Raw genomic sequence first — 72,089 nt, forward strand, 5'->3', positions numbered from 1 at the left:
AAGTTTAGTTTAAAAAAAGTCAACAATTGTTCTTGAGACAAATTCGCGTTCGTGTATATGTTTCTGATCAAATTGACGATTCCAGTAGTTTTTATACATGTTTAGAAAACTATTTCGTGTTATAAACATTATCTATAATGTTATCTATTACGAAATCAATTTTTTTTGTTTTGTTCCAAGAACCGACGCTGCAGTAGGCCTTTAGTGTTTTTTTTTTTTTTTTTTTAGAACCCAAATTATTTTTTTTCTGTAATGTTTTGAAGCTTTAAAAGGAACCCTGATTTTTTTTTTTTTTTTTTTGGTTATTGATGTTTTGTTGAATCCGTGAGACTTGTGGAGAAGAAGAGGAATAGAAGAAAAACAGTTTATATATAAAATTTAAATTCGATATTAGTACAGAGAATCAGAATTGGTGGGATGGTCGAGAGTGTTTGCGTGTGAGCATGTGGTCACGAGATCGAGTCCAGAGGACGGTAGTTTCTTTTTTTTTTTGAAACTCTTTTCATGTGAGGTAGTTTTCTTTTCTAATTTTATTATTGTTATTATATATTAATTATTATTAGTATTATTATTATTATTGTGATTGTTTTGATTGTTATTGTTATTGTTATTATTAGTATCATACTTGTTATCATATTTGAAAATATTATAGACATTACTATTATTATTATGATAGGTATTAATAATATTATTATTAGTAATAAACTTATCATTTTAGTATTTTATCATCATTAGGATTATGATTATGATTATCATTATTATTATTATTATGAAGGAAATAAAAATATATTATTATCATCAATATTAGAATTTGTACCGGTTTATAAATAATAGTATCATCAGTACATTTACAATTAATAATATCATATTTATCAGTATCATCATTAATATTTACTAGTATTATTATGATTATCATTTATCATTTTATAAATATTAGAACCCTTATTATTAACATAAGTATGGTATTAGTATTAATATTATTTTAGAGTTATTATTATTAGTATCATTAACAGTTATCATTTTCATTTTTTTTGCTATTAGTATTATCATTATTAATAAAATTATTATTATTATTAGTAAATCATTATTATCTAAATTATTATTTTAACAAATAAATCTTTTGTACACTATATATATACTTATGGTATATACTAGGATTGTATTAATAATTCACATAACAAACTAATAAAATTTCATAAATACAATACTAACCACAAATATATGTATATAAATATATTAATGTCACTATTTATATAAACGTAAATCATTATAGATATATATACATAAAATCGATATATATATAAAATATAACTTAAAATATAATATAAGTATACGTTTTAAAATAAAGGTTAGAATAAATTCTACAAAACTATAATATATAAATAATACATATTAATAAATGAAATTTTATAACTTACATTATACGTATTAATATATACACAATTGATATAGGTTCGTGAATCCGAGGCCAACCCTGCATTGTTCAATGACGTCATATGTATTTTTACTACAAAATACAGTATCGTGAGTTTCATTTGCCTTTTTACCCTTTATATTTTTGGGCTGAGAATACATGCGCAACTTTTATAACTGTTTTACGAAATTGACACAAGTACGTGAAACTACATTCTATGGTTGGATTATCGAAGTCGAATATGCCCCTTTTTATTAAGTCTGGTAATCTAAGAATTAGGGAACAGACACCCTAATTGACGCGAATCCTAAAGATAGATCTATCGGGCCCAACAAGCCCCATCCAAAGTACCGGATGTTTTAGTACTTCGAAATTTATATCATGTCCGAAGGAGGATCCCGGAATGATGGGGATATTCTTATATATGAATATTGTTAATGTCGGTTACCAGGTGTTCAATCCATATGAATGATATTTTTGTCTCTATACATGGGACGTATGTTTATGAGAAATGGAAATCTGAAATCTTGTGGTCTATTAAAATGATGGAAACGATTGTTTAAGTTAAACTAATGAACTCACCAACCTTTTGGTTGACACTTTAAAGCATGTTTATTCTCAGGTACGAAAGAAATCTTCCGCTGTGTATTTGCTCATTTTATAGATATTACTTGGAGTCATTCATGGCATATTTCAAAAGACGTTGCATTCGAGTCGTCGAGTTCATCAAGATTATTATCAAGTCAATTATAGTTGGATATATTATGAAATGGTATGCATGCCTGTCAACTTTCGATGTAATGAAAGTTTGTCTTTTCAAAAACGAATGCAATGTTTGTAAAATGTATCATATAGAGGTCAAGTATCTCGCGATGTAATCAACTGTTGTGAATCGTTTATAATCGATATGGACTTCGTCCGGATGGATTAGGACGGGTCTTCACAGTTGGTATCAGAGCGGTGGTCTTAGCGAACCAGGTCTTGCATTAGTGAGTCTAACTGATAGTCGTTAGAATGCATTAATGAGTCTGGACTTCGACCGTGTTTGCATGTCAAAAGTTTTGCTTATCATTTAGTGTCGAAAAATTATTTGCTTACCATCCTTAAAGTCTAAGACACGTCTTACTGCCTTTATTGCATAGACAGTGTATAGTTAAATTCATATCTTAGCGTATCTGTTATTGTTACCTTTGGCTGACAGCTTCCGTAGATTCCTCCGTAGCTTATGGGATTTTAGTATTATATATGCATATGTAAATTATGTATTGCAGGGTACTAATCTACATCCTATAATCTATTTCTTATCGAAAATCCTTCATCTGATCGTACGAGATGAATCCCTCAACCAGTTCGAGTCCATCTGATTTCGATAGCTATTTCGATAGTTATTCCGACAGCTATTTCGATATGGATTTCCACTCGAGCTCCGAAAGCAGAGTAACCGGAATGAATCGATCAATTAGCCATCATCTATTCTGAATGAATTGGAGATGGGTTCGTAGTCGACTTAATCAATGGAAACGCGAAGAAGGCGATCATTTCCACTAACCAAATTCACCTCTTGACAATGGACCTAAAACGTTTACCGGCGAACCTGTTCGAGACACCATTTTCTCTCTCATTTCCAAAGTATCTCATCACGATCATATACTATCTCAGATTCTAAACCTCATTCATCCGCTCGTCCGAACCGACAATCATCCCGGTGTAATAGAAGAAGTTAACGAACTTCGCGCATAAGTTGTAGTCTTGGAAAATATGGTGCAAAACGTACCAGCTTCATCCAAATCACCGGCACCAACGGTACCACCAACAACCCAAATTTCAATATCACATGCCTCAACATCTCAATCTATACCTCGAGTATAATCATCATTCTACATGACATTCTACATCAGTTATCTTCGTTCGACATGGTGATTATGTAATCTCTAATGTTTTAGAGATTATTTATTCTAGTTCCAACTGAAAACTAAATGAGTTTAATATCATGTTAACTCATTAAATTCATGATTACATCTGAAGAAAATATATATGTATATATGTTTTCATAAAGATTGTAATTAAAAATTCTTTTGTACAAACTGTTAATAATAAAAATATTTTAACGGGTAGGTAATACCCGAGGAATATTTAAATTTCACATTAATAAGTTACACTGTATATTCTTCGAATCTGATTCAACAGTTATTCACTATCCTATTTACAACCACCGGGATACTTATCCGTTCACCAAAGAATAACTATTTTCATTCAAATTCAATTTCATATTTGAATTTTGACCTATCAGAATCCAACAAGTGGCATAATGAAGAAATAATGGACACAATAAAAATTGATTAGAAACAGACTAATTAACAATATTAAATTTTATTAAGAAACCACGCTAACAAAATCCTAGCTAACTGTTCCTAGCTAACTGTTAATTCCGTATTACATTTTATTTATCGCAATTTATTTATCGCAATTTATTTTATCGCAATTTATATTCTCGCAATTTTATTTATTGTCATTTAATTTCTGTTATTTACTTTACGCACTTTATTTATCGTCATTTAATTTCTGTTATTTATTTTACGCACTTTAAATATCGGGACACGTATACAAGGTTTTGACATATCATATCGACACATCTATATATATTATTTGGAATCACCATAGACACTCTATATGCAGTAATGATCGAGTTCTCTATACAGGGTTGAGGTTGATTCTATAATAATATATATACTTTGAGTTGTGATCGAGTCTGAGACATGTACACGGGTCACGATACGTATTAATTAATTCAAATATTATATATTAAACTATATATGAATGATTGCACTGTCAACTGTGGACTATCGACTGTGGACTAATAACATTGGACAATTAAAATGAATTAAAATATTGAATATAACATATGAAACTAAACAATTCTTCAAGTTTGCCACTTGATTTCGTCTTAAACCTCATTTGTATCTTCACGATTACATTCTGCGTTCAAACCTTTCATGATTCTTGAAAACACCTCAATCGATAGGATGAATCAACCGCACTTCATCTACGGAAGGAAAGATTTATGCATATAGTTATGCACCTGAGAAACTCTCGGCAATTGAGTAAAAGTTCAACACGTAGCCGCGTCAGATCCTTTGGCATTTATTAACAAAAACAACTTTGCGATCCCTTTTCAAAATTAGCCAATTTTGTCACAACTCCAACAAGTCAACTTCGACTTTTCGTACGAAACAACCTTATTATAACGTTTATATATACGCGTGCTCTTTTATTGTTACCAGGTAACCTTTCATATTCCATCATATTACCATCAGCGTTTAATCATCTAAAAACACAATTCTCCTGAAACCACCTCGGATTAATAACCGATGATTCAGATATCATAGCATTAAATGCAGAGGAAACAGAAAAATGGTAGATGGTCTAAACGGACAAAAGTTTGATGATAAAGAAAGGAGTGTTAGGAACGCTCGATAGAAAATTGGGTATTGAAAAACAGATTGAGTTACCCATGAAGGAGACCAAGGACAAATACAAGGACCAAATCCTATATTCAAAGGATTCAGGTAATTCTGGATCCGTTGAAATCTTTAGAGAATATCTTGCTCCGAAGTCATGTTAAAATCTTGCGGAAAATCTTTCTCCATCAACCGTCGAACTTAGAAATTCCAAAATATCATCATCAATATCTTTGATATTTCTGAGGATATTTTCATAAATATTCTCGTCCGAAATTATATACCTCTTCGTGCTTCCTGTGTATCAATATATTGGAAACATTCAATAGAAAATATAGTACCGAAAAGCAGATTATGCGAAACTATGAAGAAAGCCGTGGATAAATCACAAAGAATAAGTTTGACTTCAAAGAATCCAAATAATTCAATGTCTGCTAAAGTCTATAGTGAATAACTTGCTCCTTACTCTAAACCCTTGCAGACAATAGTTTCTATCATCCTCTGATCTTAGATATTCTGAGATATTATCGTACCTTTCATTATAAATATCCTCCATATTTCTGGAGATATTTTTATAACTATTCTTATCTGAAATCATTAATCTTTTCGTGCTATCAGTATTACATCATATAGAAACTGTTAGTTTCTATATTCTGTAAATTTTCAAGCTTAAAATATGAATGTTATTGTAGTAATGATGGGAACTGATGCATGAGTTAGTATAATATAATGACACTTGATCAACGTGATTATATTACAGTAAGTCATGCTGAGTTTCTAAATGAAACGTGATGATTCACAGATCATAACGTCATCATGTGCCATGTTACATAACTCTTTCATCCTACTTAACTCCGTAACAAATCAAGAAAATGTATTCTTGATGGTTCTATCTTCCGTGATGTTGATAAATTTGAAAATCAAATCGTGCTATCACGTTCCTTCATGCTTAGAACATTATAATCATTCGAAACTCTATATCTATAAATTCTGGACCATTATTCGCTTGACTTGAAGTCGGGAAGAGAAAACAAAAGCATAGAGCTTTGAAATATAAGGGAGAATATAAAGTCCGATAACAACACATAAATTACAAACCGTGTATATCAATGTTTATCGCAACATAAAGACACGGGAGAATTAAAAACATTATAATCCCGAGGGCGAAGTAGAAGAAAGCAGATTCCTCTGGTGGAAGTTGAAAAAGGAGAATGATTGTTGCGATAGTAAGGATGAGGACAAGGATCAGAACTGGATTAATCATTTTCAGAATCTTTTGGATGTATGAACTAAGAAAGAAAGTATAAGAATGGTGAGAATAATGGAAAGGAAGAGCTTAATTTATACTGGAAATATCAGACGTAGTAATCGGGGCAGATCACCGTATTTAATTAAAGAGATCTTAATTTCCATAAATCCCGAAGAATCAGATTTTATAGATCTTCAAGATTTTCTTTAAATCCCTTAAATTCCGGAATTCAACCAAGGCAATGTCAAAAGTTAAGACGCGCCTTATTTTCTAAATTCAAACCTGACTACGTCAAAAGTTAAAAACAAATCTTTGTTTCTCATTTCATCCTTTTGTGAATAGCTTCATTCGCACTCTTCGAATAATTGAATTATTTTTATCCATATTACTCAATGATGATAAAACTCAAGTTATCAACTCATATTCGTCAGGAAAACATATTTATTGTTAGCTATGACGACCTCACTCAAATTTCGGGACGAAATTTCTTTAACGGGTAGGTACTGTGATGACCCGGGAATTTCCGACCAAATTTAAACATAATCTTATATGATTCGACTCGATAAGCAAAGTCTATTAAACCGAGTCTCATTATGTTTGAACTATTTCATGATAACATTTGACCTTTAACTATTTCCGACGATTCACGAACCTTTAATTGTAACTAAGAATGTAAATATAAATAATTATATATAAAACTAATTATATTAGTATTAATGAACTATTAAGTAATTTTGTTATTATAAAAGATAACATTTAATAACTAAAGATTTTCATTTTGAATATATATAGTATATTGTATATAAATGATTCAAACATATTTTACCAACGTTATCAAAATATTAAATGTACAATGTTATACTTTGTAGTTAATTGTTTAATATACATAATTAATCATCTACTCAACATTTAAAACATGATTTTATATATATGGTAGTATACATATATACATAAATATAACTATATATATATGATTTTATACATAATTATTATATTATGTATATGTAGAAATTTATAATATATCTATGATGAAATAATGTACTATTTTAATAAATATATATATTACTTACATATATAAAACATTTATATTTTTCATAATTACATACATAAGTATAATATAATTAGTATGTAAATAAATATTATAATATATTTATATTAAAATGCATAAATATATAATATTCAGTATATGTTACAATACATATTACATAATTATTAAATATTACATAATAATAGATGATATTAATAAATTAAATTTAAATACAAATATAGTTGTTGTAGTAATGTTATTTGTATCGTCAAATATCAATATTTGTATTCATAATATCACTTTATATCATATAAAGATGAAATTGGATGTATAAATTAGATTATTATTACTAATATTATTATTATCGATAAAATATTAATATTATCATAATTAGTATGGTATTATTATTATTATTATTATTATTATTATTATTATTATTATTATTATTATTATTATTATTATTATTATTATCATTTTTACAATTATTATTATCATTAATATTATATTTATCATTATTATTAATTTTATTAATATTATTAGATATTAATAGTATTGTTATTATATATTATTATTATTAATTAAAAAAAACAGTAGGGATCTATATTATACGCTTGACCTCTGTATCCTTTATCTCTATTATTATTATTATTTTTTTTGTTTTTTCCTGCTCCAAACTCGTGAACCTGTGTTGACATTTTCTCCATTTTTTATCAACCGATCTCTATTATTACAAAATGATTATGTATAATTGCAAATCAAATAAAAAGGAAATCCAATGGGATTAAAGAGCACAGCGATATTTTTTTTTCTTCTTCTCTGCACGCTCCAATTTTTTTTTCTCTTAATTCAATTTCGAATAAAGTTTCAAAATCTAAAAATGCAGAAAGGTTAGAAATCTTTCTTTGAATCTATCTGCAAAATCTCAACTCTCAAATCTTTATATCGATCTTGAATTTTGAAGTCAAAGTTTAGTTTAAAAAAAGTCAACAATTGTTCTTGAGACAAATTCGCGTTCGTGTATATGTTTCTGATCAAATTGACGATTCCAGTAGTTTTTATACATGTTTAGAAAACTATTTCGTGTTATAAACATTATCTATAATGTTATATATTACGAAATCAATTTTTTTTGTTTTGTTCCAAGAACCGACGCTGCAGTAGGCCTTTAGTGTTTTTTTTTTTTTTATTTTAGAACCCAAATTATTTTTTTTCTGTAATGTTTTGAAGCTTTAAAAGGAACCCTGATTTTTTTTTTTTTTTTTTTTGGTTATTGATGTTTTGTTGAATCCGTGAGACTTGTGGAGAAGAAGAGGAATAGAAGAAAAACAGTTTATATATAAAATTTAAATTCGATATTAGTACAGAGAATCAGAATTGGTGGGATGGTCGAGAGTGTTTGCGTGTGAGCATGTGGTCACGAGATCGAGTCCAGAGGACGGTAGTTTCTTTTTTTTTTTGAAACTCTTTTCATGTGAGGTAGTTTTCTTTTCTAATTTTATTATTGTTATTATATATTAATTATTATTAGTATTATTATTATTATTGTGATTGTTTTGATTGTTATTGTTATTGTTATTATTAGTATCATACTTGTTATCATATTTGAAAATATTATAGACATTACTATTATTATTATGATAGGTATTAATAATATTATTATTAGTAATAAACTTATCATTTTAGTATTTTATCATCATTAGGATTATGATTATGATTATCATTATTATTATTATTATGAAGGAAATAAAAATATATTATTATCATCAATATTAGAATTTGTACCGGTTTATAAATAATAGTATCATCAGTACATTTACAATTAATAATATCATATTTATCAGTATCATCATTAATATTTACTAGTATTATTATGATTATCATTTATCATTTTATAAATATTAGAACCCTTATTATTAACATAAGTATGGTATTAGTATTAATATTATTTTAGAGTTATTATTATTAGTATCATTAACAGTTATCATTTTCATTTTTTTTGCTATTAGTATTATCATTATTAATAAAATTATTATTATTATTAGTAAATCATTATTATCTAAATTATTATTTTAACAAATAAATCTTTTGTACACTATATATATACTTATGGTATATACTAGGATTGTATTAATAATTCACATAACAAACTAATAAAATTTCATAAATACAATACTAACCACAAATATATGTATATAAATATATTAATGTCACTATGTATATAAACGTAAATCATTATAGATATATATACATAAAATCGATATATATATAAAATATAACTTAAAATATAATATAAGTATACGTTTTAAAATAAAGGTTAGAATAAATTCTACAAAACTATAATATATAAATAATACATATTAATAAATGAAATTTTGTAACTTACATTATACGTATTAATATATACACAATTGATATAGGTTCGTGAATCCGAGGCCAACCCTGCATTGTTCAATGACGTCATATGTATTTTTACTACAAAATACAGTATCGTGAGTTTCATTTGCCTTTTTACCCTTTATATTTTTGGGCTGAGAATACATGCGCAACTTTTATAACTGTTTTACGAAATTGACACAAGTACGTGAAACTACATTCTATGGTTGGATTATCGAAGTCGAATATGCCCCTTTTTATTAAGTCTGGTAATCTAAGAATTAGGGAACAGACACCCTAATTGACGCGAATCCTAAAGATAGATCTATCGGGCCCAACAAGCCCCATCCAAAGTACCGGATGTTTTAGTACTTCGAAATTTATATCATGTCCGAAGGAGGATCCCGGAATGATGGGGATATTCTTATATATGAATATTGTTAATGTCGGTTACCAGGTGTTCAATCCATATGAATGATATTTTTGTCTCTATACATGGGACGTATGTTTATGAGAAATGGAAATCTGAAATCTTGTGGTCTATTAAAATGATGGAAACGATTGTTTAAGTTAAACTAATGAACTCACCAACCTTTTGGTTGACACTTTAAAGCATGTTTATTCTCAGGTACGAAAGAAATCTTCCGCTGTGTATTTGCTCATTTTATAGATATTACTTGGAGTCATTCATGGCATATTTCAAAAGACGTTGCATTCGAGTCGTCGAGTTCATCAAGATTATTATCAAGTCAATTATAGTTGGATATATTATGAAATGGTATGCATGCCTGTCAACTTTCGATGTAATGAAAGTTTGTCTTTTCAAAAACGAATGCAATGTTTGTAAAATGTATCATATAGAGGTCAAGTATCTCGCGATGTAATCAACTGTTGTGAATCGTTTATAATCGATATGGACTTCGTCCGGATGGATTAGGACGGGTCTTCACATCATGAACCGAGTGTGTGGGCCATATCTTGACAAGTTTGTTATTGTTTTCATCGATGACATCCTTATCTACTCAAAGAATGAGTAAGAACACGAAGAACATTTAAGAAAAGTGCTAGAATTGTTGAGGAATGAGAAACTGTATGCTAAATTTTCAAAGTGTGCATTTTGGTTAAAAGAAGTTCAATTCCTCAGTCACATAGTGAACAAAGAAGGTATTCAAGTTGATCCGGCAAAGATTGAAACCGTTGAGAAATGAGAAACCCCAAAAACTCCGACGCAGATACGCCAATTTTTAGGATTGGCTGGTTACTACAGAAGGTTCATCCAAGATTTTTCCAAAATAGCAAAACCCTTGACTACATTAACGCATAAAGGGAAGAAAATTTGAATGGAAGGATGAGCAGGAGAAAGCGTTTCAATTGTTGAAGAAAAAGTTAACTACGGCACCTATATTGTCATTGCCTGAAGGGAATGATGATTTTGTGATATATTGTGATGCTTCAAAACAAGGCCTTGGTTGTGTATTAATGCAACGAACGAAAGTAATTGCTTATGCATCCAGACAATTGAAGATTCACGAGCAGAATTATACGACACATGATTTGGAATTATGATCGGTTGTTTTTGCATTAAAGACTTGGAGACATTACTTATATGGGGTCAAAAGTATCATATATACCGACCACAAAAGTCTCCAACATATATTTGATCAGAAACAGCTGAACATGAGGCAACGTAGGTGGATTGAACTATTGAACGATTATGACTTTGAGATTCGATACCGCCCGGGGAAGGCGAATGTGGTAGCCGACGCTTTGAGTAGGAAGGATAGAGCACCTATGCGGGTAAAAGCTATGAATATAATTATTCGTACTAACCTTACTACTCAAATAAAAGAGGCGCAGTAGAGAGTTTTAAAAGAAGGAAATTTGAAGAATGAAATACCCAAAGGATCGGATAAACATCTTAATATTTGGGAAGACGGAACCCGATATAGGGTTGAAAGAATTTGGGTACCAAAGTTTGGAGATGTGAGAGAAATGGTACTTAAGGAAGCACATAAGACCAGATATTCAATACATCCCGGAGCGGGGAAGATGTACAAAGATCTCAAGAAACACTTTTGGTGGCCGGGTAAGAAAGCTGATATTGCTAAATACGTAGGAGAATGTTTAACGTGTTCTAAGGTCAAAGCTGAACATCAGAAACTATCAGGTCTACTTCAACAACCTGAAATCCCGGAATGGAAATGGGAAAACATTACCATGGATTTCATTACTAAATTGCCAAGGACTGCAAGTGGTTATGATACTATTTAGGTAATAGTCGATCGTCTCACCAAGTCAGCACACTTTCTGCCAATGAGAGAAGATGATAAAATGGAGAAGTTAGCACGACTATACTTGAAGGAAGTTGTCTCCAGACATGGAATATCAATCTCTATTATCTCTGATAGGGATGGCAGATTTGTCTCAAGGTTTTGGAAAACGTTACAACAAGCATTGGGGACTCGTCTAGATATGAGTACTGCCTATCATCCAAAAACTGATGGGCAAAGTGAAAGGACAATACAGACCCTTGAAGACATGCTACGAGCATGTGTTATTGATTTTGAAAACAGTTGGGATCGACATCTACCGTTAGCAGAATTTTCCTACAATAACAGTTACCACTCGAGTATTGAGATGGCACCGTTTGAGGCACTTTATGGCAGAAAGTGCAGGTCTCCGATTTGTTGGAGTGAATTGGGGGATAGAAAAATTACGGGTCCATAAATTATCCAAGAAACTACTGAGAAAATCATTCAAATTCAACAACGGTTGAAAACCGCCCAAAGTCGACAAAAGAGCTACGCGGACAGTAAAAGAAAAGATATAGAATTTGAAATTGGTGATATGGTCATGCTTAAGGTATCACCTTGGAAAGGTGTTGTTCGATTTGGTAAACGGAGAAAACTGAATCCAAGGTACATTGGATCATTCAAAATTATAGATCGTGTCGGACCAGTAGCTTACCGACTTGAATTACCTCAACAACTCGCCGGCGTACATGATATTTTTCACGTATCGAATCTGAAGAAATACTTAGCCAAAGAAGATCTCACTATTCCTTTAGACGAAATTCAAATCAATGAAAAACTTCAATTCATTGAAGAACCAGTCGAAATAATGGATCATGAGGTTAAAGGACTTAAGCAAAACAAAATACCAATCGTTAAGGTTCAATGGAATGCTCGTAGAGGACCCGAGTTCACCTGGGAGCATGAAGATCATATGAAGAAGAAATACCCGCACTTATTTTCAGAAGATGTGTCAATACCTCCAACTGCTTAAAATTTTGGGACGAAATTTATTTAGCGGGTAGTGTAAGAATCCGAAACTAATCCTCCCGGACGTAGTCTTCAACAGTTGGTCCCATTGCGGTGATCGACTCCAAGTAATGTCTTTAGTATGAGCAAATGCACAGCGGAAGACTTAATTCGTACCTGAGAATAACATGCTTTAAAATGTCAACATAAAGTTGGTGAGATATATAGGTTTAATGCTAGCAGCGTTATAACTATGGACCACAAGATTTCATATTTAAACCTTTTAATAAAAATATTCTAAGTGGTTGAGCACTTGGTAACCATACTTAACATTTAATCACGTCGCATATTCCCTTTATTATGAAATCTTACTACACTGTACCAAGTGTAGTCACGAAACGAAGTACTGTGCAACCGTTGAATACTGGTCGTCCAGTCCGGTTGGGGTTGTCAGGCCCGATAGATCTATCAACAGGATTCGCGTTTACAATACCGCTGTAAATAGTAGTTACCAAGCTACAGGGAAGTATGCCAGTGGTACAACTCAACGTAGAATATATTTTTGATCACTTGTGTCCATAACGTAAATCATTTATAAAAATAGCGCATGTATTCTCAGCCCAAAAATATTTAGAGTTTAAAAGGGACTATATACTCACCTAATGTATTTTGTAGTAAAAATACATCTAACACCATTGGTAACTTATAAGGTTGGCCTTCGATTCACGAACCTATGTCATTTAAATATATATTAACATTTACTCGGAATCAAACAGTTTCATGGATTACAAATTAATATATTATATATTAAATTTATATATGTTTATACATTTGAAAATAATTTTTATTTATTATACATATATATATATATATATATATATATATATATATATATATATATATATATATATATATATATATATATATATATATATATATTTAAAAAAATACCTAATTGGTTATTTATGAATATTCATATAAAATTTTAATATAATTAATACACACTTATATATAGTAACATTCATAAGTATAGTTTTATGTATACATAATATTTATTTTGTAAAATAATATTAATAACAGTAATATAAATTTTATTTGTTTATATTGATATCACATAATGATAGTAATACTAATCATAATCCTAATGATAATGATAATAAATTTAATACTTATTGTTTGATAGTAATTTTAATAATAGTTATAATACTTTGTAAAAATTGATATTTATTAATAATTACATTAATTAGAATATGAATAATGATAATGATATTAAGAATGACAATTAATAATTTTAAAAAAAAAAAAATTATACCTTTATTAAGTTCCATAAAAAAAATATTTTGCCCACGGTGGGGCTCGAACTCACAACCTCCCGGTCATCAACACCACCCTCTAACCAATACACCATAACTGTTTTTCTGATTAAACCTCAACTCAAATATACTTAAACCTGTACGTGTTATAAGTATAATCATCTCCTTCATAATTCCATAACAGATCCGTCATTTATCTTAACAACAAGCAAATTTTGAATGCTTAAAATAAACAGAAGAATTCAGATATAATGGTTTGGATTACAGAAAATATATATAAAAAAAAATAAAATAAAAAGGCAGCAGGAGCTGCTGCTGCTGCTCGACGAATGCACAAAATAAAAAAAAAATTGTTTTCGAGTTCTAGATCGTTTCAGAAAAAGATCATAACATAGATTGTGTTACAAATAGTTCCTATAATCATTATAAATTATCAATTTGACTTCAATTAAAACAAATAATTCGAATTTCATCAAAGAACCAATTTTTGACTTTTTGATTTATAAACTTTAACTTCAGAATTAGAATTCAAGAAAAGGAATTGAAGCTTGAACACTTACATATAGTTTGAACAAGGGTTTCCTAACATGATTGCATTTAAGGATTTTGTAAAACACATGAAAATCGAGTTTTGGCTAAAATTGTTCAAGAACTCCGACGGTTTTTTAAAAAAAAAACAAAAATCTGCTTCGTTGATTTGGATTTACAGAACACGAAATTTATGTATGTGATTAGAGTGATTTGTGCAGTGATAAGAATTGATGGATGATTGTTAATGTTTTGGATTCAGTCGACCTTAGCTCACATGTGTACAGATATATTAGAAAGAAGAGTAAAAAGAAACAGATATAAAGAAAAAGAGACTGAGGGGATATATATAAACGTGTTTTTATCTGTCTTTTCTTTTCTTTTCTTTTTTTCAGAATAATTAATAATAATAAACATGTTTATAAATATAATATTATTAACCTTGTTAATAATAAATGTATAATACAAATAATACTATAATAACAATAATAATATTAATGATCTTAATAATAATAAAGATATAATTAATTAAATTATTAATAATAATAACTATAAAACTTAAAATGTTATATTAATAATAATTAATAATAATACTAATAATATTCTTAATTCTAGTATTTAATAATCAATAACTAATAATTCAATATATTAATAACACTGATTATATTAATAGAAATTTTATAAATAACAAATAATATTTCTGATAATGATAATCATAAGATTTATAACACTAATGCCATTAGTATTAATACTATTATTAGTTATAATAGTATTAATATGATAATAATAATATAACAATATGTATATGTCAAATTTTATATTTATGTCATCATATTATTAATATTGTTATGTATTTTAATAATATAGTAAAAGTAATAATATTACTTCAACAATTTTGTATAAAAAAATAATTACTTATGTAAATTTTAATATTCTGCTAACATTTATAAATCGTAAAATAGATTTCCTAGTATATTAATCATACCGTTTAATGTGTTGTTAATATTTCACAAATTAACAATCATATATATTCATACAAATCTATTTACACAAAATTGTTCGTGAATCGTCAGGCCTAGTCAAAGGGTAACTGATCATCCGAATATAGATTTCAAACTTTCTAGACGCAACATTAGGGTTTTTGCTTATCGTGTCGGAAACATATAGAGATTAGGGTTTAAATTTGATCGGAAATTTCCGGGTCGTTACAGTACCCACCTGTTAAAGAAATTTCGTCCCCGAAATTTGGTAGAGGTTGTCATAAATAACAATAGAAATGTTTTCATGACGAATATGGGATAATAATAGAGTTTTATCATTATTGAAAGATATAGATAAAACGATTCGATCATAGGAAGCGTACGAGTGAAGCTATCACAAATGAGTGAAATGAGTAATATGAAATTGTTTTAACCGATGACGGTGTTATGATTAATTTCTGGAATTTACGAAAAGAAAATCTTCGTAATAAGATTTAGTTATGCGGCGATTTAGGAAATCAAAATCTTCTTTGATTAATGCAATAATCTGTTCCGATTTCTCTGTCGGATATATTGATATAAATCCACTCCCTTTGTTTCCTTATTCTCCGCACTTTCTATTCTTTCTTCCTTTACTCATTCCTTAATATGCTCTATTTAATCCTGATTCTTACTATACTTCTAACTTTCATATCTTTCATTCTTCTCTTTCATTTGCCGCCAGAAGGATCTATTTACATTTATGATTTCCTTGTAATTATAATGTTTCTAATTCTCCCGTGTCTTTACGTTGCAATACGTATTGATATACACGGTTTGTAGTTTCTGGGTAATTGCTGGGTTTTATATCTTCCCGTCCTCGAGTCAAGCGAACAATGGTCCGGAATTCGTAGGTATGAAATTCGGAATGAACTTAGCTAATGCTCTAAGAAAGAAATGGTAATGGCTCGATTTCAATTTATCAAATTATCATAATTCCGAAGTGAAATTAGAACTATCAGGAAGATATGTTCTCGATATGTTTGAAAATTGAATAAAATGTAAGAGTCGTGTAACATGGCACATGATGACGGTACTGTGAATCATCACATTCCATTAGGAACTTAACATGGCTTATTATAATATAATGAAGTTGATCAAGTTTCATTATATTATACTAATTCATGCATCAGTTCCCAACACTGCTTCAGAACATTCCTATTTTAAACTCGAAGGTTTTAGAACTTAGAGACTAACACGGTTTCCTTGGTATTGTAACGCAGAAGTTACGGAAGGATAAATGATCTCAGATAAGTTGTGAATATATCTTCAGAAATATTGAGGATATTTATAATGAAGGGCACAATGATATCGATGGATAACGGGGAAGATTTGTCTGTGAGAGTTCATAATGAGGAATAGAGTTCTTACTAACAATTTAGCAGGCACTAAATCGTTTGAATTCTTTGAAAGCAGGTTCAGTCTTTGTGATTTATCCACAGCCTCTTTCATACTTTGCTCAATCCGTCTTCCGGTTTCAATCCTTCTCTTTTCTTAGCTTTACCACCATACCATTCTATATCATCAATCTTTTGATTGTTAAAGTTGTTTACAGTTTTTGCTGCTTTATCAGCATTTCAAGAACTACTTCATAGTTTAGGGCGTTTTTCAGAAACTTCACATTCGAAATATAAAATTCTTAGGGGTAAACGTTTTTGATATAAATGGGAGAATTTCTACGAGATTTCCAAAATAGTGGTTGCGGATTTCACCAGAAAGATAACGAGTTACTGGTACATCTGCTGCTGATGTTGTGAAATATAAAAGGTTCTCTGGTAACGACGGCGAAAGGACAAGGTATGTATGTCGAGGTTATAATAGGACTAGTCTTGATGTAAAATCGAGGTTAACTTGCTGGAGCTGTGACAAAATTGGCTACTTTGAAAAGGAATCATAAGGTTGTTTTTGTTAATAAATGGTAAAGGATTTAATACAGGTACGTGTTAAACTATGAATTTAGGTTCGAGAGTTTTTCAGGTGTATAACTGTATACATAAATCTTTCTTCCGTAGACGAGGTGCGGCGGTTTCAATTTCTCGATCGAGGTGTTTTCAAGAATCATGATTGGTTTGAATATGGATTGTATTTGTCGAGGTACAAATGAAATCAAGTGGCAAACTTGAAGAAATGTTTAGTTTCATATGTTATAATCAATATTTTAATTCATTTTAATTGTCCAATATTATTAGTCCACAGTCGATAGTCCACAGTTAACAGTCCAATAATTCATATAAATTTAATATATAATATTCGAATTAATACGTATCGTGACCCGTGTACATGTCTCAGACTCGATCACAACTCAAACTATATATATATATAGATGGGTCGATATGATATGTCAAAACATTGTATACTTGTCCCGATATTTAGAATGCGTAAATAACAGAATGACGTTAAATAAATTGCGTAAAATAAATGACAGAAATTAAATGACGATAAATAAAATTGCGAGAATGTAGATTGCGAGAATGTAAATTGCGATAAATTAAATGTTAATCAGTTAGCTGGGGAACAGTTAGCCGGAACAGTTAGCGTGGAATCCTAACAATATTTCAATTAATTAATTCGTTTGTTTCTAACACTTTTTATTTTTGTCCAATGTTTTTCTTCGTTATGCCACTTGTTGGATTCTGATAGGTCAAAATCCAAATATGAAATTTGAATAGAAATGGTTATTCTGTGGTGAACGGATACGTATATCGGTAGTTGTAAGTAGTATAGTAAATGATCGTTGAATCAGATTCGAAGAATGTACAGTGTAACTTGTTAATGTGAATTTTAAATATTCCTTGGGTACTGTCGACGTCGATGATGGTGGTACTGATTATGCTGCTGGTGTTCGTAACCTTCGCACCAGGTTCTCCAAAGTCGTCACACGAGCGCGTAGTTCGTTAACTTCTTCTAGTACTACGGGATGATTGCCGGTTGAAGCGAGCGAATGAATAAAATTCGAAATACGGGATAGTATGTAATGGTGATGAAATACTCAGATTAAGGGGAGAGAAAATGGTTTCTCGAACAGATTCGCCGGTAAGCGCTTCAGGTTGAAAAGGGCAATTTGGTGGATGGAAGAGATCTTCGATGTGAAATGATTTTCGAATATAATATGATATTCTAGTTTCATAGAATATCTATGTATATAATACTAAAGATTTTGTAGACTACGGATGAATTTACAGCATATGTCAGGCAAGTCTACAGATGCGTTAAGATATGAATTATCAGGTACACTAAGATATGATTTTTGTCTATACACTATCGATGCACTAATTGCAGCAAGACGTGTCTAGACTTAAGAATGATAAGCAGGAAATTCCCTAAGGATGATAAGTAGATGTTTTCCGACAAGATATGATAAGCAAAACTTTTGACAGGCAGACACGGTCAAAGTCCAGACTCACTAATGTATCCTAACGTCTACCAGCTAGACACACTAATGGGAGACCTGGTTCGCTAAGACCAACGCTCTGATACCAACTGTAAGAATCCGAAACTAATCCTCCCGGACGTAGTCTTCAACAGTTGGTCCCATTGCGGTGATCGACTCCAAGTAATGTCTTTAGTATGAGCAAATGCACAGCGGAAGACTTAATTCGTACCTGAGAATAACATGCTTTAAAATGTCAACATAAAGTTGGTGAGATATATAGGTTTAATGCTAGCAGCGTTATAACTATGGACCACAAGATTTCATATTTAAACCTTTTAATAAAAATATTCTAAGTGGTTGAGCACTTGGTAACCATACTTAACATTTAATCACGTCGCATATTCCCTTTATTATGAAATCTTACTACACTGTACCAAGTGTAGTCACGAAACGAAGTACTGTGCAACCGTTGAATACTGGTCGTCCAGTCCGGTTGGGGTTGTCAGGCCCGATAGATCTATCAACAGGATTCGCGTTTACAATACCGCTGTAAATAGTAGTTACCAAGCTACAGGGAAGTATGCCAGTGGTACAACTCAACGTAGAATATATTTTTGATCACTTGTGTCCATAACGTAAATCATTTATAAAAATAGCGCATGTATTCTCAGCCCAAAAATATTTAGAGTTTAAAAGGGACTATATACTCACCTAATGTATTTTGTAGTAAAAATACATCTAACACCATTGGTAACTTATAAGGTTGGCCTTCGATTCACGAACCTATGTCATTTAAATATATATTAACATTTACTCGGAATCAAACAGTTTCATGGATTACAAATTAATATATTATATATTAAATTTATATATGTTTATACATTTGAAAATAATTTTTATTTATTATACATATATATATATATATATATATATATATATATATATATATATATATATATATATATATATATATATATATATATATATATATATATATTTAAAAAAATACCTAATTGGTTATTTATGAATATTCATATAAAATTTTAATATAATTAATACACACTTATATATAGTAACATTCATAAGTATAGTTTTATGTATACATAATATTTATTTTGTAAAATAATATTAATAACAGTAATATAAATTTTATTTGTTTATATTGATATCACATAATGATAGTAATACTAATCATAATCCTAATGATAATGATAATAAATTTAATACTTATTGTTTGATAGTAATTTTAATAATAGTTATAATACTTTGTAAAAATTGATATTTATTAATAATTACATTAATTAGAATATGAATAATGATAATGATATTAAGAATGACAATTAATAATTTTAAAAAAAAAAATTATACCTTTATTAAGTTCCATAAAAAAAATATTTTGCCCACGGTGGGGCTCGAACTCACAACCTCCCGGTCATCAACACCACCCTCTAACCAATACACCATAACTGTTTTTCTGATTAAACCTCAACTCAAATATACTTAAACCTGTACGTGTTATAAGTATAATCATCTCCTTCATAATTCCATAACAGATCCGTCATTTATCTTAACAACAAGCAAATTTTGAATGCTTAAAATAAACAGAAGAATTCAGATATAATGGTTTGGATTACAGAAAATATATATAAAAAAAAATAAAATAAAAAGGCAGCAGGAGCTGCTGCTGCTGCTCGACGAATGCACAAAATAAAAAAAAAATTGTTTTCGAGTTCTAGATCGTTTCAGAAAAAGATCATAACATAGATTGTGTTACAAATAGTTCCTATAATCATTATAAATTATCAATTTGACTTCAATTAAAACAAATAATTCGAATTTCATCAAAGAACCAATTTTTGACTTTTTGATTTATAAACTTTAACTTCAGAATTAGAATTCAAGAAAAGGAATTGAAGCTTGAACACTTACATATAGTTTGAACAAGGGTTTCCTAACATGATTGCATTTAAGGATTTTGTAAAACACATGAAAATCGAGTTTTGGCTAAAATTGTTCAAGAACTCCGACGGTTTTTTTAAAAAAAAACAAAAATCTGCTTCGTTGATTTGGATTTACAGAACACGAAATTTATGTATGTGATTAGAGTGATTTGTGCAGTGATAAGAATTGATGGATGATTGTTAATGTTTTGGATTCAGTCGACCTTAGCTCACATGTGTACAGATATATTAGAAAGAAGAGTAAAAAGAAACAGATATAAAGAAAAAGAGACTGAGGGGATATATATAAACGTGTTTTTATCTGTCTTTTCTTTTCTTTTCTTTTTTTCAGAATAATTAATAATAATAAACATGTTTATAAATATAATATTATTAACCTTGTTAATAATAAATGTATAATACAAATAATACTATAATAACAATAATAATATTAATGATCTTAATAATAATAAAGATATAATTAATTAAATTATTAATAATAATAACTATAAAACTTAAAATGTTATATTAATAATAATTAATAATAATACTAATAATATTCTTAATTCTAGTATTTAATAATCAATAACTAATAATTCAGTATATTAATAACACTGATTATATTAATAGAAATTTTATAAATAACAAATAATATTTCTGATAATGATAATCATAAGATTTATAACACTAATGCCATTAGTATTAATACTATTATTAGTTATAATAGTATTAATATGATAATAATAATATAACAATATGTATATGTCAAATTTTATATTTATGTCATCATATTATTAATATTGTTATGTATTTTAATAATATAGTAAAAGTAATAATATTACTTCAACAATTTTGTATAAAAAAATAATTACTTATGTAAATTTTAATATTCTGCTAACGTTTATAAATCGTAAAATAGATTTCCTAGTATATTAATCATACCGTTTAATGTGTTGTTAATATTTCACAAATTAACAATCATATATATTCATACATATCTATTTACACAAAATTGTTCGTGAATCGTCAGGCCTAGTCAAAGGGTAACTGATCATCCGAATATAGATCTCAAACTTTCTAGACACAACATTAGGGTTTTTGCTTATCGTGTCGGAAACATATAGAGATTAGGGTTTAAATTTGATCAGAAATTTCCGGGTCGTTACAGGTAGGTACTGTAGTGACCCGAACTTTTCCATGATTATATATTATATGAGATTAATATTTACATGAATAAATGTTTCCAACATGTTAAGCAATCAAACTTGTTAAGACTTGATTAATTGAAATGAGTTTATGTAGACAATTGACCACCCTGTTTGCCTGATGATTCACGAACGTCATAACTTGTGATAATTATATAATCGTTTTTTTTTTATGATGTAAGTTTTTATTTTATATATATATATATATATATATATATATATATATATATATATATATATATATATATATATATATATATATAAGAAATACAATTAAATCAAATATGTACAACTAAAACACTATTTGCTACAGTAAAACACTATTTGCTACAGTAAAACACTATTTGCTACAGTGACTCTTTTTACTCGTATTCAATCCGTATTCGTACTCGTACAATACACAACTTCTAAATGTATATACTATTGGTATATACACTTCAATGATCAGCTCTTAGCAGCCTTAATGAGTCACCTAAATATGTGAAAACCATCATTTGGCAACTAGCATGAAATATCTAACAAAAATATAAATTAATGGAACCTTATATTCAAGGGTAGGATCACGTTTTTCTTCACCAACCATAAACACATTTTCATTCCAACTTTTATACATCAAATTACTCTCTCTCAATTCCTCTATTATTGTTCTAAGTGTTCTTCATCATTTTCTTCATAATCTAGCTCAATCTAGTTATCCTAGATCAACATACAAAATAACTACTCAAGAACACTTCATAAACACTTTAAAGTTTGCAGTTTATTTCCAAGCTTTCTAATCCATTCCAATTATCTAAGATCAAGAAACCTCTGTTATTTACAGTAGGTTATCATTCTAATTCAAGGTATAATTCATATTCAAACTTTGATTCAATTTCTATAAATATAACAATCTTAATTCGAGTAGAAATCTTACTTGAACTTATTTTCGTGTCATGATTCTACTTCAAGAACTTTCAAGCCATCCAAGATCCTTTGAAGCTAGATCATTTCTTGTCACTTCTAGTAGGTTTACCTACTAAACTTGAGATAGTAATGATGTTCATAACATCATTCGATTCATATATATAAAACTATCTTATTTGAAGATTATAACTTGTAATCACTAGAACATAGTTTAGTTAATTCTAAACTTGTTATCAAACAAAGTTAATCCTTCTAACTTGACTTTTAAAATCAACTAAATACATGTTCTATATCTATATGATATGCTAACTTAATGATTTAAAACCTGGAAACACGAATAACACCGTAAAACCGGACATACGCCGTCGTAGTGAACCCGGGGGCTGTTTTGGGTTAGATAATTAAAAACTATGATAAACTTTGATTTAAAAGTTGTTCTTCTGGGAAAATATTTTTTTTATGAACATGAAACTATATCCAAAAATCATGGTTAAACTCAAAGTGGAAGTATGTTTTTCAAAATGGTCATCAAGACGTCGTTCTTTCGACTAAAATGACTACCTCTTACAAAAATGACTTGTAACTTATATTTCTGACTATAAACTTATACTTTTTCTGTTTAGATTCATAAATTTCAGTTCAATATGAAACCATAGCAACTTGAATAACTCAAAACGGATTTAAAACGAAGAAGTTATGGGTAAAACAAAATTGAAATATTTTTACTTGTTGTAGCTACGTGAAATTTGTAACAAATCTATACAAATCATAATTTAACTAACTTATATTGTATTATACATGTATTCTAACATATATTATGTAATCTTGGAATACCATAGACACGTATACAATGTTTTGACATATCATATCGACCCATCTATATATATTATTTAGGAACAACCATAGACACTCTATATGCAGTAATGTTCGAGTTAGCTATACAGGGTTGAGGTTGATTCTAAAATAATATATATACTTTGAGTTGTGATCTAGCCTGAGACTTGTATACACTGGGTCGTGGATTGATTCGAGATAATAAATATTGATTTAATTCTGTACATATAACTGTGGACAACTAGTTGTAGATTACTAACGTTGGACTGCTAACTTAACAAACTTAAATCGTTAAAACGTAATAAAACATATTATGAATATATTTCAATCATACTTTGATATATATGTATATATTTGTTATAGGTTCGTGAATCGATCAGTGCCCAAGTCTAATTCTCAACGAATTAAGAATCTGTGAAAGTGAGTTATAGTCCCACTTTTAAAATCTAATATTTTGGGATGAGAATACATGCAGTTTTATAAATGTTTTACAAAATAGACACAAGTATGCGAAACTACATTCTATGGTTGAATTATTATTACCGAATATCACCCTTTTTAGTCTGGTAATCTAAGAATTAGGGAACAAAAACCCTAATTGACGTGAATCCTAAAGATAGATCTATTGGGCCTAACAAACCCCATCCAGGTTACGGATGATTTAGTACTTTGATTTTATCATGTCCGATGAGAGTCCCGGAATGATGGGGATATTCTAGACGCGTTCTGTTAATGTCGGTTACCAGGTGTTCACCATATGAATGATTTTTATCTCTATGCAGTTTATGCGAAATGCCTAATATGAGATGGATGTTTATGAAAAATGAAATCTTGTGGTCTATTATTACAATTTGATATATATAGGTTAAACATATAACTCACCAACATTTTTGTTGACGTTTTTAATCATGTTTATTCTCAGGTGATTATTAAGAGCTTCTGCTATTGCATGTTAATTAAGGACAAGAATTGGAGTCAGCATGCTTGTAATATATTGTTTAAAAACTGCATTCGGAGATTTAAATCGATGTGTAATATTATTGTAAACCATTATGTAATGGTCGTGTGAAAAATGTTATCTTTTAGATTATCATTACTGGATAATCTACGTCATGATTTTAAAACCTTTAACGATAAAATAAAGGTTATGGTTTGTTTTAAAAACGAATGCAGTCTTTGAAAAACGTCTCATATAGAGGTCAATACCTCGCAAGGAAATCAACTAATATGAAACGTTTATAATCGATATGAACGGGACATTTCATCGTACCCCCACTGCAAATGCCCAACGTATTATTGCCATCGTAGTCAACGACGATAGTGCGTTTGCCGTTCAATGGGCCATTCAAAACAACTTTAAGACTCGGTGACACAGTCATTCTTCTTCACATCCAACTCACCTCAATCTTATACGGTGTCGATTGAGACCACACAATGGAGGCTAAAGCTAACCCTCGAAAATAAACAGGACAAAAGCTAGAAGCTGATTTTGATACACACACAAATGCAAAAGCTAACATGCTATCTGAGCCATTAGTTGAAGCGAATAACAGTTCAAATTATCTATCGTTAAGGATCATGATTTGAAAGAGCGACTTTGTTTGGAGGTTGAGAGGCAAGGATTTTATGTAATGATATTGGGAAGTAGTGGATTTAGTGTAATGATATTGGGAAATAGAGGATTTGGTGCTTTAAAGCGAAAGTTAAAGGGAAAGGGAGATTTTGAAAGTGTTAGCGATTATTGAGTTCCTCTTTGTGTTTGTCTCATGAGGGTTTGACAGAGACAATAGTGCGAAGAAGTCTGGTATTGTGATGACCCAGAAATTTCTGGCCAAATTTAAACTTAATCTTGTATGATTAACGTTTCCGACACGATAAACAAAGTCTATGAAGTTAAATCTCAAACTTTTGAAATATTCAATTACCCTTCGTTTATTCACGATGATGCACGAACAATTATATGTAAATAGATACATATACTATAACTTGAAAACGTAACAAAGTGTTATGAAAACGATACTGTGCATTAACCTTATTGGTTTGATTATCTGATTGATATATTTAACTACGGAGTAAAAGATTATGCCAAACGATTGAATGAAAAGATATTTATTAAGTCTCTTAATGATTATGATATTGTTACGGGTCTCTGTTGTGAGGACCACACTGATTTGAGAAATTATTCCTTTTTAACGGTATTCGGAATAAATGATAAAGTGTTTGTTTAAATAACGTAATTTGGACACATACAATAATTAGAATATTAATTGTTAAGAATTAATTATATGAATAACTTGCTATATGTATTTTAAAACGTGTTTATAAATATTGAGAATAGATATTAACTTGGTTATGAAACGTTTGATAAATATTATTATAATAATAAATAACGAGACAATGATTTATAGAAGTAAATGACCAAAACACTCAAATGTATAAATTATATTTCGAGTGATATAGTTTAGGGATAATTTAAGGCTATATTTTGACAAAGGTACGTATCCCAAAACGTAAAATGCAAGTTTTCTCAGCGTACGAAAGGACGTTCGAAAAACCGGAACCGGGACGTAAGTCGAGTGACGACATACGACTTATCGGAACAAAAATTACAAGTCAACTATGCACATGAATTTAATATAATATATAATTAATTATTTAAATTATATATATTATATATATTATTATTAATTATGTCGACAAATAAAACAACAAAAATTTGTGAGCTGGATTTTGGGGCCATGCGATCGCATGAGAAATAGGCATAAAACCCATGCGATCGCATGGCAGTCAGGATTCAGAAAGATACTATAAATTGGCCAGTTTGCTCGACACTCTCACACACTTCCACATTTCTTTTTCTTTTCTCTGTAACTTATAATTTATATTATTATTATTATTATTATTATTATTATTATTATTATTATTATTATTATTAAGATTAATATTAATATTAATCCTAATATTATTATTAGTAGTATATATACATAAAATACTACGACGAGGTCATGAGCGTGTCATTTTAAAAATGAGTTTTACGAGCGGGATAGAGCTAAGGAAATTATGGGTTATTGCCAAGGAGGTTATGGGTAATATTCGGGGGTATATTTATGAATCAAACCTAGTGTTTATCATCTCTGTTGCGTCTACGTACTTTTCTGAAATATTGAATCTCAATACTGATACGTAAGCATTTATATTTTATCTTTTATAAATTAATAGTGTATCCATGTCTAGTGCTCGAGTTTATATATTTATACATGCTAGTATGCTAAATTTCGTCGTTAAACAGTTTATAATGAATCATGAATTAAATACATATATTACTGGTAAAAGGTATATAATATGCATGTTTTTGGAAAGCTAACGAAAAATCAATAACTTTTTATTTAGATATCGAATAGTTTCGATGAACGAATTAAAAGATATGATCAACTGAATTATGACTGACGTTAATTGAAATTGCTTTTGAATCTACAATTAAGATTTAAACAACTTGTTTACGAGATTGATAAAATGGATTTTTGAATATTACCAACCGAGTAAATGAATCCTTATACAAGGTACATCTCGTTTTATTGAACTATTGTCAAAATTGACTTTTTGAAACGACTTTGGATAACTTTTGTATGTCGATCTCGAGCATTAGGATTGTGATACACTATGACCTGACCTAGCTTGATAGACATTTATTGACCAACATATGTTCTCTAGGTTGAGATCTACGATTATTTGATATTCCGAGTTTTGGTCACATTACGATGAACAACTTTATGTGCTGCTAAGGTGAGTTTCATATGATCCCTTTTACCCTTTACATTTTTGGGCTGAGAATACATGCAAATGCTTTATTAACTATTTTACAATAATTATATGCGTGAGTTTCATTTGCTCCCTTTTTAATTGCTTTTGCAATATATATTTTTGGGCTGAGAATACATGCAATTTATTTTAAACGCAATGGATACAAGTACATACTTAATTCTACACCGAGTTTGAACTGAAAATCCCTTAGCTTTGGTAACTAGTAACTGCCGGTTATAAGAACTGGTGGGCGCGAGTAGTAGTATATGGATCCATAGGGCTTGATATCCCCGTCCGAGCTAGAGCACTAGCCTTTTAACGGACGTATGCTATTTGAGAAGCGTACACGTTGGTTTGCGTGTATTATTAAGATGATTATACAAAGGGTACAAATTATATATACGTTAAGTTTAGTTACCAGGGTGCTCAATTTCGTAGAACATTTTGATAAACGTTTCTGGATGAAACAACTGAAATCTTGTGATCCATGTTTATATACAGATTATGCGAAACATACAAACTATGAACTCACCAACCTTTGTGTTGACACTTGTTAGCATGTTTATTCTCAGGTTCCCTAAAAGTCTTCCGCTGTTTGCCATTATGATATACAAGCTATGTGTATGGAGTCTTACATGGCATATTTTTCAAGAAAACGTTGCATTCACCAAATCATCACCATGTACCTTATTTTGACTGCATTGTCAACGAAAGTACTATTGTAAACTATTATATACGGTGATTGTCTATATGTAGAAATCATCAGATGTCGAATACCTTTGATTTAAATATACATTTATGGTGTGCCTTTTCAAAAGAATGCAATGTTTACCAAACGTATCATATAGAGGTCAAATACCTCGCAATGAAATCAATGAATGACGTGTTCGTCCATATGGATTTGGAGCGATCGTCACAGTTGGTATCAGAGCATTGGTCTTAGTGAATCAGGTCTTGCATTAATGTGTCTAACTGATAGATGTTAGGATGCATTCGTAAGTCTGGACTTCGACTGTGTCTGCATGTCATAAGTTTTACTTATTATTTCTTGTTGGAAATTACCTGCTTATCATTTCTAGTCGAGACACGTTTTACTGCATTGATTGCATAGATAGTGTATAGACAAAATTCATATCTTAGCATATCTGTTACTATAAACTTTTCCTGACAGCTTTCGAAAGTTCCTCTGTAATTTGCGAATTCCTTGTTCTATATAAGTATTCTATGTAATTAGAATATCATCCGATATCCAAAAATTATTTCATATCAAAAATCCTTTATCCAAACCGTGTAAGATGAATTCCGCATCTAGTTCGAATTCCTCAAATGCCGACAGCTATTCCGATATGGATTTCCACTCAAGCTCCGGAAACAGCGTAACCGGAATGGATCAACCAATTAGCCATCATCAATTCTGGATGAATTGGGGATGAGTTCGTAGCCTACTTAATCATTGGAGAGAAGAAGAAGGTGATCCTTTCCATCCACCAAATTTTCCTCTTGGCGAAGAACCTGAAGCACTTACCGGTGAACCTGTTCGTAATACCATTTTCTCTCTCATTTCTAGAGTTTCTCATCATGACTATATACTATCTCAAATTTCAGATCTTATTTACCCGATCGTCCGAACCACCGATCATCCCGGTATAATAGAAGAAGTCAACGAGCTTCGTGCTCGGGTAGTGGCTTTGGAGAATATGGTGCGAAGGTTACAAACATCAGCAGCGGCACCAGCAGCATAACCCAGTACCATCATCATCAACACCAACAGGATCATTACCACCACCAACAACCACATCCGCATCACACGCCTCAATATCACAATTTGTACCTCGGATATCAACATCATACACACCATAGATACCAAGGAGTATCAACAACAACAAATGATGAAGTATTAATTCAAAACTTCGTCGGAGAAACATTCTACGGCGATTATGTAATTTCTAAAGTCTAGAGATTATTTATCCCAGTTCTAACCATAAATCAGATAAATTATAAACCCTGATCAGAATGGTGTATGATGTACAAGCTAGACTTGTTCTACCAACAGCATCATCAGTACCCTTAGCTTCACCAACACAATCAGTGCTGTAAACATCGTTAGAATCGTCAGCATCTCTAACATCACAAACTCCGTCAGTTCAAGAAAGCACCGTGGATATTATTACAAGTCAACAACGCGTATATTTGTATCAACGAGTTTTGAAATATTAACTCATTCCCTCTGAAGAATTTATATGTATATCTTATATATATAAGTTTTTAAACCATAATAAATCTTTCTGTACTAAGCTATTATGTATGGAATTTAACTACTCGGTTAATTCATATTACTAATATGCTATGATGTACATTCTTCGTTAGCAACTTAATCATCGTTAACTACAATCTCTATTTCAATTCAATGAATTTCATTTCATAATAAATCAAGTATATTATTCAATTACATAATTGATTTTACATTTTCGTTTTCGATATACTCGAAACTTTCCAGAAAATATCATTTGTACCTTGCAAATTTCGCAAGAATTCCACGAGCAACAACATCCTTTACCAAGGAATATCAATAAGAATAAATAATGAAGTATTGATTTCATTAGGGAAATACTCCGCGAAGATTATGTAATCTCTAATGTCTTAGAGATTATTCATTTCTAATTCAAGCCAAAAATCAAATGAGCTTAATATGATATTAACTCATTAAATCCGAATTACATCCGAAGAAAATATACATACAGATATTTTCATAAAGACTGTAATGAAAATTCTTTTGTACAAAATATTAATTGTGAAATCTTTAACGGGTAGGTAATACTCGGAAAATATATAAGTTCACAATTAATATGTTACATTGTACATTCTTCAATTTTGATTCAAAAATCATTAACTATACTCACTATCTTCACAACGATATACAATCATTTTCATACAAGTTCAATTACATATTCTGATATTGACGAATCATAATCCAAGTCATAACTCTGAACCAGTAACATCATTCTTAGATCTCTACATCTTTCAAAGCTATATTTGACTTCAAAACTGTGCAAGATCCTTTAGCGTTGTTAATATCGAAAATAATCTTGCAATTCCTTTTCAAAGTATCCAGTCTAGTCAACTTTGAGTTTTCAGATTAGCCTTATTATAACCTTGACATATACGTTCTTGTTACTGGGGAACCTTTTATGTTCCACCACATTAGCAGTAAATTTACCAACAACTCCATTGATCTTTGACCTTTCGAAAAATCCTTATACTCATTGAAACCCTATCATGTACTCATCAATATCTTGTAACAATAATTGTCATACCAACCACCGTGAATTAGCAATCAGTATTTCGAATTTCGCAGCAATTCTACGCCAACAATTATATATACACATATAATGTCTATCTCCCAGACTTACATACTTCGAATGTGAAGTTTCTGAAAAACATCCCAAACTGTGAACTAGCCCTCCGAATTTTGGAAAAATGCTGATGAAGCAGCAAAAACTGTAAACGACTTTAACAATCAAAAGTTTGATGATAAAGAATGGTATGGTGGTAAAGCTGAGAAAAAGAGAAGGTGTGGAACTGGAAAATGGATTGAGCAAAGTATGAAGGAGGCTGTGGATAAATCATAAAGACTGAACCTGCCTTCAAAGAATCCAATTAATTCAGTATCTGCTGAAATCTTTAGCAAATACCTTGCTCCTTACTCCTAAACCTCTACGGACAATATTCTTCATCATCATCATTATCTTAAATATTCTAAGATATCATCATATCTTTCATTATAAATATCCTCAATGTTTCTGAGGATAATTTTGTAACTATCTGAAATTATTCATTCCTTCACGCTATCTGTATTACGTCAGAAAAGAAACTATTTTAGTTTCTAAATTCAGAAAAATTCGAACTCAAATTATGAATGTTTTAAAGTAATGTTGGGAACTGAAGCATGAATTAGTATAATATAATGACACTTGATCAACGTGATTATATTACAGTAAGTCATGCTGAGTTTCTAATGGAACTTGATAAATGTTCACAGATCACACCCTCATCATGACCCATGTTACATAACTCTTTTATTCTATTTAACCTCTAAACATATCAAGAAAATATTTTTCTTAATGATTCGGTCTTTTCCGGATATTCTGGTAATTTGACAAATCAAGATCGTGCCATTACGATTACCTTTCTCAGAACATTAACTATGTTCATCCAAAACTCCATACCTACGAATTCTGGACCATTACAAGAGATGTCTAATCGCAAGAAGAAGAAACGAAGGGACAAAGCTCCGAAATAGAAATTGGAGTATAAATCGCAGCAAATAGGAGGGAGCATTAACTGTGGATGTCAATGATTATAAAAAGACAGAAGTAGGGACTCTGAAAAATAAGGAAAGATATAAAGTCCGATGACAACACATAAATTACAAACCGTGTATATCAATGCGTATAGCAATATAAAGACACGGGAGAATGAAAAACACTATAACCCCAAGGTAATGGTAGAAGAAAATAACTTCCTCTGGTGGTAGATGAAAAAGAAGAATGACATATATGAAAGTTAGGAGTATATCAAGAATCAGAACTGGATGAAGCATTTCACAATCTTTTGAAAGTATGAAATGAGGAAGAAGATGTAGGAGTAGTGAAAATAATGAAACGGAAGAGGTCAATTTATAGCAAAATATCGGACGCAGCAATAGAGGCAGATTACGCATTTAATCAAAGAAAATCCTAATTTTCGCAAATTCCGAAAAATCAAATCTTATTTAAATTATGAAGATTTTCTATTCCTTAAAATCCGGAAATCAATCGTTACTACATCAAGAGATAAGACGCATCTCTATTCTCCATTTCACTTGATTACGATAAATTCTCTCATACGCTTCGAGTAATTGGATTATTTTATCCATATTATTCAAACATAGATAAAACTCTATTATCAACTCATATTCATCATTAAAACATTTTTATTGTTAGCCATGACGACCTCACTCAAATTTCGGGACGAAATTTCTTTAACGGGTAAGTACTGTGATGACCCAGAAATTTCTGACCAAATTTAAACTTAATCTTGTATGATTAACGTTTCCGACACGATAAACAAAGTCTATGAAGTTAAATCTCAAACTTTTGAAATATTCAATTACCCTTCGTTTATTCACGATGATGCACGAACAATTATATGTAAATAGATACATATACTATAACTTGAAAACGTAACAAAGTGTTATGAAAACGATACTGTGCATTAACCTTATTGGTTTGATTATCTGATTGATATATTTAACTACGGAGTAAAAGATTATGCCAAACGATTGAATGAAAAGATATTTATTAAGTCTCTTAATGATTATGATATTGTTACGGGTCTCTGTTGTGAGGACCACACTGATTTGAGAAATTATTCCTTTTTAACGGTATTCGGAATAAATGATAAAGTGTTTGTTTAAATAACGTAATTTGGACACATACAATAATTAGAATATTAATTGTTAAGAATTAATTATATGAATAACTTGCGATATGTATTTTAAAACGTGTTTATAAATATTGAGAATAGATATTAACTTGGTTATGAAACGTTTGATAAATATTATTATATTAATAAATAACGAGACAATGATTTATAGAAGTAAATGACCAAAACACTCAAATGTATAAATTATATTTCGAGTGATATAGTTTAGGGATAATTTAAGGCTATATTTTGACAAAGGTACGTATCCCAAAACGTAAAATGCAAGTTTTCTCAGCGTACGAAAGGACGTTCGAAAAACCGGAACCGGGACGTAAGTCGAGTGACGACATACGACTTATCGGAACAAAAATTACAAGTCAACTATGCACATGAATTTAATATAATATATAATTAATTATTTAAATTATATATATTATATATATTATTATTAATTATGTCGACAAATAAAACAACAAAAATTTGTGAGCTGGATTTTGGGGCCATGCGATCGCATGAGAAATAGGCATAAAACCCATGCGATCGCATGGCAGTCAGGATTCAGAAAGATACTATAAATTGGCCAGTTTGCTCGACACTCTCACACACTTCCACATTTCTTTTTCTTTTCTCTGTAACTTATAATTTATATTATTATTATTATTATTATTATTATTATTATTATTATTATTATTATTATTATTATTAAGATTAATATTATTATTAATCCTAATATTATTATTAGTAGTATATATACATAAAATACTACGACGAGGTCATGAGCGTGTCATTTTAAAAATGAGTTTTACGAGCGGGATAGAGCTAAGGAAATTATGGGTTATTGCCAAGGAGGTTATGGGTAATGTTCGGGGGTATATTTATGAATCAAACCTAGTGTTTATCATCTCTGTTGCGTCTACGTACTTTTCTGAAATATTGAATCTCAATACTGATACGTAAGCATTTATATTTTATCTTTTATAAATTAATAGTGTATCCATGTCTAGTGCTCGAGTTTATATATTTATACATGCTAGTATGCTAAATTTCATCGTTAAACAGTTTATAATGAATCATGAATTAAATACATATATTACTGGTAAAAGGTATATGATATGCATGTTTTTGGAAAGCTAACGAAAAATCAATAACTTTTTATTTAGATATCGAATAGTTTCGATGAACGAATTAAAAGATATGATCAACTGAATTATGACTGACGTTAATTGAAATTGCTTTTGAATCTACAATTAAGATTTAAACAACTTGTTTACGAGATTGATAAAATGGATTTTTGAATATTACCAACCGAGTAAATGAATCCTTATACAAGGTACATCTCGTTTTATTGAACTATTGTCAAAATTGACTTTTTGAAACGACTTTGGATAACTTTTGTATGTCGATCTCGAGCATTAGGATTGTGATACACTATGACCTGACCTAGCTTGATAGACATTTATTGACCAACATATGTTCTCTAGGTTGAGATCTACGATTATTTGATATTCCGAGTTTCGGTCACATTACGATGAACAACTTTATGTGCTGCTAAGGTGAGTTTCATATGATCCCTTTTACCCTTTACATTTTTGGGCTGAGAATACATGCAAATGCTTTATTAACTATTTTACAATAATTATATGCGTGAGTTTCATTTGCTCCCTTTTTAATTGCTTTTGCAATATATATTTTTGGGCTGAGAATACATGCAATTTATTTTAAATGCAATGGATACAAGTACATACTTAATTCTACACCGAGTTTGAACTGAAAATCCCTTAGCTTTGGTAACTAGTAACTGCCGGTTATAAGAACTGGTGGGCGCGAGTAGTAGTATATGGATCCATAGGGCTTGATATCCCCGTCCGAGCTAGAGCACTAGCCTTTTAACGGACGTATGCTATTTGAGAAGCGTACACGTTGGTTTGCGTGTATTATTAAGATGATTATACAAAGGGTACAAATTATATATACGTTAAGTTTAGTTACCAGGGTGCTCAATTTCGTAGAATATTTTGATAAACGTTTCTGGATGAAACAACTGAAATCTTGTGATCCATGTTTATATACAGATTATGCGAAACATACAAACTATGAACTCACCAACCTTTGTGTTGACACTTGTTAGCATGTTTATTCTCAGGTTCCCTAAAAGTCTTCCGCTGTTTGCCATTATGATATACAAGCTATGTGTATGGAGTCTTACATGGCATATTTTTCAAGAAAACGTTGCATTCACCAAATCATCACCATGTACCTTATTTTGACTGCATTGTCAACGAAAGTACTATTGTAAACTATTATATACGGTGATTGTCTATATGTAGAAATCATCAGATGTCGAATACCTTTGATTTAAATATACATTTATGGTGTGCCTTTTCAAAAGAATGCAATGTTTACCAAACGTATCATATAGAGGTCAAATACCTCGCAATGAAATCAATGAATGACGTGTTCGTCCATATGGATTTGGAGCGATCGTCACAGGTATCATTGAGGAGACACTAGTAAATCTGTTAGAAAAAGGGTTATAATTTGATCATCCCTAATTGTTTCTTGAACTATGAATTACTTATATAATTAAGTATTTCGACCTTTACAAGTCTTGGGTTGAAAGAAATTTCAATTGGTATAAAACAAGAAATCAATTTAATTATAGGCAATAACAAAGCGAATCAGAGTATTAGTGAGAATGCGAATTTTCTGTATGTGTTACTATAAAAACAATATGCCAAAAATGAGGGGTGTTGCCCCTTACACCCCGCAAGGGGGCGCAACCACCTGATCCCCGCTTTTTTGTGACAGTGTCTAGTAACTCTTACGAGCGTGCACTGAACACTCTCCAAACTCATTATTAAGTATTACTATAAAACTTTTGCTTTCAAATAAATCTCAATTACCTATAATGATTGTTAGATGACACTAAAATACCAACAGTTTTGAGATACTAAAGGTCATGCCACAAAAGGAGAGCTTAACTGTAACATGATATATGATGCTACTTTGAATTGGATACCTGAATATCCAAAATATTTGATCTAAAATAATTCGAGGGGCATCCAAAAACCCGTTATTGAATGAGATGATCCAGTTAACATCAAATTTTTCCTCTAAAGCAAATTTATCGACGAACGAATGAATTTGGCGATTTACAAATGAATACTAGTAGTGTAGGAAGCAACATCCTTAAAAGTGAGAAAGTGATTATACGATTCAAGAATCAATCCTTGATTATCAAACCAACCCCTGATTTCTAACCGCGGTGATGTGGCTATTTGATGAGGTATTTTGGGTGATGGGAGTGACGTGCCAAATGTAGTGGTAAAAAAGGAAATAGTGGAAAAGGTGTTGGAGGAGGGCGTTGTGCAGTGGCGAAGCCAGGATTTTTGAGGGTTGGTGTCACTAATAAATATTTCTTTAACCACCACATATCTAACAACACATTAAAACCACATCCATTTATTTTTCTCTAAATTTAGACTCATCACTAGACTAGTCTACTAACAAGCTACATAAATTTGAAATTTTTTTAGCAAAACATTTAACAATTTCTAAATAAATAGCTTTTAAGAAATTGTTAATACTTTTGATAATTGTAAAACACGTGCATAAGTATACGTGTGAATATGCTATATTTACCAATGTTTTGAAGCAAAACATACGCTATGTAGATATTCAGTTTTGATATGGGACTCATGACTCCATTTACATACAGGCAAATTAAATTTTTGTTGGAGTCAAGGGCGGAGCCAGGATTTGTGGTTAGTGGTGTCACCGGTTAAAACTTAAAAAAAATTCTACTCGATGTCTTATTTCAGTGGTGTCACTAAAAAAAATTACACTATCCGCTAGTGCCACTAGCTAAAAATCTAAAAAAAATTTCACTACATCGCGTATTTCAGTGGTGTCCCGTGTCCACACTGCATTCTACATAGCTCCGCCTCTGGAGTCAAATGACTCCATTCATTTGTATGTGGCTACATACGCCATTGGCGTTTTGAAAGATACAAGTGATATGTTAATATATGATTGGAACTTGAATTTTAATTAAAAAATAAGTTTAAATAATTAAAACCATGCAACAAGCCAATGAATGGCAAGGTGCTGAAAGAAGAAGCACGCCATATATTTTCGGTGGAGCACGCCGGGTTAACCATGTAGTGGAGGCGTCATGTAGTGGAGGCGTGCTGGGCTCACATTTGACTTGAGCACACGAGTTGCAACCGGCCAATAGGGTTATCTATGTAATTAACTAAAATCCGTTATTCATACCGTGTATCTAGTCTAGCTAGTTGCATAAGCCCTATATATATATATATTGTATATGTAAGAAAACGTTATTTATTATCCTTGCTTGTATGTTTTTAATTACATATCAACTTATAGAAATGTTACATGACATCTTAATATCTTATACTCACGGATATGATGTACACGTCGATGGTCGATCATTAAAATGTTTTAATCGAATTACACGTACTCGTAATAAAGATCAGTAGTACACAAACGATAATACAATTACAATGAACAATATAAACACCCAGACATACAATTCAAAAATCAAATTTGTTTATTTGTTCAATCATATCAAAGGTGTTCCTAATCACTTTTATCATATTAATATTAATATTCCATACTACAAATAACCCCATATTAATTAAACCATTGTTAATCGTAACTAAACCCAGTTTACATTTGGTACTCTTTTACATTTGGTACTCTAACTCACCTAAAAAGACAATACGATACAAATTTACGGTGACGAGTTTAAGTCCAGTTCTAAAACTCTCGATGATTTTGTAGTGCCAACTGCCGAGTTGTCGCCGGATATTATATTCTGGTGACGGATTCTCTTTGTGTTCCGGATGCTTGCTTCCGATTTAGATCGCTTTGAGTTGAACGATGTCGTTTTGTCTTCAACGCTCGACGAACAATCTAGCTCATCCTGATTTTTGTAATGCAACAAATTTTTAACAATCAAAATTATTAAAATATAGATATAGATACACATATATTACACAATATATGATTCTTGCTTACAAATAAAAATGTATAAACGATATAAACAGTCGAACAGATGAGGTTTTCATTTCTGATTAATCAAAATGGTGAATACTTATATCTAGATATATAATATCTAACTGGGATAACTTCACCCGAGCTCAAATAAGGTTCATACTCATATATGACACGACCTGTTTATCATGTGACCGTTTTACAATTTGCTTAATAACCGTTTACAATTTTCTTGCCATTAATAATAATAATTACAAGATATGTTACTAACGAGGTTTAAACTTAACATTTCTTGTAAACATGTAACACACTAGACAAATCTCACATCGCCTATGGACATGAATAATTATGAGATTATAAGGTAATACTTACGTTTAAATGACACGTGTTTTGGGATCATGGTAGAGCAAGTGTGTAATTACGTTGCAGTACCACACTATCTAGTGACAATTAAGATGCATATATAAGAAAAGTAACTTTACTTATGTAACAAATTATCTAATGCTTCTTCCATAAATTTTAAGTTTATTTTCATTTCTATAATAATGATGAATATGAAATCAAAATTTCCAAATATTACTTATGTAACAAATTAATTAAGATGCATGATATATAAAAAGTAACTTTACTTATGTAACAAATTATCTAACGCTTCTTCCATAAAATTTAAGTTTATTTTCATTTCTATGATATTATGAATATGAATTCAAAATTTCCAAATAATATTTCTTGAGTTCGCCCAAAAAAAAAGACATAACATTCATGCAAAGGTGAAAAAATATACCTTTAATACCTCCGAATTAAGATCTAAAACATTATGTCGTTTTCGTTTTAACAACACCGATCGATCACTATTCATAAACTCATCACTACTCGAAGAACTCGATACTTGTGGGGCCCGTATCGCTAACCACGACGCAACCGGATTATTATTAATCTCATCGTAATTACCTCCAACTCTTTCTTGTTTATGAACACTTTCAGCAAAACAATTTTGACATATCGATGAACTTGACGGCGAAAGTTTATCGCCGGTTGCATTCCACGGTGTCGGAGATTGACATATTTTACAAAGAAGTGTTCTTGAATGTTTCGCCACTAAAAAGTTTGCTGAGTGGACTTTTGTATCGCAAGTCCAGCATAAGCTAGCTGCGTCTGAATCGCAGTAGATACTAGCCGGAGATTTGCATAGTTCACATTTTTTCGTCATATTTTTAGCAAATTAGCAAATGTTTTTTTAAAGGTTGGTTCAATGAATGAAAGAAATGAATTTGAATGGTTTTGGAGAAGAAGAAAAAAATAGAAGTGATTTGGAAACGTATATAGGAAGTAAAAGAGAAGACACTTGATGTCACATGTTGAAACCACCTAGCTTTTCTATATATATAACGAAAATGACATTGCCTTATGAATCTAATTCTATTATTTTGAATATTAAAATTAAAAATTACATTATATAAATTCACAATGAAATGATTGGTATGGTATAATAGTTTAACGATTTTAGTAGTACCTCTTATAGAGACTGTTAACTGTAAACTTATAACTAAAATTTATATTGTATGTTTTTTCATAAATATTTATCAAGATTTATAGCTAAAATTAATATTTTTTATTTATATTAAAAGGATTAAAGTTGCAATTATATATAATGAAATAAAGAGTGATTAAGATTTTAACTACAAGAATATTCTATTTATTTATTTATTTATTTATTTATTTTTGTTATAAGACCTATATGTACATATGAAAATAAGTTGCAAATAATAAGTTAATACTTAAAATAGTGATATAAAATGTTTTGAAGTTATATATAACTTATATAATAGTTGAAGCGATATAATAAATTGTTAATTTTGTTTGAAATCATTTTCATAAAACTTTGTTTTGCTATTGTTAATAAAAGAAAAATAGGAGTAACAAACAATACGTATATAGAAAAAAAATAATGAAGAAAAAATGTTACTGTAAGACCACTCCCAACCATGACACCGTCATGGACACTTCCTCAGCGCCACATCAGCTTTCTCTCTCCTCATTTCTCACCACTTCCTCTCATAACACTCTCAGGACACATCATTGCCAACCATGACATACTTCCTCCCAATCACATACCCCACAAAATTAATTAAATAAGTAATGTACAAGGTTGTTTATGCTAAAGTACAAGTAAATAAAGCAAAGAAAAAAAGAAAGAAAAAATGATCTCGTGCTGGAAGATGCTTGGGGAAGAAACAGATGAGGGCGAATCTTGTGAGGGCGGACTGAGGGCTTGGGAGGGCACACCAATGCCAATGGAGCCCTCGAGGAAGAATGGTGAGGAAGGGATTGAGGGCGGACCATTGGGAGTGGTCTAAAAGAAAAAGAAGACAGGGATATTAAAGGGAGGGTAAAACCGTCAATTCAAGATTCGAAAGACAAGAAATTTCAAAGATTTCAACCATTTCAACCACCAAAATTAGTGGTTGTAAATTGGAGGTTGTTGTGCATTGTGACACGTGCCAGATTTTGGCGGAACAATGCAGGTTTTCAATATGCTTTTGAAAATGCTTTTCTTGTGGCGTAGAATTAGAGTATGATTGGGACCCGTACGAGATATTATGAGAGGAGTGCTGACGTAATATCATACGTGGACGCATTGTGGTCCTTAAATAGATCTTCACAAACAATACTACAATAGTGATATGCATGACGTGGACCAAATTACTCTCCTGGCCGTAACCTTTCATTACGAATTTTCTTCATTTCTTCCGTTATTTCAAATGAATTATTATTATAAATAATCATAATCATAATAATATAATTAAATTATTATAAATATTAAGGCATGAAATTTTAAGAAATAATTAATAGACATCACATCACATTTCATCATTATATGAACTTAGAAAAATTAGTAGGACAATTTAGTAGGATGAAAATTTTATTTTTCATTTCAAATAGAATAGAAATAGAATAAACACCGTTAAATTGTAACTTTTGTGTTATGGACCTAATTAACATAATTTATAGTCCAAGTTTATTTTTAATGTTGTAATTTCCCTTAATCGATATAGAGAACAAACATAGTTTATATGATACATGACTACTAAACATAACATTGAGCCGATAATTATAAACTATGTTAATTAGGACCGTTAACATGTTGGTAAACTTTTTATGCATACACCATAAAAGTTATTTATGATTTATGATTATAGTTAAAAAATAAAAATAAAGATATACAAAGTGGTGGTTTTATTATGAGACCATAGATAGATGTGGTTATTATGAGAACATAGATGTGGATACGTTAATCATGTGTTTGATTCCAAACTTGTATGGATATAATTCTACCAAAATTTCAACCACAGATCCAACGATCATGATTAGTGGTGAATTCTAGAGAGACTTGTACGGTTGTGAACAAGTTTAATAATTTTCAAAATTCATACTTTAATATATTTGTGGCCTATAATTTTTGGCTGTGCTTAAGATATTTATGAGATGTTGTACCTCTTGTGGTGATGGTGCTCTGTAAATTTATGTGCAAGAACCTCCATTCTGACTTGCTAGCTGTTAGCTCCTTCAAAATAATTGATACCTTTACGTGGATGCTTTTAATTTAAGAATTGTTTATAGTTGTCGTTATCATGTTTAAACTAGTTATAAATAGCCGTTATTAAATTTATGATTGTGGTGGTTAATAGACTGTAACATTTTTTCATATGCTAACAATAATTCTAAGAGATATCGTTAACTAACACCAAGGACACGTCTTAACGCAAACTGATGCCATCGAAAACACTACAAGGACTGTTGAAGATGAATCGAAGTGTATCACTTTGAGGTCTTAAAATAGGCTCAATCATGGTTTTTTTTTCTTCAAAAAATACCATTGGGCTAACGAGCCCATTAATCAATCCACAAATTGGTTACGCCATCGGCCTCAATTTTATCGCATATTTTTAACTACACTTGTTCAAGATTTTACATATCTCTGAGTATATGAGCATACTTAAAACTGTAGAATTGATGGATGTATCTTTATAACATCAACACATGATTAACTATATCTTGTACACATCATAGCCATTAACGATCTTGAATATTTTGAGAACGTAATATATGTAATTCTTGAAACTATTTTACAATAGAAACATGTCAAGTGTTTCGTGAAAGATCGACAATTACAGTAGAGGCAAACATTATTTCAAACCTCTTTGAGTAATGAGTATCTAAATAATCTAAGCAAGTAGTAAGCTATGAACATGATAGTATAATAGCACTTTTATTTCCACATGTTTCATTTCCTTATCTTTCTCCGAAAGGATACCATCGAGCTCATTGTCATCGCATCCATTAAAAAGTACATATTCTGTTAAAATTTATAAAATTATAAAGAAAAAACCTAGTAATTATAAAACGGAAATAGTAATTAAAACTCCAAAACAAAATCAAAGTTTCAGTAATTATTTGGAATAATCAAGCAAACAGTTTCGAATGGGGTTCTGTAAAAGTAAAACCCAGGGGTTAACAGGTTTAAGCAGATAATTAGATGACTCCTCGAAAGGTAACAAACATATCATTATCATTATGAATCTGCAAATCGGTAATGAAAAATATAAGTGGCAAGAAAAAGAAGACAAACCCAACAACTGTCACCAAAAAGAACAACGATCTGATTATTTCACTTGTATCTCAACCTGTAACATCTCCTTGAAGCAAGAAGAAAGCTTAGTATATGCAAACAAATTAGTCTAGAGAATATCATGATCAAAAGATAATAACAGGAAAAAGCATTTATGTTCAGGGAGCGTAAAATTATTTGGAATCATCAGGCAAACAGTTTCATATAGGGTTCTTGGTTAGCCAACCGGAAAACTTATTTGGGAGCTTATATATCAATGGCACGTAATTAATTTTGTTATAAAATAGATAAAACTAACAAAATGATAAAACATGCAAACAGGTGTATAGGCTCAATTGCGTAAAACACGTTTTAATATATGCAATTCAAATTTAATATACCATAGGTCAAAACTTAAGAAATTAGTAATTCAAGTGAAGACCAGCAGTATTAGCAATACCATCTTGAAGCGCAACGAGTTTGAGTTGTCTGTACAAGAAAACTCATAAGCTTTCCAGGACAATGTCTGAACGAAAGTACGAATTGCTCTCAAAAGTTACGAAAATACACCTCTCCTTACTAACCGTCACATGCAGAGTGCAAATGTGAGCACTTAGGGGTGCAGAAACAGCATCCTTAAAAAAAAAGGATAAAAGATTTTGGACTACAAGTTTGATGGGAAACTAAATTAGAAATCATAAACGTATAAGTAACTCTTACAGCAACAGAAATAATCTGATTCGTTATACTTTGTTGTATTCTGCTTAGGTAACTCTTACAGCGCAACGTTTTTCATGCCTAAATAACATTTGTATGAACATATAACATCCAGATTTTTATTTGTACGATTAATTTTCGTTGCAAATTAACCCTGATGTGCAAACTTTGCAAGCCAGCATTGTCATCTACTAGTAAGTAGTAACTCTCTAATTTTAATTTAACAAAATTAGTAAGTAAAGTACATAAATACATACTTGAGGTTCGTTAACAAATGTTATTAAACAACATGAGACAAGCAGTAAACCTTACGCATAATAGTAGTATAGCCGAATTCTTTTGACATGTTTCATCCGCATAGGATAGCATTGAACTCATTGCCACTGCTTTCAGTGAAAAAACCCATATTCTGTTTAATTTTAGGACTATAAAACTTAGAAAATATAAAACGGAATAAAATAAAAACAGAGTTTGTCCACAGAAGCATGGATAGCACACAATTCATCAACCTTATACAGAGAATCCTTACATCGGTAATGAGTAAAAACAGTGGCACCAAAAAGAAGACGAACGCAACAACCGTCACCAAAAAGAATAACAATCTGATCATTTCAGTTTTATCTCAACCTGCAACATCTCCTTGAGTATCTAAGCAAGATAAAAGCCTAGTATTTGCAAACATATTGATATGCATAAACAAAAATAAAAAACAAAGTAGTCTAAAGAAGATCATTATGAAGAGATTTACTTCTGAAAAACAAGCAAACAGGGGACAAAATTTCAATAACTGTCAAATCAAACTTATTACATGATAAACAAACTAATTTTCAAGAAATTTAAAACCAGTTATCAAATTCTAAAGAAGATCATGATCAAAACTTCAAGAACTGTGCATGCCTCTCGCCTGATGCATGAATCAAACACATTATTACATCATGATAAAAAAATTATTTTCAAAGATTATGAAACCAGATATCAAAATGTAATAAAATAAAATTAAAAAAAATAAAGGAAAAAAAAAAAAAACTAGTGTTATTTCCAGAGTAGAGCAACAAAAAGAAAAATCAATAGCCAAATAGAAAAAATAAAAATCGTGATAATAAAAAATATATGAAGTATAAATAAGATGACATTAGTCATCTCTTTTAGACTCTGCAACAAATATAACAAACTAATAGAACCCTAAATTTGCAAAAAGATACAACTTATTAGTTTGTTTTTAGACTAAGAGGACCTGATTCGGGAAAAAAAAGCAATTTCTTATAAACCAATAAAACCCTAATTGGAAAGAGAAACTATCATTTTGTACAAGAAATAAAGAACTACAGAAGAGCGTAAAAGAACGAACAAAATTGAGCTCGAAATCAACCGGAGCACTTTATTAGGGTTTGATTTTTGCAGAGTGAATTATGGGATTGAAAATTGGGAAATTGGAGGAAGATGAAGTGACAGATTTGATTGAGTACCTCTTTCGTTATATATATACGTAATGGATGGATGGATGGATGGTAGAGCTGGCAATGTAGGCCCAGTTAATCAATTTTGGGCTTTCAAAATTGTTCAGTGGGTCATTTTGCGCTTCACAAATTTTTTTAATGGGCTTTTCAAGTATACATTGAAAATTGAGAATGGCAGTTTGCCAACACTCTAACGCGGACCACAGTTGTCACCTTACAAATACGAGTACTTTCGTTCTTTTCTTTCCTAAAAAATAACGAAAGGATTTTGCTAACGAACATCTCTTAGAATTGTCGTTTACACGCTTTAAAACATTGTACATTTTGATAACCATTGTAATGAAATTCTCTAGTAACCACAATGTAAAATAAATTAATGCATGTTGACGACAACCTTTAAAGCTAGTGTTAGCGGAATACATAACTAAAGTGATCATAATACACACACACTCTTGCATAATACTCCGAAATACTACATCAACACTGTCTACTTCATTTACGACAAATTAATTAAATAAGAATTTTGTTATCTGAATTCAAATCAAGTTTTATTAACAACATGATTTAGAGTAATAAATATGGATAAAATAGAAGTCTAATACAATAATCTTTTATAGTTAATTTGAGCAACTAGTCAATCAATCAATTTCTTAAAACAAATTAGAGTAATAATGTGAGCAATTAAATGTGAAAGAAAACGTATACATGTACACGATTTAGTTTAGCTTTTACCTTGTAAAACCATTCATTATGGGGCTGTTATCAAGCTCATTGTTCTCTTACAACATTCACAAAAGTCCTTGTGAGTAGTGGTGAAACTTGAACCCGGATACAGATGGCGCGGGTGTAAAAATTTAATAAATTTTTTATTGTTAGCAGGGGTAAACACTTAAAGAAACGTTACTTATTGGTAAAAAAAAATAGTGTAAATTTTTTTCCCCCGTTAAATTCAGATGGGACAGATACCCCCTTTGGGTAACACTATGTTCCGCCCCTTCTTGTGGGTTGTTGTCAAGTTCATTGTTGTGGTGTTGTTAGGACAAACAACGGAATCAACAATACGAAGGCCAAGCATTTCTTTTACTTCTTTATTCATCTAACCTCTAATGATATTTTATTACATTACTCACAGTAGGATAAGGGAAGGATTGTATTTATCTCACCTTCCTCATACCTTGCACATGCGGAATTGGATTTTGGTGGTGTTGTTGTACTCACAACAGGACAACACATCATTTACCACAGTGCCCCCTTCTCACAACACTGCCACGTCAACATAAACTCCACAACACTATAATATTTACCATTTCCACGACAAATGTTCTAGAGGTTTACATACAAATTATGACACATGGCCATCGAGATCAATATGTTTAATTTACTTTTAGATGCTCAAGCCATCAAAATCGACCAACCAACTACCCTTGTCCAATCGACTATTATTTTTTCACTTGGCTCACCTTTAATGACTTTTTAAAGGTTATTATGAACATAACAAATCATGGTAGGCTTAGGTACTACTAGTATAATGCAAGTATACTTAGAGCAGATTAATGGAAATTAACCGAAAGATAAAAGAATATCATCTTTTGTCAAATTTAAATTCCATTAACCTAACTACATTTAGTTTATTTCCCTAATTGCAATTATTTAAACACAATAATTTCACACTTCAAGTCAACTCTTGCTTTCTCAAAAAAAGTTGTTTAGCAGCTTAGTTGGACTCATTAACCATGAGATAATAGTTCATTTGTTTGATAATCTACTAAATAATGACCATAGTTCCATTTGTATGGATTCAACTTCATTTTGATTTATAATGAAGACTCAAGTTCAATAATCATAATTTAAGTTGATGATTTTAATGTCATCCACCAATCATTTTAGATAATTTGATTTACTATAAAACATGGTAATCAAGTTATACTTAACAGCGATTAGGAGAGTGTTTGTACACATCCATAAGAGTTAACCTGATACTGTCGCGTATATTGGATGGGTCAAGGGGCAGTGCCCCCCTTGAGAGGTTGAGCGATTAGACGGGGCAGCGCCCCAATCCAAATGATATATTAATACATACGTTTAATAAAAAGTTGAGTCCAAACGGATTTTTCCCACTAAAAGGCGTGACTGTCAACAGATTTTCCCGCCAAAACGTAGGGTTTCAACTTTTCGGTTTCAACCAAAGTAGATAGTTTTTCCCTCCAGAAAAACAGAATATGCTTTCATACGAAAAACATAATCATTTCACATTCTCGCTAATTGAGACCAACCAACTACAGTCAAATTGATTTCTTGTAATATTCCAATTGAGATTTCGTCCAACTTATAAGAGTCGAAATACTTAATTAGAAAAGTGATTAATGATTCAAAAAATAATCAATGATTATCAAATTACAACCAGTTTTCTAACAATCTATAATTTTAAAGTCTCTCCCTAAAAAATAATTAAAATTATATTTATTCAACTTTGTGTAACATGATGTACTTGACTGATATTTTACTATAATAACGTATCAAATATAACATAATAAACATAAATGAACTCCTAGACAACTTAAAGAAATGCATAAAGGTAAATCAAAAGGATATCTAAAAAAAAAATACTTATCATCTCACAAAAAGACGTCACTGACTCGTGATTGACATTGTTCCCTTAAAATACAATCGTCATCTACACGTCATTTGTTTCTCAGTTTCTCATAGTACACCACCCGAAACAATGGCACTGTCCGACTTGAACCAAGTGCCTGAAAAAATTGTCTTAGTTATAGTATGTAACCTAACCGTATGCTTGTCCCTTGTTTTTCCAACATCATTTGTTCCAAATGTGAACGTAAAAGTACCGTCTTACAAAATCTTTCTTATGTGATATTGTGTGTGCAATTTTTTATGAGTCAAAAACTTTATCTCTAAAACAACTAGAGAAAACATATACTCTATGTAACTTATATGCCTTGATGGGGAAAAAAAGGATGAAAGCTTAATGACAAAAATAATACGGAACATGTTATTATAGTTGATAAGTTAAATGAAAAGTCTCTTTAAGACATTATTTAACATTAATTATAATTATAATATGCTAATTAAATTATGTTTTTCAAACATATATTTGCCTGATTGGAAGACAGAAGCACCGGAGAGGCGGAGATGGATTTTGATTAGATTTTATATGAAATTGTTGTCCCTATATACCAATGACACTAAATCATTCACTGTAGGCAGGAAGAGACCGAATATAAACAACGAATCATATATAAATAAAAAAAAATTTAGACACGTAATTATAATCCATCCCATGAATATGTTTATTTTAAAATATAACTAGTCCGGACAGGCCCGCGCGTTGCGGCGGGGTTTTTGATCTGCGTATTCATATTTAACGTAGTGTTGTGTATTTACAGAGGGGAACACGACCCATGTTTTAAGCGCCGTTTTAGATGTCGTTGTGTTAAGCGTTTTATATAAGGTATCCGTTTCGAACGTAGTTTGTTTTGTTTTGTTCAATAAATTTTTTTCGAGTGTGACGGTGCTGTCGGAAAAATTTAACTCCCGGCGAACAGAAAGATACGGGTTGTCGTTGTGTTTAGCGTTTTTTTAAAAAGTGTCCGTTTCGAACGTGCTTAGTTTCGTTTTGTTCATAAAATTATTTCGAGTCTGACGCTGCCGTCGAAAAAATTTAACTCATGGCGAGCGAGAAGATACGGGTTGTCGTTGTGTTTAGCTTTTTTTGAGAAGTTTCCGTTTCGCGTATAGTTAGTCCCGTTGGGTTCCTCAGATTTTTTCGAGTTGAACGGTGGTCTCTGAGAAATTTAACTCGCACCGAGCGAGAAGATAGAACTCGTTATAAATTCGGGTGAAATTAGTTTCTTTTATTTTAATAAAATTATATATTTACGCTTTTTACCCCCGGAAAAGTGTAAACTTCAAGGGCCGTTGTGTAAATTTGGTGGAAGTTGAGGGGCATTTATAATGTGAACGCAAATTCAAAACGACAATCCGATAGAACTGAAACGACGACATCCGCCATCAGTTTTAGTATGTAAGTGTTATTATGTTAAGTTAATGTTAATAGTTACCTCCATGTTTGCGCATACTCCACAGAGTTCCTCATGATTAAGGGAGTTCACTCTGTTGGTGATTTCGGTGTGATCCAACACAATCAATGTTTAGGCTATTGGATGACTAGGTTGAGAGTGGAAGTGACTGTTTGATACTCTACACGAATACGAGAAGTGTGGAGTACATACTCGTAAAGAGTAAGACCAATCACTTAGTGTATATATGGTTGAGTTTGGATGATGTAGTGCTTAAAAATGGTTGATCCACAAACAATAGGCTTAAGCCGCTCCGCGGGTTTTCCAGGCGCGTCGCGGCTTCTAGTGTATTTTGGGGTCAGACAATTTTGATTGTTTCAGATTTTTGAACGAAGCACCAAGCCGCGCCGCGGCCATATGAGGCACGACGCGGCCCAAAGGTTAATCTGGTGACCGAGGAAATAGCAAAGTTTTACATCAGGTATAGTGTTAGGCCGCTGCGCGGATCATCTAGCCACGGCGCGGCTTATAGCGTGGATACTGAACTGGTGTCTTTTTGACCCAAAGGCATGTTGGTCCAAAACGTTGCTTAACATTTCATGGTCAGTTTGAGACGTTTTTAAACATTAAATACACATGTTTAAACACCAAATAAGTGGTGTTGGTTTCTAAGAAATGTACCATTTCATTATGGTTACATATGAAAGGTTGTGACTCTTCATTAACACATTTTAGTCAACTATAAATAGAATGCTTCTTCATTTGAGAAAGGGTTCCAGATTTTTCCCTTCTCTCACACTCTCAACATACTAATAAATATTTTCTGCATTATACTTTTGCAAGAACAACTTTTCTTGGTCTAGAAAAGATCGTTGAACTAGTCTTATCCCAATATTGATTTCGTGCAATCCAAGACCGATAGGGGCGAAATACTTTATTGAGAAAGTGTTTCACGATTCTAATTTCAGTCCGATAACATTATCCTATTGAGCAATCCATATTCCTAACACACTCGCGATGCTAAGGGCTGCCCAGAGAACAAGTAGTTATGAAATTAGTCAGCTTATAAAACAAGACATGATAATTAGGTATTCTAAAAATATTCTCCGTAGTATATATGCAGATTGAAAATAGCACGATGATTGAAAAATAATCATAAAATATAAAGAGTTAGTATACTGACTTCGTTGTCCACCACTTGTAGGATTATTTCGAAAGCTACTTGACAACCACATGTTTTTCCTCTTTGTGCACTTTGTTTAATCTAAGACACGCCTCGTGTTATTTATACTCCAATAATAAATATGGATTTTTGGACAAAATATCTCATAGCTGTCGTTAACACGTTAAATAGTGTTATAAGTAAAGATTCATTATCATTTTTATAGTGACCGTTATTCAAATGTTTAAAACACATTTAAACGTTTTAATGACAACCTTAAGATGATCATTTTTAAATCCAATACATATTAAAGTCGTAAAATTTAGATTTTTACAGCTCTTCTTATTCTCGTTAGGCAAACATGCTTGGGGCAAGTTAACATTTCGCTAGGATAGGGAACGCCAAGGTCAAGGCAACTTTAGCCAAATACTTGACTTGTGCTTGGCGTGAAGTTTGGAGCACACATGCTATTTTAATTTTTTTAAATTGTGCTTGATAACTAGCTTGTACATTTTATATTTTTAAGTATTATTTGTAGGTATTAATTAATAAAAAGATTGAAAGGGTTTAGTGAAATAAATGTTAAAAGATTGGGAGAAAAAAAAAATATAGTCTCCATTGCTGATTTGTTTACGATTTGTTTATTTATTTAGCGGCCGCTCATCTTATCACAAGAGGGAAGACTACAAAATTTGGTAGTAGCACATGGATGTTTGACAATGATTTCTATGAAATATAACGGATAAACAATAAGGTTTTTAGACCATCCGGGAAGATGGTATATTTTCTATTTTGTGATGTATTTTCACAATTTTCATGAGAATCTCAAAATATACTACTACTGAATTTTGAGCTTACATCTTTTGTAAGAATCTACTACTTCATAAGTTTAAAGACAACATTGACGATTTGGATTACAGAAACGCAATTCAAAACTTGTTTATGAGTCCTGAAGATGGAAGAGATGGCGGCTCATCAACAATTGGGAGAAGAAATATGTCCGCCGAGACTTTCACCACTTTCGACGTGTTGATGACACGGTTGGCCGGAGACGCAGGGGCGAATTTGAGGGTGTGCAACACGTGCGCTTGTACAAGGCCCATAATCCCATGGGACCCATAATCCAAGAATATATAGTACTAATGAAAATCTTAACTTAATTTTTGTTTATAGAAAATGCCTATTTTTTGTTGATTGAAAAGGGCCCATATGAAAAATTGAAATTGACGGAACGCCCCTGCCGCGGAGAGAGTGCACCAGGTGAAGGTTCCGCTAATGTATTATTTTACAAGATTGAGAATCAGTCCGGGACTAATTCTTTCAAATAGACGGTTAATGGAAAACTGAAAAGGGTGGGTTCTCGAGGATTAATTGTTATGGTCCGTCTTTGTCATTCGGTTGGTTCCATTCCTTGCAGTTTCGGGACTTTTTCGGTTTTTATTTGGTTCAATTGTTTGTAAGATTTTTTATCGAAGTGTTAGGAAAGCTCGTTTATAGATAACCTTTGTTTAATTGGTTGTTCTATAGACGTGACCTTCCACATTTTCCCCTTGTCCTTATGTATTCCCTATCGAGATGTTTTTCTTAAAAAAACGACCTCACTTCTATTTAAGTATTCAGTTTTTCAACAACAACAAAAAAAAAAAAAAAAAAAAAAATCTACCACAACCATTAGTCTATCTTTGTATGATTGTTACTTTAACATAAGATTACACTCCCTCAACATCAATTTAATTATCTATTTTAAAAAGAAAAACGTATTTTTCATTAACTTTACATTCAACTCTTAGGGCATGTTTACTAATGACTTATCGGGCTGTATTGTATGAAAAGATTATTCGGTAAGTTTTATTTGTTGTTTACTTATGTAACGACCCGTCCTTATCCACCTGGACGAAGTCATCAACATTTGGTCCCATGGCGATGATCGACTCCAAGTAATGTCCTTAAAATGAGCAAATGCACAGCGGAAGACTTATTTCTTACCTGAGAATAAACATGCTTTAAAGTGTCAACCAAAAGGTTGGTGAGTTCATAGGTTTATCATAACAATCATTTCAATATATTAATAGACCACAAGATTTCATAATCATAAACATAATACACTCGCAAGTGTATGTAAAGCATTCTAAGTGGTTGAGCACTTGGTAACCATACTTAACATTTAATCAATGTCGCATATTCCCTTTATTATGAAATCTCACTACACCGTACCAAGTGTAGTCCACAAAACGAAGTACTGTGCAACCGTTGAATACTGGTCGTCCAGTCCGGTTGGGGTTGTCAGGCCCGATAGATCTATCAACAGGATTCGCGTTTACAATACCCATGTAAATAGTAGTTACCAAGTTACAGGGAAAAATGCCAGTGGTACAACTCAACGTAGAATATATTTTTAAGTACTTGTGTCTATTTTGTAAACATTTATAAAAGTAGCGCATGTATTCTCAGCCCAAAAATATATATTGCAAAAGCAATTAAAAAGGGAGCAAATGAAACTCACCATACTGCATTTTGTAGTAAAAATACATATAACATCATTGAACAAGTATAAGGTTGGCCTCGGATTCACGAACCTATATCAGTTATATATATTAAAACACATAATAATATTCAACAAGTTCATGTATTAATATTATAATATATTTGTTATATTAATAATTTATATGTTAATTACTATAATTATTATTTTAATGTTTAGAAATATTATATAATGTATTAAGATTAATATTTATATATATATATATAATCATATTACTATCTATAATGTATAATATATTTATGTAATACTAATTAAAAATTTTTTTATATTAAAAGTATCATTTTGAAAAAAAAAATATATATATATATAAAAGTATGAAACTTTTGTATAGGTACGTAATAAATATATTTTTATATAAATTTCATCTGTTTGATAAAATAAGGATTTTAGTATTACTAAAGTAATGATATTAATACTATTAATATTAATGATAATAAAGAATGATACTTAATAATAATGATAATACTAGTAATAAAAATAGTGATAATAATAATAATAATAATAATAATAATAATAATAATAATAATAATAATAATAATAATAATAATAATAATAATAAAACTATGTTTAATAACAATAAAAATGATAAAACTGATATTAATTCTAATGATAGTAATAATTTTAGATATAATGTTTACTTTAGCATTAATAATAATAATAATAATAATAATAATAATAATAATAATAATAATAATAATAATAATAATAATAATAATAATAATAATGATAATAATTAATAGAAATTGACTACCTTCAAAACAAGCTTCTAAAAAAAATGTCACTCCTTGGGATTGAACTCGCGACGTCACGTTAATCCAACACAAACCCAAACCATTGCACTACCCGCTGCTTTTCTATTTTTATTCATGTATTAAACCTATTAACCCGTATTATTCGTTTTCCCATTCTTCTTTAAACGGACTAGGCTTGTTCCGGCCCAAAAGTCGATTTTAAGTCCTCGGCCCAATTCAAATATAGGTTTAATGATCCAGTAACAAAATAAAAAAAAATATCTGTAAAGCCTGTAACAGTTGTCGAAGATAAATAGTAGGGTTAATCCAAAATGTGTTTTCGTTAAAAGGGTTAATGTTTATGTAACAGAAATATTGGAACGGCTGTGGAAGTATACGCAGTTATCATCATCTTCGCTATAATAGTAGAACAGAAGAGCAGTGGTTTGTTTCGAATAGATTTGGTGATCAAGTTCGAATAAAAATAGAAAGAGAAGAGTGCAGCAACAATATCGTATGAATAGCAGTAGCAGTTTCAATCATAGTTTCGTTTTGAGTTTGATTAAAACAGAAGGACACACGCATAACAGCAATAGGACGAAGAAATAGTAACGGGTTTGTTGGAGTTTTATTGCAGGTATGGGTGGTTGTATTGCGAGGTGTTTAATGGTGGTTTGAACAGAAACATAAACGTGATTTATAGCAGCAGTATAGCGGAAGTTGCAGCAACTCTTAAGTGGTTTTGGTTTGAGTTGTTGATCGTAAAATATATATATATATATATATACAAAACAATAGTGTAGCAGTAAATTGATCGAGTGATGGTGATGTATGGGGGCCGATGGTGGTGATGGTTGGTGATTAAAACATAACCGTAGGAATTGGTGTTTGAAGGGGGTGAAGGTGTTGAGGTTGATCATGGTTGTGAACTCGACAAGAAGAAAAAGAAACATGAAAAATGCAAGAATTGTGATTTCGAACAAATGGGTTGTTCATGGTGGCGGTTTGGTGGTTCAAAGTAGTGGTGGCCGGAGGTGGTGTTCTCGGTGTTGGGTTCTTGATGAGTGAAGATGATAGTTCACAAGGAAAGAAGAAAATGATAAAGTGATGGGTGTAGGTGTATATGTGGGTTATCATCCGTGTACATATATATAGAGATGAAGTTAGTAGTCTTCATTTGCATATATTATATATGTATAAATATAAATATATTAGTCATATGGGAGTGATGTAAGGAAAAGAAAACAAGAGACAGTGATATAATCAATATAATAATAATATTAAAATTAACATATAGAATGAAACGTGCCATATACAGTACAGCAGCCTGAATTATTGTTTATTTCTACCGACAGTTTACGCCGGAATGCAATATCGTGACCATTGCTAAACAGTTAACGTATAAAAGTGCTCCTAAAAATCCCGAATTTTTAGATTAAGCATATTAAATTATTTCACTCATTACCTGTTTGAAACCTGATAAAAAAGATTCGAAAATTATTTATTTTCTGTTCCAATTTATATGTACGGAGTACTAAAACTTAGTCTGAAAAAGTAAAAAAAATATTTATCAAAACTATTATCTTTTTAATCAAATTTTGGAACAACTTTTATTTTTAAACTTCATATATATATATTAGACCTATTTTAAAAATAATTAAACGTCATCCGAAAGTTACAGATATTTACCATTTAAGCTCAAAATTAATTATATTTAATATACACTATTTATATATAGACATGTTTTTAAATAATAATTATCATAGTATCATAATTACATTTAATAAGAACAATATATAATATTTCAGATTAATATATATAATATATATATATATACAAGACATATCTATTTACAATTAAAGGTTCGTGAACCGTCGGGAATAGTCGAAGTTAAATGAATATATCAAACAGTTCAAAATTTTTGAGACTCAACTATACAGACTTTGCTTATCGTGTCAAAAATACAATATTGTATCGAGTGTTTGATTTAAAATTAGTCGAAATTTTCCGGGTCGTGACAGTACCTACCCGTTAAAGAAATTTCGTCTCGAAATTTGTGTGAGGTCGTCATAGCTAACAATAAAAATGTTTTCATGACGAATATGAGTTGATAATTAGAATTTTATCATTATTGATTAATATAGATAAAACGATTCGATCATGTGAAGCGTACGAGTGAAGCTATTACAAAAGATAGAGATTTAACTTTGACGTAGTCACGGTTGATTTCCGAACTTCAAGGAATTTAAGAAAATCTTCTAATTAGAAAGAAAATGTAATAGCACGAATTATTAGCAAATTGTTGGAATTACGGAAGAACAGAAATATCAAAGAAATATTTCCGTGATATGCTTAGAAATTAAGTAGAATGAAAGAGTCGTGTAACATGGTACATGATGAGGGTATGATCTGTGAACCATCATCACGTTCTGTTAGAAAATCAGCATGACTTACTGTAATATAATCACGTTGGCCAAGCGCATTATATTATATTAACTCATGCTTCAGTTCCCAACAATTCTCCACAATTCATTCATAATTTATACTTAGACTTTACAGAAGTTTTCAATATAATGGGATACAGATAGCACGAAAGGTAGATAATTTCGGACAAGAATATTTATGAAAATATCCTCAGAAATATCGAAGATATTTATGATGATATTTTGGAATTTCTAAGTTCGAAAGTTGATAAGGAAAAATTTTCCGCAAGATTTTAACATGACTTCGGAGCAAGATATTCTCTAAAGATTTCATCGGATCTAGAATTACCTGGATTCTTTGAATATAGGGTTTGGTCCCTGTATTTGTCCTTGGTCTCCTTCACGGTTAGCTCAATCCATTTTTCAGTACCAAATTTTCTATCGAGCGTTCCCAACACTCCATTCTTTTATCATCAAACTCTTGACCATTAAGACCATCTACAACATGCTGCTTCGTCAGCATTTTCAAAGTTAACGGATCTGGGTCATCGGTTATCAAACCGGGGTGGTTTTCGAAGAATTGTGTTTTTAGATAATTAAACGCTGATGGTAATATGAAAGGTTTCCTGTTAACAATAAAGAACAGGCATATATATATATATCAAGGTTATAATAAGGTTATTTTGAACAAAAAGTCGAAGTTGACTTGCTGGAGCTGTGACAAAATTGACTACTTTGAAAAGGGATTGCAAAATTATTTTCGGTAATCACAACGCCAAAGGAGCTAGCACAGGTATGTGTTAAACGTTTACTCAGGTGTGACGATCGCTCCAAATCCATATGGACAATACGTCATTCATTGATTTCATTGCGAGGTATTTGACCTCTATATGATACGTTTTGTAAACATTGCATTCTTTTGAAAAGGCACACCATAAATGAATATTTAAATCAAAGGTTTTTAACATCTGATGATTTCTACATATAGACAATCACTGTAAATAATAGTTTACAATAGTACTTCCGTTGACAGTACAGTCAAAATAAGATACATGGTGATGATTTGGTGAATGCAACGTTTCCTTGAAAAATATGCCATGTATGACTCCATGCACATAGCTTGTCTAACATATAAGCAAACAGCGGAAGACTTCTAGAAACCTGAGAATAAACATGCTTCAAGTGTCAACACAAAGGTTGGAGAGTTCATAGTTTTAATATTACACATAATCCGTATATCAATGTGGATTTACAAAAGTTCAGTTGTTTTATTCAAAACGTTTATCAATAGGTTTTACATAAAAGGTGGATCACAAGATTTCAGTTATTTCATCCGAAACGTTTATCAATAGGTTTTACATAAAAGGTGGATCACAAGATTTCAGTTGTTTCATCCGAAACGTTTATCAATCGGTTCTACAAAATTGAGCACCCTGGTAACTAAACTTTAATGTTTATATAATTTGTACCCTTTGTATAATCATCTTAATAATACACGCAAACCAACGTGTACGCTTCTCAAATAGCATACGTCCGTTAAAAGGCTAGTGCTCTAGCTCGGACGGGGATATCAAGCCCTATGGATCCATATACTACTACTCGCGCCCACCAGTTCTTATAACTGGCAGTTACTAGTTACCAAAGCTAAGGGATTTTCAGTTCAAACTCAGTGTAGAATTTAGTATGTACTTGTATCCATTGCGTTTAAAATAAAGTGCATGTATTCTCAGCCCAAAAATATATATTGCAAAAGCAATTAAAAAGGGATCTATAAACTCACGCATATAAGTATTGTAAATCAGTTAATAAAGCATTTGCATGTATTCTCAGCCCAAAAATGTAATGAGTAAAAAGGGATCATATGAAACTCACTGTTTAATATTGATATACAATATTGCAGGAAAGCACGTAGACGCATCGGAGATGATAAACACGAGGTTTGATTCACAAAAAAATATCCCCGAACATTACCCATAACCTCCTTGGTAATAACCCATATTTTCCTTAGCTCTAGCTCGCTTGGAAACTCGTTTTGAAAATTACTTGGACAGCACTTCGTCTTAATATTTTATGTACATTATTATTTTTGTATTGCAAAAATAATAACACTAATAATAAAAATAATAAGATTAATAATAATCTTATTAATAATAATAATAATAATAATAATAATAATAATAATAATAATAATAATAATAATAATAATAATAATAATAATAATAAATATTATACGGAGTAATATATATTTGAGTATGTGTGTGTGATTTTTCATTCGAGCAAAACACCTGAATTTATAGTACCTGGCCTGAAATCTGGAGTCATGCGACTCGCATGGAAATGGCCTTCTGGCCATGCGACTCGCATGAGCACCAGGGACAGCTCACATTGTTTTGTAATTTAGCTCGTCGACATAATTAAATATTAATATAATATATATAATTTAAATAATTAATTATATATTATATTAAATTCACGTGCATAGTTGACTTGTAATTTTTGTTCCGATAAGTCGTACGTCATCACTCGACTTATGTCCCGGTTCTGGTTTTTCGAATGTCCTTTCGTACGCTGAGAAAACTTGCATTTTACGTTTCGTGACACGTACCTTTGTCAAAATATAGCCTTAAGTTATCCATAAACTATACCACTCATAGTATATCTTAAACTTTCGAGTATTTTGGTCATTTACTTCTATAAATCATCATCTCGTTATTTGCTAAAAATACATTTTAAAATAGTGTTTTACTGTAGCAAAGTTACTGTAGCAAAGTTACTGTAGCAAAGTCAAATTTTACTGTAGCAATTCACTGTAGCAAAGTCAATTTCACTGTAGCAAATAGTGATTTTCGAAAACACTGTAGCATTTTGAGTAATGTGGCAATTTGAAAACACTGTAGCAAATTAGTGTTTAACTGGTTCATCTTAAACGCTTTAGTTAACTTATCTAAATATCAATTGAATCAATAAACGAATGTTACTATCGTTTATTATATATATGTATATATCTTTTTAATATACATAAATCAGTTTTTAAATACACATTGGACGTTATTTATAAATAAATTTTAATAATAAATATTTAAATTTATCATATACATTAAAATAGATATTTAAACCAATAAGTTTAATGTACGGTATCAAACAATTAATACATTGTTACCTTTTCATGTTATAGTATATATGTATCTTTTTACATATAATTGTTCGCGAATCGTCGAAAACAACCGAAGGTATTTAAATATATAAAAGTAATTCAAAAATTTTGAGATTCAGTTTTACAGACTTTGCTTATCGTGTCGGAAATGTTAATCATACAAAGATTAAGTTTAAATTTAGTCGAAATTTCTGGGTCATCACATCAGGTTTCGAGGGTTTTTAGATGCATAGCTATATGCATCGATCTTTTCTTCCGTAGATGAAGTGCGGTTGGTTCATCCTCTCGATTGAGATGTTTTCAAGAATTATGAAATGTTTAAACGCAGATTGGAATCGTCAAGATACAAATGAGGTTTAAGATGAAATCAAGTGGCAAACTTGAAGAATTGTTTAGTTTCATATGTTATAATTAATATTTTAATTCATTTTTTTTTAATTGTCCAATGTTGATAGTCCCAATCGATAGTCCACAGTTAACAGTACAATAATTCATATATAATTTAATTTATAATATTTGAATTAATTAATACGTATCGTGACCCGTGTACATGTCTCAGACTCGATCACAACTCAAAGTATATATATTATTTGAGAATCAACCTCAACCCTGTATAGCTAACTCCCACATTACTGCATATAGAGTGTCTATGGTTATTCCAAATAATATATATAGATGCGTCGATATGATATGTCAAAACCTTGTATACGTGTCCCGATATTTAAAGTGTGTAAAATAAATAACAGAAATTAAATGACGATAAATTAAATGCGTAAAGTAAATAACAGAAATTAAATGACGATAAATAAAATTGCGATAATTAAATTGCGATAAATAAAATGTAATCAGTTAGCTAGGAACAGTTAGCTGGAACAGTTAGCGTGGATTCTTAACAAAATTTCAATTAGTTAATTCGTTTGTTTCTAACAAATTTTATTTTGTCCAATGTTTTCTTCATTATGCCACTTGTTGGATTCTGATAGGTCAAAATCCAAATATGAAATTTAAATGGAAATGGTTATTCTGTGGTGAATGGATACGTATATCGGTGGTTGTACATAGGATAGTAAATGACCGTTGAATCAGATTCGAAGAATGTACAGTGCAACTTATTAATGTGAAATCTAAATATTCCTCGGGTATTACCTACCCGTTAAAATATTTTCACCATTAACAGTTTGTACGAAAGAATTTTTAATTACAATCTTTATGAAAATATACATACATATATATATTTTCTTCAGATGTAATCATGGATTTTATGAGTTAATATGATATTAACTCATCTGATTTACCGTTAGAACAAGAATATATAATCTCTAAAACATTAGAGATTACATAATCACTATGTCGAACTAAGATAAATGATGTAGAACGTCATGTAGAACGATGATTATACTCGAGGTGTCGAAGCTGGTGACGCGAATGTTGTTCTTGGTGGTACTAGTGCTGTTGGTGCTGAGGCTGGTGATGTTACTGGTGTTGATGATACTGCTAGTGCTTGCAAATTGTGTACCGTGCTCTCTAAAGTTAACACTCGAGCTCGGAGTTCTTTAACTCCTTCTACTAACCCTGGTTGGTTATCAGTGTGAGGTTGATATTGCCCGTCTTTCATATATTTATCAGGGCAATATCCTTCATTTTTGGTCCTTCGGATACGGTTTTTAGCTATTATTCATGAGTTTTTGGAAGATTATTATTTGAGAGCCGAGAAGTGATAAATTAAGAGTTTTATGGTATTATTGAGCGTTTACAGCAGTTCATATGATAAGGGATGATTTTGGTTATGATTTTATCAAGTTCTAAGTCAAAAGGAGGAAGAATTGCTGACTACGAAAGTGCGCACCGCGCAGATGGTTGCGCACCGCGCAAACAGTGCAAAACCAGATCAGGGATTTCAAGATTTCGGGCACCAGTCTTGTTTAGTGAAAAGCGCGCCGCGCAGATTTTTGCGCACCGCGCAAAAGCGGCCGCCCAGCTATTTTTCAGGTATAAAAGGTTGCAGATTTTATTTTCAAGGGTTATCTTTTGGCAGCCGATTTTGGGAGTTTTGAGGTGCGATTTTCTGCAACTTTTGGGGAATTCCAAGGTTCTTATAACGCTCCAATCATTACGATTTCAAGGATCGATCCAACCATTCTTCAAGATTCATCGTGTTAGGTTGATTCTTAATTATCCAAAGATGTTTTCTCTATTATTTATTACTTTGATTTCTATTGTTGCCATGGTTATTGGCTAAGTATTTAATGCTTGTTTAGACTTATAAACCTATGTATTGGATACTACTTATCAGTTTATTGTTTGATTTATGATGATTTGATATTTGAACTAAGAACCATTCTTGTTGAAGCTAGACTTTTCGATTCAATTGATTGTGTACTTGTTTGATAGGATGAGAGTTCATTAATTTAGTGCATTAATTTATAATTGGTTTGTCTTAATTGATTGTTTGCCTACTCGGAGACGAGGGTAAATTGAATTCAAAAGGCTAGACGAGATAGGGGTGAATTACTCGCAACGAGAGTTGGTGTGATTGTGATTTAAGTCTTCATATCAGTTGAGCTGTTTAGTCACAATTAGGAGGTCTTAGGCTACGGGGAATTCCGTGTCGTGTAATCTTGATTGAAGTGTTTGCGCTGGGGAATTCCAGGTGAACCGACTAGATAATTCGCATAAGTTAGATAATAACTGGGGCTTAATTTAAATGCATCCAATACTAGGTGAAAAAGGTCTAGACAGGCATTCGTTTCTCTAATTGTTTACAACTATCTTTATTTATTTCTTTTGTTTGCTTTAAAGCTTAAACTGAAAACACCAAAAATATTGTTATTTCTTGTTTTTAATTGAATCTATCCTGATTTGGCTAATCGTTAAATAGCCAACAAAACAAATTATCTCGTAATTTCCATTTTCTAGATTAACTTAGTTTTGTTTCATTAGTTACAATCTTAATTTTCACGTCTAAACTGTCCTTGGAACGATCTTGGATTTACCAACTTAATACTATTGCACAATCGGGTACACTGCCCGTTAGTGTGTAGTAATCCTTTTAACCGGTATTTCCCATTATAAATTTATAGACGCGATTTTACACATCAAGTTTTTGGCGCCGCTGCCGGGGACAGTTGTGTTGAAAATTAAGTTTGAAAATTAAGTTTGTTTTTAGTTAATTTTAACTGTTTATTTTATTTTAATTCTAATTGAGTCGGTGCGTTTAATCGGTTTGTTAGCTGTGTTCTTGCAGTTACAGGTAGTGCATGCAACATACGCGTTCTTCAGATTCTCCAATTGTTAAACCATTTGACGAGCCTGAAAGAGAGTTGTTTAAAGCTTTAAGTCAGAAGCAAAAGTTAACAGTGGATTCATCAGTTTTATCGGGTGATACTTACGTTAATTTGGGTAGTACTTCTGAGACTGTGGTGCCCGAGACACCACCTGAAATTTTTAACGAAGAAGACTCTTACGCTTCATCTGATACTACAGAAACTGAAGAAATGGCCGAAGGAGAAGCACCCCGTCCTCAGACTATGGCTGAAAAGTTAAAGGCCACCCGAGGAGGCCAAGGCAATTCGATTACTCAACCGAATATTACTCAGCCTTTTCAAATTACAGGGCCGATCCTGAATTTGATTTCTTCTGATTGCCGATTCTATGGCAAAGATACCGAGGATGCTAACGAGCATCTTCGTAATTTTAATGATGTTTGTAACTTGTTTAAGCTACATGAGGTTGCCGACACTTCAATTAAGACAAGACTTTTCCCTTGGACTCTTAAGGGAGAAGCTAAGAGATGGTTAGATAAGCAACCAGAAGGTACGATTAGATCTTGGGAGACTTTGGAGGATAAGTTTTTGTCGAAGTTTTTCCCTGCATCTCGAGCTGCTCGACTTCAAGCAGATATTTCTCAATTTAGACAAAAGAGCAGTGAGACATTGTTTGATGCTTGGGACCGTTTTGCTACTTTGTTACGCTCGTGCCCGCAACACGGGTTGAATGATTTACAGAAGGTTCAGATTTTCTACAAAGGTTGTGATATTCCTACGCGTCAGAGTATTGATCAAGCTGCAGGTGGTACGTTAATGGATAAGACTGAAGAAGAGGCGTTAGAGATCATTGAAAAGCAAGCTGCTTATTCTCATGAGTGGCATCAGGATCATGAATCTTACCCTTCAGCTTCAGTTAAGAGAACAGAGACTACAGGTACAGGTGCTTATGATGATTTTGGGTCTTTCAGTGCTAAGTTGGATTCGTTTGGTAGGAATTTGGAGAAGATGAACAAGGATATTCATGGTATGAAGGTTGGTTGTGAATACTGTGGAGGTTTGCATCTAGGCAAAGATTGTGATGCGGGTTTGACTATGAATCAGAAAGAAGAGGTCAACTATATTAGTCAGCAGAATAACAATCAGTTTCAGGGACGTGCTCAGTTTAATAGGAATTTCAATAATCCTTATAATCCGCAAGGTAATCAGGGTTCGAGGTTCCAACCGGGTTCTAGTGGAGGTTTTCAGCAGCAAGCTCCCGGTTATTTTCAGAAACCACAGGTCGAAGAGAAAAAGTCCAACCTTGAGGCTATGATCGAGAAGTTAGTGATATCTCAGACTCAACTTGTCACTACCGTTACTCAGAATAATGAAAAGAATGACCAAATGTTTCGAAATCAGCAAGCAGCTATTCATAATCTTGAACAGCAGATTGGTCAACTTGCTAATAAGAGTAGTGAGAGGAAGCCGGGAGAGTTACCGAGCAAGACGGATACTAACCCGAAAAACGGGCATGTTAATGCTATCACCACCCGAAGTGGTTTAGCATATTATCCACCGAGGAAGCCCGACGAGTATGATTTGAGGGTACCGTTAGTTAATGATAGTGAGCCGGTTGTTGAAAGTGAACCGGCAAGGGAAAAGGAGCCGGAACAGGTGGTTGAAAAAGTTGTTAAGGAACCGGTTACTGCTGCTGCTAAACCGGTAGTTAGAGAGTATCAACCACCGCTCCCATTCCCGAGGAAACAGCGTTTGGAGAAGCTAGAGGCCGAAAAGTCCAAGTTCATGGACTTGATTAAAAAAGTTAACATAAATATGCCTTTTATTGATGTTATTGCAGGTATACCTAAGTATGCGAGGTTTCTTAAGGATTTGCTGACTAACAGGCAGAAACTGAAGAACGTGTCTTCAGTCAGGTTGAATGCCGCATGCTCAGCGGTAGTTGCAAACAAGCTTCCCGAGAAGCTTGAGGATCCTAGAAGTTTTACAATTCCTTGTTTACTTGGTAATCTAGACTGTATGAGGGCTTTGGCGGATTTGGGGGCTAGCATTAATTTAATGCCTTATTCTATTTACTTAAAGCTAGACCCCGGGGAGTTAAAACCCACGCGTATGGCTGTGCAGCTAGCCGACCGCTCTATTAAATTCCCTCGTGGAATCATAGAGAATATGCTAGTGAAGACCGGGTCGTTAGTTTTTCCGGCGGATTTTGTGGTTTTGGATATGGAAGTGGATGAAAGGATTCCACTAATTTTGGGTCGGCCATTCTTAAATACTGCTAGGTGTATGATTGATGTGTATGGCCAAAAGCTGACCCTTAGGATAGATGATTTGAGTGCAACATTCTCAATCGACCATGCTTTGAAATACCCTGGCTACACTGATGATACATGTTATTTTCTTAACACTGTGAATGTCCAGTCTGAGTTTTTGCAGGAATTCCCAGAGTTACAGGGTTCAGGAGAGTGCTCTTTGGTTGAGATTGATGAGGATGTGCAGGTTGAGGAGGTGGAAATTTTAACCACCTTGATGGAAAACGGCTATGAGCCGACTGAAGAGGAGTTCAAAGAACTCGAACGTGATGTTAATTACCGGAGCAAGTCTTCAATTGAAGAACCTCCCGAGCTTGAATTGAAGCCACTTCCAGATCATTTGGAATACGCTTACTTTCAAGAGGAATCTAAGCTTCCGGTAATTATTTCTTCTTCTCTTTCAGCAGGTCAGAAAAATGAGCTTATTACCATGCTAAAGGCCCATAAACCGGCCATTGCATGGAAGATTCACGACATTAAGGGTATTAGTCCCTCCTATTGCACCCACAAAATCCTAATGGAGGATAACTCCAAACCCGTGATGCAACGCCAAAGGAGGTTGAATCCGCACATGCAAGATGTCGTGAAGAAAGAGATCATAAAGCTCCTTGATGCTGGTCTGATTTACCCGATTTCTGACAGTCCATGGATTAGCCCGGTACACTGTGTACCTAAGAAAGGTGGTATGACTGTTACCACCAATGATAAAAATGAGTTAATTTCCACCTGGACTGTCACGGGGTGGCGTGTTTGTATCGACTACCGTAAGTTGAACGACGCCACACGTAAAGACCACTTCCCGCTACCTTTCATGGATCAAATGCTAGAGAGGTTGGCGGGAAACAGCTTCTATTGCTTTCTCGATGGTTTCTCGGGCTATTTTCAAATTCCTATCTCGCCCGAGGACCAAGAGAAGACTACTTTCACGTGCCCGTATGGCACGTTTTCTTATCGACGCATGCCCTTTGGCCTTTGCAATGCTCCGGCCACTTTTCAAAGGTGCATGATGGCCATATTCCATGACATGATCGAAGATTGCATGGAGGTGTTCATGGATGACTTCTCGGTCTTCGGTGACACTTTCGATTCATGCCTTCTTAATTTAGAACGGATGTTGGTCAGGTGCGAAAAATCTAATCTTGTGCTCAACTGGGAGAAGTGCCATTTCATGGTTCAAGGGGGCATCGTTCTCGGGCACAAGATTTCTAAAAACGGTATAGAGGTGGATCCCGCAAAGGTTACCGCTATTAAGAACCTTCCACCCCCTACCGATGTTAAGGGTGTTAGGAGTTTTCTCGGGCACGCCGGTTTTTACCGGCGATTCATTAAAGATTTTTCTAAGATTGCCAACCCGATGAATAAACTCCTTGAAAAGGACACCCCGTGGAACTTCTCCGACGAGTGCCAAAAGGCATTCGAGCTTTTGAAGGAGAAACTCATCTATGCACCGATCATAATTGCTCCGAATTGGTCCTTACCGTTCGAGCTTATGTGCGATGCATCTGATTTCGCTGTTGGCTCAGTGTTGGGTCAAAGGGTCGAGAAGCATTTCCGACCCATCTACTATGCAAGCAAGACCTTGCAAGGAGCGCAATTGAATTATACTACCACTGAAAAAGAGCTCCTTGCGGTGGTCTTTTCATTTGATAAGTTCCGGTCCTACTTAGTCTTGTCTAAGACTATTGTTTTTACGGACCATTCTGCTTTAAAGTACCTTTTTGCCAAACCGGATGCAAAACCCCGACTTCTTAGATGGATCTTGCTTTTGCAAGAATTTGATGTTGAGATCCGGGACAAAAAGGGTGCCGAGAACTTAGCGGCCGATCACCTTTCACGTCTTGAGAACCCCTCCCGTGAGGTTCTCGATGAGACTACTATTCATGATGATTTTCCCGATGAATATCTCATGAAGGTGGAAGAGTGTGAAGACCCTTGGTTCGTTGATTTTGCGAATTACTTGGTTGGTGGATTCTTAGAGAAGGGTTGGTCACATCATAAGCGTAAGAAGTTCTTTAGTGACCTTAAGTATTATTTTTGGGAGGACCCTTATCTCTTTAGGCGGTGTTCCGATGGAATGATCCGCCGGTGTGTTTCGGGAGAAGAATGTGAACGCATTCTTATCCAATGTCATTCTGGTCCGACAGGTGGGCATTATGGTCCCCAAGTTACGGGGCGAAAAGTTTTTGAGGCCGGTTTTTATTGGCCTACTATCTTCAAGGATGCCCACCGGATTTGTCAATCGTGCGATGCGTGTCAACGGGCGGGCCAAATCACCCAACGAGACGAGATGCCTCAAAATGTCATTCAAGTTTGTGAGGTTTTTGATATTTGGGGGATTGATTTCATGGGCCCGTTCCCGAAGTCAAATAATAAACTCTACATTCTTGTCGCTATCGATTATGTGTCAAAATGGGTTGAAGCACAAGCTTTGCCCACTAATGATGCAAGGGTTGTAGTGTCGTTCTTAAAGCAACTCTTTTCTCGATTTGGTGCCCCGAAAGCTTTAATTAGTGATCGGGGAACTCACTTTTGTAACGCCCAACTTGAAAAGGTGTTGAAGCGATATGGGGTAACCCATAGAGTTTCGACATCTTACCATCCTCAAACGAACGGGCAAGTCGAAAACACCAACCGAGCTTTGAAGAGAATTCTTGAGAAAACTATTGGTTCTAATCCTAAGGAGTGGTCGTTTAAGCTCGATGATGCCTTGTGGGCGTTTAGAACGGCTTACAAAACGCCAACCGGAACCACTCCTTTTAGGTTACTTTATGGTAAAGCGTGTCATCTCCCGGTGGAGATTGAACACAAAGCTTTTTGGGCTCTAAAGACGAGCAATCTTGATCTAAAGGAGGCGGGTCGCCTTCGGTTGAGTCAATTGAACGAGTTAGAAGAGCTAAGGCTCGATGCGTATGAGAACTCGTTGATTAGTAAGGAAAGGTCAAAAAAGTGGCACGATAGTCGTTTGAAAGATCCTAAAGAATTTAAGGAAGGGGATCGTGTGCTTCTTTTCAATTCGAGGTTTAAGTTGTTTCCCGGAAAGTTGAAATCAAAATGGTCGGGACCTTTTGTTGTTCGAAAGGTATATTCTCACGGGGCGGTTGATTTGGTAAATTCGAAGGGATAAGAGTTCAAGGTTAACGGTCATCGGTTGAAACACTATGTCGATGGACCACAAGAGGTGGAAGATGAGATTAAACTCATCTTTACCTCTAACGATGCGTAATGCTCTTGGATGAAATTATTGTTGTAAATTTTTGTATATTATTTTTGTAGTTGCGTTTTCATGCTTGAAACAGGTACAATTTGATCTACGGTAATGTATTGGCTCATGGAGAATGGATTAAAATGAGTAAAAATGAGTTTTATGTGAAAAAAGAGGAAAAATACGAGTTTCAGGATCCGCGCGCCGCGCAGATTGTGCGCACCGCGCAAAATGTCACGTTCCAGAACTGGCAATTTTCTGATAAGAATTTACACTAAACGCGCACCACGCAACCGTTTGCGCACCGTGCAGTATTTCAAAGCGTGATTGCGCGCCGCGCTATTTTTGCGCACCGCGCATATGGGCCATCTGCAGCAGTCGCTCTTTTTTATTAACCCGAACCGAATTTTATAACCCGAATTTCACACGGGCTCTGTCGTATTTAGGGGGTTTAAAACCTATTTTATCCCACTTTTCACCTACTCTAACACACACAAACACAAACAACGATCTCCAAGCTAGGGTTTTCAATTTTTCAAAAGTTTTTCTTGTGATTTTATCTCAAACAACTTGTGAATCATGCCTCCTAGGGTCCGTTTCTCTTACTCTTCCACTTAATTTCATCTTTAATTGTGATAGTTATGCTTTAAATTGATGATTAATTGAAATTCAAGTGTGGGGTTAACCCTAAGTTGCTTAATGCTTAATTGTTCACATGATTAGTGTTGATAATGCTTAATATGCTTAATTTGTGAGTTGTTTGCATATGATTAGTGCATATCATTGTTGCTAGGGTTTGTGTCAAGATTAAATCCGAATTTTGATCTTTAATTTTGGGGATTTTGTGTGTGAGGTGATTAATTGATTTATTGGAAGTAGTTCATGATAGTGTGGGGTAATTTGGGCGGGTCATGTATAAAGTTTCTTGATTTTGGATGTTGTGAGTTGAATTTGCTTAATAAATTGATAGTTTTGAGTTTGTTGGAGTATGTTAAGAGTTGTTCATGTGTTAAAGTTGTTTTCAGAGATGTTTTTGCGTTGGTTAAGTATTATGTTTATGAATGGTTAAGTCTAGTTAATTTGGAAAAGTGAAATTCATTGTTAATCTTTATGCTAGCTTTCCATGTCATATGAGTTGTTATTGATTTTGCGGGATTAGTTGGTTTTGTTTGAAATGAAAGTTAGTGCTAATTGGAAAACATACTCTTATATGTTGTTTAATTGGAAAAGATGCAATATTAAATACGGGGATGTTTGCGAGATTTTATTTAGCTAACGCTAACTTTTGAGTTTTTGTGGTTGTTTTGTGGTTTAAAATTATGAATGCAGGGACAACCTAAGCGTTCTAGAACGGGTCCAAGTACCTCAGAAATACCACAACAAGAGGATCCAAGGGATTGGATCGAGTTTGTTAGGAATGAGTATCCAACCGAGTTTTCAAGGGTTGATAGAAGAGTTATTGGGTTGACTTGGTATTTTGAGTGGAGCTTCCTTGAGCAAGCCGAATGTCGTAGGGAATTTGAGCAGTTATTGATGGTGTCCTACAACAACACGATTCTCCGCCCATGGGAGAGAGTGTTTTCGCTTTATGACGATATTTATCCGGTTTTGGTTAAAGAATTCTTTTCTTCGTTAGCGGTTTCGGGTACACGAAACCCACTTGCCAGTACTTATATGCAGTTTCGTCTTGGAGGTAAAAATCACTCGTTAAGTCGAGCTCAAGTGGCAAAAGCTTTGGATTTATATCCGGAGTTAAATGATATACGACTTAAAAATTATTTGGCAATAACCGAGTACTACAAGCAAGAACCATTTGATGATAATGCGTTTTGGGGAAGTATAACCGGGGGTGAACAATTCAATGCGGGACGAGTCAGATATGAAAGAATCAAGCTTCCGTTTGATAGGTTGTTACAAAGGTTGATTGCTACTACTTTTAACGCGCGGGTGAATGGTAACGAGAAGCCGAATAAAAAGGATCTTTGGTTCATGGATCAAATTAAGCGAGGTAAACATACCGATATCGTTGGTTCTATCGGTTCTTATTTGAGTAAGTGTGCAAATGAGACGGCGAGTGGTAAGAAGCTTCTTGGGTGTCATTACATTACGAAGTTCGCAAGAGCTTTGAATGTTGATTTGAGTTTGTTGGTTCCTACGGATCAGAGTATGCCTGTTTTTGGGTCATTGTTTTATACGAATGGGAAGATTTTGATGCCGGGTTTTAATAATCATTTGGTTTTGTATCGGGAGCCCGTGGGTACAAGTGCAGCTGGGGCTGCAGGGGGTTCAGTGCCGGGCCCGAGCGCGGGTTCGTCGGCAGGTGCATATGTTGCGGGTTCTTGGCACCCAAGTCAGCAGAGTTGGGATAGTTTGGTTGGCGGTGTGAGTCAAATACGGTTGGATTATGGTGATCTTTCAGGACAGTTGGAGAACCATGTGGTTCAGTATGGTATTGATCGTTCGGATAACATCGAGTTTCAGGATGAGGTGCGTAGGCATCATTCAGCGATTGAGCGACATAATACCGATGTTAGTACGCATAATGATCGAATGTGGCAAAGTCAGCAACGCATGGAGGATAGGATGAATGAGTCGGTTCACGACCAGCGGTGGTTAGCATACGGTAATGACTGGCAACGTCATAACGATCGCCTCTATTACAATGATCCAGAGAATTATTTTGGTACCATCGCTCAGCAACCAGTTTACTATCGGAGTGAGGTTAGGCCTCGAGTTGAGGCCCCCATTTATGATGAGAGAGAGAGATTGCAGGATGCACAGCGCAGATATGAGCAGCAGTACCCATACGGCAGCTGGCCGTATGATGGGTTTCAGTGATGAGGGCCTGCGTGCCCGTAGATCTTATTTGTATTTGTTTTAGACTATTTCGATTTGGTTGTACTAGACTATTTTTATTTTTCGTATGATGTACTTTGAGACCTATTTGGGGCAAGGCGTTTCGGTACCGGGTGGTACCACCTTGCCCATTTATGTATTTGGTGTGTTTTTCTTTTTGTTAGGTGTGTTGGTGAAACGGTTTTTCAAGTCTGGCATTAAGTTCAGCAAAACTACTTGAGTGATGATATTGGTGTGAGGATCGGGAATGGACGATGTTCTTATGCTGGCAGTCAGTTCAGCGCCATCTGTCACTGTCATTCCACGATCTGTGGTTATGCTCGATAAGTTTTTATTTTTCTTACCCTTTTGATTTTAATCCATTTTTGATCTCAAGTGATGGGGACATTACTTGATCTCAAGTGTGGGGTGGGGGATGTAAAATCTCTTGGGTTGGTTATTAATAGAATCATCATTATTTTGGTTTTGACATCTAAAAGATTTAACGTTTCACGGGGTTTTGGTCGTAAAAAAAAAAAAAAATTGAAAAATTTAGGGTAAAATAAAAAAAAAATTGAAAAATTAGTTAGTTAAAAAGGAAAAAAAAATATATAAAAGTAGTTAAAAATTCGACCAAAACCTTTGTTTAAGAGTTGGCTTGGTATTTATTTCATTATGTTTAAAGAAGCCAAAGTGGTTCCACATGTTCATTACCATTGAACATGAAATCCTACTAGTTCGGGGAACTAAATAGTAGGTCACCTGTACCAAAACGGGTGTAAACCGTGAGAGAGCGGTGATTGCATAGCGTGATTGTGACCGAATCACGTGCCAGATCAAAAACTTTTTGGTTACTTGGTATAGCATACTTCTGAAACTATATCATTTTATTATTACATCATCTAATGGTGTGATACTGTGGGAAGAGGAGCCTTGAGCTTCACCAGTGCTGTCCTTTTTAGGAGCAATAGCTACGTGCTTGTGTTTGCTTAGACAACACAACCCATAGCCAAAAGCTATGGAACCCGAAGGTTTTCGGGATTTTTCAAAACCGGTGTCAATTGAAACAGATTGGCACTTCCGAGTGATTCAGATCCACTCATAAGGAAGTAAAGTCTTCCGATCGTCCTACTTGGTTCGTATACCTCTTAAGCGTGCCATTTCATTACCCATCATTTCACGATGAGGTACTGTTAGAGGAGAAAGTCTTGAACTTTCAAAACACGTTCATTATTTTGAATGTGAAATCCTACATGAACATTCAGTTCATACGTAGGTCACTTGTACAAAAACGGGTGTCAACCGTATGAACGGTGATTGGATCGTGTGGTCGAAGCCGGGCCATACGCTAGATCGAAAACTTTATAGGGCGGTCTTCATTGTTTCTCCTAACAAGGACAATGTATGCGCTCGACCACCTTTTATGACCATACAGGATGTATCCATTCCATCCTTAAGGGAGTCAA

At 32.4% G+C, this 72,089-nt stretch overlaps 1 protein-coding gene and 1 pseudogene across 1 annotated transcript; one reads left to right on the forward strand and one right to left on the reverse strand.

Annotated features, from left to right (window-relative positions):
- The first annotated feature begins 25,143 nt into the window (after positions 1-25,143).
- LOC139855310 (universal stress protein PHOS32-like) lies at positions 25,144-25,641 on the forward strand (annotated as a pseudogene).
- Positions 25,642-37,717: 12,076 nt separating this feature from the next.
- On the reverse strand, positions 37,718-39,491 carry LOC139855842 (uncharacterized). Its single transcript, XM_071845086.1, has 2 exons — positions 38,964-39,491; positions 37,718-38,108 (listed from the first exon to the last, which is right to left on the reverse strand). The coding sequence occupies exons 1-2, from the start codon at positions 39,387-39,389 to the stop codon at positions 37,917-37,919; spliced, it is 618 nt and encodes a 205-aa protein (XP_071701187.1). The 5' UTR covers positions 39,390-39,491; the 3' UTR covers positions 37,718-37,916.
- Between the last annotated feature and the right edge of the window lie 32,598 nt (positions 39,492-72,089).

This window comes from Rutidosis leptorrhynchoides, chromosome 6 (genome assembly GCF_046630445.1).
Source record: "Rutidosis leptorrhynchoides isolate AG116_Rl617_1_P2 chromosome 6, CSIRO_AGI_Rlap_v1, whole genome shotgun sequence".
In the NCBI taxonomy this organism is placed as follows: Eukaryota; Viridiplantae; Streptophyta; class Magnoliopsida; order Asterales; family Asteraceae; genus Rutidosis; species Rutidosis leptorrhynchoides.

Bases quoted from the DNA above. Each gene is read 5' to 3' on its own strand.
- LOC139855842 (XM_071845086.1), bottom strand. From the start codon at position 39,389: ATGACGAAAAAATGTGAACTATGCAAATCTCCGGCTAGTATCTACTGC. The intron at 38,109-38,963 runs GTATATTTTTTC...TACAAAAATCAG, and splicing joins TTAATTCGGAGGTATTAAAG to GATGAGCTAGATTGTTCGTC.